This window comes from Camellia sinensis, chromosome 15, assembly GCF_055761805.1.
Source record: "Camellia sinensis isolate YWXY chromosome 15, ASM5576180v1, whole genome shotgun sequence".
NCBI lineage: Eukaryota > Viridiplantae > Streptophyta > Magnoliopsida > Ericales > Theaceae > Camellia > Camellia sinensis.
In genome coordinates this window covers 58,329,606-58,401,694 of record NC_138975.1, presented here as the reverse complement: position 1 = coordinate 58,401,694, position 72,089 = coordinate 58,329,606, and positions in this window count along the sequence as shown.

Below are 72,089 nucleotides of genomic sequence, written 5' to 3'. Positions count from 1 at the left end.
TTCCGTACCATTTCTTGCGCATTACGGTTCGAACACTCGAACACCTATACGGATTCTCCTGCACAGTGGCAGATATGTAAATACGGGATTTACATTCCATTTCTCACGCATTACGGTTCGAACACTCGAACACCTATACGAATTCTAATGCACAGTGGCAGATATGTAAATACGGGGTTTCCGTACCATTTCTTGCGCATTACGGTTCGAAAACTCGAACACCTATACGGATTCTCCTGCACAGTGGCAGATATGTAAAAACGGGGTTTACATACCATTTCTTGCGCATTACGGTTCGAACAATCGAACACCTATACGGATTTTCCTGCACAGTGGCAGATATGTAAATACGGGGTTTCCGTACCATTTCTTGCGCATTACGGTTCGAACACTCGAACACCTATACGGATTCTCCTGCACAGTGGCAGATATGTAAATACGGGGTTTACATACCATTTCTTGCGCATTACGGTTCGAACACTCGAACACCTATTCGGATTCTCCTGCACAGTGGCAGATATGTAAATACGGGGTTTCGGTACCATTTCTTGCGCATTACGATTCGAACACTCGAACACCTATACGGATTCTCCTGCACAGTGGCAGATATGTAAATACGGGGTTTACATACCATTTCTTGCGCATTACGGTTTGAACACTCGAACACCTATTCGGATTCTCCTGCACAGTGGCAGATATGTAAATACGGGGTTTCGGTACCATTTCTTGCGCATTACGATTCGAACACTCGAACACCTATACGGATTCTCCTGCACAGTGGCAGATATGTAAATACGGGGTTTCCATACCATTTCTTGCACATTACGGTTCGAACACTCGAACACCTATGCGGATTCTCCTACAAAGTGGCAGATATGTAAATACGGGGTTTCCGTACCATTTCTTGCGCATTACGGTTCGAACTCTCGAACACCTATACGGATTCTCCTGCACAGTGGCAGATATGTAAATACGGGTTCCGGAACCATTTCTTGCGCATTACGGTTCGAACACTCGAACACCTATACGGATTCTCCTGCACAGTGGCAGATATGTATATACGGGGTTTCCGTACCATTTCTTGCGCATTACGGTTCGAACACTCGAACACCTATACGAATTCTAATGCACAGTGGCAGATATGTAAATACGGGGTTTCCGTACCATTTCTTGCGCATTACGGTTCGAACACTCGAACACCTATACGGATTCTCCTGCACAGTGGCAGATATGTAAAAACGGGGTTTACATACAATTTCTTGCGCATTACGGTTCGAACAATCGAACACCTATACGGATTTTCCTGCACAGTGGCAGATATGTAAATACGGGGTTTCCGTACCATTTCTTGCGCATTACGGTTCGAACACTCGAACACCTATACGGATTCTCCTGCACAGTGGCAGATATGTAAATACGGGGTTTACATACCATTTCTTGCGCATTACGGTTCGAACACTCGAACACCTATTCGGATTCTCCTGCACAGTGGCAGATATGTAAATACAGGGTTTCGGTACCATTTCTTGCGCATTACGATTCGAACACTCGAACACCTATACGGATTCTCCTGCACAGTGGCAGATATGTAAATACGGGGTTTACATACCATTTCTTGCGCATTACGGTTCGAACACTCGAACACCTATTCGGATTCTCCTGCACAGTGGTAGATATGTAAATACGGGGTTTCGGTACCATTTCTTGCGCATTACGATTCGAACACTCGAACACCTATACGGATTCTCCTGCACAGTGGCAGATAGTAAATACGGGGTTTCCATACCATTTCTTGCACATTACGGTTCGAACACTCGAACACCTATGCGGATTCTCCTACAAAGTGGCAGATATGTAAATACGGGGTTTCCGTACCATTTCTTGCGCATTACGATTCGAACTCTCGAACACCTATACGGATTCTCCTGCACAGTGGCAGATATGTAAATACGGGTTCCGGAACCATTTCTTGCGCATTACGGTTCGAACACTCGAACACCTATACGGATTCTCCTGCACAGTGGCAGATATGTATATACGGGGTTTCCATACCATTTCTTGCGCATTACGGTTCGAACACTCGAACACCTATACGGATTCTCCTGCACAGTGGCAGATATGTAAAAACGGGGTTTACATACCATTTCTTGCGCATTACGGTTCGAACAATCGAACACCTATACGGATTTTCCTGCACAGTGGCAGATATGTAAATACGGGGTTTCCGTACCATTTCTTGCGCATTACGGTTCGAACACTCGAACACCTATACGGATTCTCCTGCACAGTGGCAGATATGTAAATACGGGGTTTCCGTACCATTTCTTGCGCATTACGGTTCGACCACTCGAACACCTATACGGATTCTCCTGCACAGTGGCAGATATGTTAATACGGGGTTTACATACCATTTCTCACGCATTACGGTTCGAACACTCGAACACCTATACGGATTCTCCTGCACAGTGGCAGATATGTAAATACGGGGTTTCCGTACCATTTCTTGCGCATTACGGTTCGAACACTCGAACACCTATACGGATTCTCCTGCACAGTGGCTGATATGTAAATACGGGGTTTCCATACCATTTCTTGCGCATTACGGTTCGAACACTCGAACACCTATACGGATTCTCCTGCACAGTAGCTGATATGTAAATACGGGGTTTCGGTACCATTTCTTGCGCATTACGGTTCGAACACTCGAACACCTATACGGATTCTCCTGCACAGTGGCAGATATGTATATACGGGGTTTCCATACCATTTCTTGCGCATTACGGTTCGAACACTCAAACACCTATACGGATTCTCCTGCACAGTGGCAGATATGTAAATACGGGATTTCGGTACCATTTTTTGCGCATTACGGTTCGAACACTCGAACACCTTTACGGATTCTCCTGCACAGTGGCAGATATGTAAATACGGGGTTTCCATACCATTTCTTGCGCATTACGGTTCGAACACTCGAACACCTATACGGATTCTCCTGCAAAGTGGCTGATACGTAAATACGGGGTTTCGGTACCATTTCTTGCGCATTACGGTTCGAACACTCGAACACCTATACGGATTCTCCTGCACAGTGGCAGATATGTAAATACGGGGTTTCGGTACCATTTCTGGCGCATTTCGGTTCGAACACTCGAACACCTATACGGATTATCCAGCACAGTGGCAGATATATAAATACGGGGTTTACATACCATTTCTCACGCATTACGGTTCAAACACTCGAACACCTATACGGATTCTCCTGCACAGTGGCAGATATGTAAATACGGGGTTTCCGTACCATTTCTTGCGCATTACGGTTCGAACACTCGAACACCTATACGAATTCTAATGCACAGTGGCAGATATGTAAATACGGGGTTTCCGTACCATTTCTTGCGCATTACGGTTCGAACACTCGAACACCTATACGGTTCTCCTGCACAGTGGCAGATATGTAAAAACGGGGTTTACATACCATTTCTTGCGCATTACGGTTCGAACAATCGAACACCTATACGGATTTTCCTGCACAGTGGCAGATATGTAAATACGGGGTTTCCGTACCATTTCTTGCGCATTACGGTTCGAACACTCGAACACCTATACGGATTCTCCTGCACAGTGGCAGATATGTAAATACGGGATTTACATACCATTTCTCACGCATTACGGTTCGAACACTCGAACACCTATACGAATTCTAATGCACAGTGGCAGATATGTAAATACGGGGTTTCCGTACCATTTCTTGCGCATTACGGTTCGAACACTCGAACACCTATACGGATTCTCCTGCACAGTGGCAGATATGTAAAAACGGGGTTTACATACCATTTCTTGCGCATTACGGTTCGAACAATCGAACACCTATACGGATTTTCCTGCACAGTGGCAGATATGTAAATACGGGGTTTCCGTACCATTTCTTGCGCATTACGGTTCGAACACTCGAACACCTATACGGATTCTCCTGCACAGTGGCAGATATGTAAATACGGGGTTTACATACCATTTCTTGCGCATTACGGTTCGAACACTCGAACACCTATTCGGATTCTCCTGCACAGTGGCAGATATGTAAATACGGGGTTTCGGTACCATTTCTTGCGCATTACGATTCGAACACTCGAACACCTATACGGATTCTCCTGCACAGTGGCAGATATGTAAATACGGGGTTTACATACCATTTCTTGCGCATTACGGTTCGAACACTCGAACACCTATTCGGATTCTCCTGCACAGTGGCAGATATGTAAATACGGGGTTTCGGTACCATTTCTTGCGCATTACGATTCGAACACTCGAACACCTATACAGATTCTCCTGCACAGTGGCAGATATGTAAATACGGGGTTTCCGTACCATTTCTTGCGCATTACGGTTCGAACACTCGAACACCTATACGAATTCTAATGCACAGTGGCAGATATGTAAATACGGGGTTTCCGTACCATTTCTTGCGCATTACGGTTTGAACACTCGAACACCTATACGGATTCTCCTGCACAGTGGCAGATATGTAAAAACGGGGTTTACATACCATATCTTGCGCATTACGGTTCGAACAATCGAACACCTATACGGATTTTCCTGCACAGTGGCAGATATGTAAATACGGGGTTTCCGTACCATTTCTTGCGCATTACGGTTCGAACACTCGAACACCTATACGGATTCTCCTGCACAGTGGCAGATATGTAAATACGGGATTTACATTCCATTTCTCACGCATTACGGTTCGAACACTCGAACACCTATACGAATTCTAATGCACAGTGGCAGATATGTAAATACGGGGTTTCCGTACCATTTCTTGCGCATTACGGTTCGAAAACTCGAACACCTATACGGATTCTCCTGCACAGTGGCAGATATGTAAAAACGGGGTTTACATACCATTTCTCGCGCATTACGGTTCGAACAATCGAACACCTATACGGATTTTCCTGCACAGTGGCAGATATGTAAATACGGGGTTTCCGTACCATTTCTTGCGCATTACGGTTCGAACACTCGAACACCTATACGGATTCTCCTGCACAGTGGCAGATATGTAAATACGGGGTTTACATACCATTTCTTGCGCATTACGGTTCGAACACTCGAACACCTATTCGGATTCTCCTGCACAGTGGCAGATATGTAAATACGGGGTTTCGGTACCATTTCTTGCGCATTACGATTCGAACACTCGAACACCTATACGGATTCTCCTGCACAGTGGCAGATATGTAAATACGGGGTTTACATACCATTTCTTGCGCATTACGGTTTGAACACTCGAACACCTATTCGGATTCTCCTGCACAGTGGCAGATATGTAAATACGGGGTTTCGGTACCATTTCTTGCGCATTACGATTCGAACACTCGAACACCTATACGGATTCTCCTGCACAGTGGCAGATATGTAAATACGGGGTTTCCATACCATTTCTTGCACATTACGGTTCGAACACTCGAACACCTATGCGGATTCTCCTACAAAGTGGCAGATATGTAAATACGGGGTTTCCGTACCATTTCTTGCGCATTACGGTTCGAACTCTCGAACACCTATACGGATTCTCCTGCACAGTGGCAGATATGTAAATACGGGTTCCGGAACCATTTCTTGCGCATTACGGTTCGAACACTCGAACACCTATACGGATTCTCCTGCACAGTGGCAGATATGTATATACGGGGTTTCCGTACCATTTCTTGCGCATTACGGTTCGAACACTCGAACACCTATACGAATTCTAATGCACAGTGGCAGATATGTAAATACGGGGTTTCCGTACCATTTCTTGCGCATTACGGTTCGAACACTCGAACACCTATACGGATTCTCCTGCACAGTGGCAGATATGTAAAAACGGGGTTTACATACAATTTCTTGCGCATTACGGTTCGAACAATCGAACACCTATACGGATTTTCCTGCACAGTGGCAGATATGTAAATACGGGGTTTCCGTACCATTTCTTGCGCATTACGGTTCGAACACTCGAACACCTATACGGATTCTCCTGCACAGTGGCAGATATGTAAATACGGGGTTTACATACCATTTCTTGCGCATTACGGTTCGAACACTCGAACACCTATTCGGATTCTCCTGCACAGTGGCAGATATGTAAATACAGGGTTTCGGTACCATTTCTTGCGCATTACGATTCGAACACTCGAACACCTATACGGATTCTCCTGCACAGTGGCAGATATGTAAATACGGGGTTTACATACCATTTCTTGCGCATTACGGTTCGAACACTCGAACACCTATTCGGATTCTCCTGCACAGTGGTAGATATGTAAATACGGGGTTTCGGTACCATTTCTTGCGCATTACGATTCGAACACTCGAACACCTATACGGATTCTCCTGCACAGTGGCAGATATGTAAATACGGGGTTTCCGTACCATTTCTTGCGCATTACGGTTCGAACACTCGAACACCTATACGAATTCTAATGCACAGTGGCAGATATGTAAATACGGGATTTACATTCCATTTCTCACGCATTACGGTTCGAACACTCGAACACCTATACGAATTCTAATGCACAGTGGCAGATATGTAAATACGGGGTTTCCGTACCATTTCTTGCGCATTACGGTTCGAAAACTCGAACACCTATACGGATTCTCCTGCACAGTGGCAGATATGTAAAAACGGGGTTTACATACCATTTCTTGCGCATTACGGTTCGAACAATCGAACACCTATACGGATTTTCCTGCACAGTGGCAGATATGTAAATACGGGGTTTCCGTACCATTTCTTGCGCATTACGGTTCGAACACTCGAACACCTATACGGATTCTCCTGCACAGTGGCAGATATGTAAATACGGGGTTTACATACCATTTCTTGCGCATTACGGTTCGAACACTCGAACACCTATTCGGATTCTCCTGCACAGTGGCAGATATGTAAATACGGGGTTTCGGTACCATTTCTTGCGCATTACGATTCGAACACTCGAACACCTATACGGATTCTCCTGCACAGTGGCAGATATGTAAATACGGGGTTTACATACCATTTCTTGCGCATTACGGTTTGAACACTCGAACACCTATTCGGATTCTCCTGCACAGTGGCAGATATGTAAATACGGGGTTTCGGTACCATTTCTTGCGCATTACGATTCGAACACTCGAACACCTATACGGATTCTCCTGCACAGTGGCAGATATGTAAATACGGGGTTTCCATACCATTTCTTACACATTACGGTTCGAACACTCGAACACCTATGCGGATTCTCCTACAAAGTGGCAGATATGTAAATACGGGGTTTCCGTACCATTTCTTGCGCATTACGGTTCGAACTCTCGAACACCTATACGGATTCTCCTGCACAGTGGCAGATATGTAAATACGGGTTCCGGAACCATTTCTTGCGCATTACGGTTCGAACACTCGAACACCTATACGGATTCTCCTGCACAGTGGCAGATATGTATATACGGGGTTTCCGTACCATTTCTTGCGCATTACGGTTAGAACACTCGAACACCTATACGGATTCTCCTGCACAGTGGCAGATATGTAAATACGGGGTTTCGGTACCATTTTTTGCGCATTACGGTTCGAACACTCGAACACCTATACGGATTATCCAGCACAGTGGCAGATATGTAAATACGGGATTTACATACCATTTCTCACGCATTACGGTTCGAACACTCGAACACCTTTACGGATTCTCCTGCACAGTGGCAGATATGTAAATACGGGGTTTCTGTACCATTTCTTGCGCATTACGGTTCGACCACTCGAACACCTATACGGATTCTCCTGCACAGTGGCAGATATGTTAATACGGGGTTTACATACCATTTCTCACGCATTACGGTTCGAACACTCGAACACCTATACGGATTCTCCTGCACAGTGGCAGATATGTAAATACGGGGTTTCCGTACCATTTCTTGCGCATTACGGTTCGAACACTCGAACACCTATACGGATTCTCCTGCACAGTGGCTGATATGTAAATACGGGGTTTCCATACCATTTCTTGCGCATTACGGTTCGAACACTCGAACACCTATACGGATTCTCCTGCACAGTAGCTGATATGTAAATACGGGGTTTCGGTACCATTTCTTGCGCATTACGGTTCGAACACTCGAACACCTATACGGATTCTCCTGCACAGTGGCAGATATGTATATACGGGGTTTCCATACCATTTCTTGCGCATTACGGTTCGAACACTCAAACACCTATACGGATTCTCCTGCACAGTGGCAGATATGTAAATACGGGATTTCAGTACCATTTTTTGCGCATTACGGTTCGAACACTCGAACACCTTTACGGATTCTCCTGCACAGTGGCAGATATGTAAATACGGGGTTTCCATACCATTTCTTGCGCATTACGGTTCGAACACTCGAACACCTATACGGATTCTCCTGCACAGTGGCTGATACGTAAATACGGGGTTTCGGTACCATTTCTTGCGCATTACGGTTCGAACACTCGAACACCTATACGAATTCTCCTGCACAGTGGCAGATATGTAAATACGGGGTTTCGGTACCATTTCTGGCGCATTTCGGTTCGAACACTCAAACACCTATACGGATTCTCCTGCACAGTGGCAGATATGTAAATACGGGATTTCGGTACCATTTTTTGCGCATTACGGTTCGAACACTCGAACACCTTTACGGATTCTCCTGCACAGTGGCAGATATGTAAATACGGGGTTTCCATACCATTTCTTGCGCATTACGGTTCGAACACTCGAACACCTATACGGATTCTTCTGCACAGTGGCTGATACGTAAATACGGGGTTTCGGTACCATTTCTTGCGCATTACGGTTCGAACACTCGAACACCTATACGGATTCTCCTGCACAGTGGCAGATATGTAAATACGGGGTTTCGGTACCATTTCTGGCGCATTTCGGTTCGAACACTCGAACACCTATACGGATTATCCAGCACAGTGGCAGATATATAAATACGGGGTTTACATACCATTTCTCACGCATTACGGTTCAAACACTCGAACACCTATACGGATTCTCCTGCACAGTGGCAGATATGTAAATACGGGGTTTCCGTACCATTTCTTGCGCATTACGGTTCGAACACTCGAACACCTATACGAATTCTAATGCACAGTGACAGATATGTAAATACGGGGTTTCCGTACAATTTCTTGCGCATTACGGTTCGAACACTCGAACACCTATACGGATTCTCCTGCACAGTGGCAGATATGTAAAAACGGGGTTTACATACCATTTTTGCGCATTACGGTTCGAACAATCGAACACCTATACGGATTTTCCTGCACAGTGGCAGATATGTCAATACGGGGTTTCCGTACCATTTCTTGCGCATTACGGTTCGAACACTCGAACACCTATACGGATTCTCCTGCACAGTGGCAGATATGTAAATACGGGATTTACATACCATTTCTCACGCATTACGGTTCGAACACTCGAACACCTATACGAATTCTAATGCACAGTGGCAGATATGTAAATACGGGGTTTCCGTACCATTTCTTGCGCATTACGGTTCGAACACTCGAACACCTATACGGATTCTCCTGCACAGTGGCAGATATGTAAAAACGGGGTTTACATACCATTTCTTGCGCATTACGGTTCGAACAATCGAACACCTATACGGATTTTCCTGCACAGTGGCAGATATGTAAATACGGGGTTTCCGTACCATTTCTTGCGCATTACGGTTCGAACACTCGAACACCTATACGGATTCTCCTGCACAGTGGCAGATATGTAAATACGGGGTTTACATACCATTTCTTGCGCATTACGGTTCGAACACTCGAACACCTATTCGGATTCTCCTGCACAGTGGCAGATATGTAAATACGGGGTTTCGGTACCATTTCTTGCGCATTACGATTCGAACACTCGAACACCTATACGGATTCTCCTGCACAGTGGCAGATATGTAAATACGGGGTTTACATACCATTTCTTGCGCATTACGGTTTGAACACTCGAACACCTATTCGGATTCTCCTGCGCAGTGGCAGATATGTAAATACGGGGTTTCGGTACCATTTCTTGCGCATTACGATTCGAACACTCGAACACCTATACGGATTCTCCTGCACAGTGGCAGATAGTAAATACGGGGTTTCCATACCATTTCTTGCACATTACGGTTCGAACACTCGAACACCTATGCGGATTCTCCTACAAAGTGGCAGATATGTAAATACGGGGTTTCCGTACCATTTCTTGCGCATTACGGTTCGAACTCTCGAACACCTATACGGATTCTCCTGCACAGTGGCAGATATGTAAATACGGGTTCCGGAACCATTTCTTGCGCATTACGGTTCGAACACTCGAACACCTATACGGATTCTCCTGCACAGTGGCAGATATGTATATACGGGGTTTCCATACCATTTCTTGCGCATTACGGTTCGAACACTCGAACACCTATACGGATTCTCCTGCACAGTGGCAGATATGTAAATACGGGGTTTCGGTACCATTTTTTGCGCATTACGGTTCGAACACTCGAACACCTATACGGATTATCCAGCACAGTGGCAGATATGTAAATACGGGATTTACATACCATTTCTCACGCATTACGGTTCGAACACTCGAACACCTTTACGGATTCTCCTGCACAGTGGCAGATATGTAAATACGGGGTTTCCGTACCATTTCTTGCGCATTACGGTTCGACCACTCGAACACCTATACGGATTCTCCTGCACAGTGGCAGATATGTTAATACGGGGTTTACATACCATTTCTCACGCATTACGGTTCGAACACTCGAACACCTATACGGATTCTCCTGCACAGTGGCAGATATGTAAATACGGGGTTTCCGTACCATTTCTTGCGCATTACGGTTCGAACACTCGAACACCTATACGGATTCTCCTGCACAGTGGCTGATATGTAAATACGGGGTTTCCATACCATTTCTTGCGCATTACGGTTCGAACACTCGAACACCTATACGGATTCTCCTGCACAGTAGCTGATATGTAAATACGGGGTTTCGGTACCATTTCTTGCGCATTACGGTTCGAACACTCGAACACCTATACGGATTCTCCTGCACAGTGGCAGATATGTATATACGGGGTTTCCATACCATTTCTTGCGCATTACGGTTCGAACACTCAAACACCTATACGGATTCTCCTGCACAGTGGCAGATATGTAAATACGGGATTTCGGTACCATTTTTTGCGCATTACGGTTCGAACACTCGAACACCTTTACGGATTCTCCTGCACAGTGGCAGATATGTAAATACGGGGTTTCCATACCATTTCTTGCGCATTACGGTTCGAACACTCGAACACCTATACGGATTCTCCTGCAAAGTGGCTGATACGTAAATACGGGGTTTCGGTACCATTTCTTGCGCATTACGGTTCGAACACTCGAACACCTATACGGATTCTCCTGCACAGTGGCAGATATGTAAATACGGGGTTTCGGTACCATTTCTGGCGCATTTCGGTTCGAACACTCGAACACCTATACGGATTATCCAGCACAGTGGCAGATATATAAATACGGGGTTTACATACCATTTCTCACGCATTACGGTTCAAACACTCGAACACCTATACGGATTCTCCTGCACAGTGGCAGATATGTAAATACGGGGTTTCCGTACCATTTCTTGCGCATTACGGTTCGAACACTCGAACACCTATACGAATTCTAATGCACAGTGGCAGATATGTAAATACGGGGTTTCCGTACCATTTCTTGCGCATTACGGTTCGAACACTCGAACACCTATACGGTTCTCCTGCACAGTGGCAGATATGTAAATACGGGGTTTCGGTACCATTTCTTGCGCATTACGATTCGAACACTCGAACACCTATACGGATTCTCCTGCACAGTGGCAGATATGTAAATACGGGGTTTACATACCATTTCTTGCGCATTACGGTTTGAACACTCGAACACCTATTCGGATTCTCCTGCACAGTGGCAGATATGTAAATACGGGGTTTCGGTACCATTTCTTGCGCATTACGATTCGAACACTCGAACACCTATACGGATTCTCCTGCACAGTGGCAGATAGTAAATACGGGGTTTCCATACCATTTCTTGCACATTACGGTTCGAACACTCGAACACCTATGCGGATTCTCCTACAAAGTGGCAGATATGTAAATACGGGGTTTCCGTACCATTTCTTGCGCATTACGGTTCGAACTCTCGAACACCTATACGGATTCTCCTGCACAGTGGCAGATATGTAAATACGGGTTCCGGAACCATTTCTTGCGCATTACGGTTCGAACACTCGAACACCTATACGGATTCTCCTGCACAGTGGCAGATATGTATATACGGGGTTTCCATACCATTTCTTGCGCATTACGGTTCGAACACTCGAACACCTATACGGATTCTCCTGCACAGTGGCAGATATGTAAATACGGGGTTTCGGTACCATTTTTTGCGCATTACGGTTCGAACACTCGAACACCTATACGTATTATCCAGCACAGTGGCAGATATGTAAATACGGGATTTACATACCATTTCTCACGCATTACGGTTCGAACACTCGAACACCTTTACGGATTCTCCTGCACAGTGGCAGATATGTAAATACGGGGTTTCCGTACCATTTCTTGCGCATTACGGTTCGACCACTCGAACACCTATACGGATTCTCCTGCACAGTGGCAGATATGTTAATACGGGGTTTACATACCATTTCTCACGCATTACGGTTCGAACACTCGAACACCTATACGGATTCTCCTGCACAGTGGCAGATATGTAAATACGGGGTTTCCGTACCATTTCTTGCGCATTACGGTTCGAACACTCGAACACCTATACGGATTCTCCTGCACAGTGGCTGATATGTAAATACGGGGTTTCCATACCATTTCTTGCGCATTACGGTTCGAACACTCGAACACCTATACGGATTCTCCTGCACAGTAGCTGATATGTAAATACGGGGTTTCGGTACCATTTCTTGCGCATTACGGTTCGAACACTCGAACACCTATACGGATTCTCCTGCACAGTGGCAGATATGTATATACGGGGTTTCCATACCATTTCTTGCGCATTACGGTTCGAACACTCAAACACCTATACGGATTCTCCTGCACAGTGGCAGATATGTAAATACGGGATTTCGGTACCATTTTTTGCGCATTACGGTTCGAACACTCGAACACCTTTACGGATTCTCCTGCACAGTGGCAGATATGTAAATACGGGGTTTCCATACCATTTCTTGCGCATTACGGTTCGAACACTCGAACACCTATACGGATTCTCCTGCAAAGTGGCTGATACGTAAATACGGGGTTTCGGTACCATTTCTTGCGCATTACGGTTCGAACACTCGAACACCTATACGGATTCTCCTGCACAGTGGCAGATATGTAAATACGGGGTTTCGGTACCATTTCTGGCGCATTTCGGTTCGAACACTCGAACACCTATACGGATTATCCAGCACAGTGGCAGATATATAAATACGGGGTTTACATACCATTTCTCACGCATTACGGTTCAAACACTCGAACACCTATACGGATTCTCCTGCACAGTGGCAGATATGTAAATACGGGGTTTCCGTACCATTTCTTGCGCATTACGGTTCGAACACTCGAACACCTATACGAATTCTAATGCACAGTGGCAGATATGTAAATACGGGGTTTCCGTACCATTTCTTGCGCATTACGGTTCGAACACTCGAACACCTATACGGTTCTCCTGCACAGTGGCAGATATGTAAAAACGGGGTTTACATACCATTTCTTGCGCATTACGGTTCGAACAATCGAACACCTATACGGATTTTCCTGCACAGTGGCAGATATGTAAATACGGGGTTTCCGTACCATTTCTTGCGCATTACGGTTCGAACACTCGAACACCTATACGGATTCTCCTGCACAGTGGCAGATATGTAAATACGGGATTTACATACCATTTCTCACGCATTACGGTTCGAACACTCGAACACCTATACGAATTCTAATGCACAGTGGCAGATATGTAAATACGGGGTTTCCGTACCATTTCTTGCGCATTACGGTTCGAACACTCGAACACCTATACGGATTCTCCTGCACAGTGGCAGATATGTAAAAACGGGGTTTACATACCATTTCTTGCGCATTACGGTTCGAACAATCGAACACCTATACGGATTTTCCTGCACAGTGGCAGATATGTAAATACGGGGTTTCCGTACCATTTCTTGCGCATTACGGTTCGAACACTCGAACACCTATACGGATTCTCCTGCACAGTGGCAGATATGTAAATACGGGGTTTACATACCATTTCTTGCGCATTACGGTTCGAACACTCGAACACCTATTCGGATTCTCCTGCACAGTGGCAGATATGTAAATACGGGGTTTCGGTACCATTTCTTGCGCATTACGATTCGAACACTCGAACACCTATACGGATTCTCCTGCACAGTGGCAGATATGTAAATACGGGGTTTACATACCATTTCTTGCGCATTACGGTTCGAACACTCGAACACCTATTCGGATTCTCCTGCACAGTGGCAGATATGTAAATACGGGGTTTCGGTACCATTTCTTGCGCATTACGATTCGAACACTCGAACACCTATACAGATTCTCCTGCACAGTGGCAGATATGTAAATACGGGGTTTCCGTACCATTTCTTGCGCATTACGGTTCGAACACTCGAACACCTATACGAATTCTAATGCACAGTGGCAGATATGTAAATACGGGGTTTCCGTACCATTTCTTGCGCATTACGGTTTGAACACTCGAACACCTATACGGATTCTCCTGCACAGTGGCAGATATGTAAAAACGGGGTTTACATACCATATCTTGCGCATTACGGTTCGAACAATCGAACACCTATACGGATTTTCCTGCACAGTGGCAGATATGTAAATACGGGGTTTCCGTACCATTTCTTGCGCATTACGGTTCGAACACTCGAACACCTATACGGATTCTCCTGCACAGTGGCAGATATGTAAATACGGGATTTACATTCCATTTCTCACGCATTACGGTTCGAACACTCGAACACCTATACGAATTCTAATGCACAGTGGCAGATATGTAAATACGGGGTTTCCGTACCATTTCTTGCGCATTACGGTTCGAAAACTCGAACACCTATACGGATTCTCCTGCACAGTGGCAGATATGTAAAAACGGGGTTTACATACCATTTCTTGCGCATTACGGTTCGAACAATCGAACACCTATACGGATTTTCCTGCACAGTGGCAGATATGTAAATACGGGGTTTCCGTACCATTTCTTGCGCATTACGGTTCGAACACTCGAACACCTATACGGATTCTCCTGCACAGTGGCAGATATGTAAATACGGGGTTTACATACCATTTCTTGCGCATTACGGTTCGAACACTCGAACACCTATTCGGATTCTCCTGCACAGTGGCAGATATGTAAATACGGGGTTTCGGTACCATTTCTTGCGCATTACGATTCGAACACTCGAACACCTATACGGATTCTCCTGCACAGTGGCAGATATGTAAATACGGGGTTTACATACCATTTCTTGCGCATTACGGTTTGAACACTCGAACACCTATTCGGATTCTCCTGCACAGTGGCAGATATGTAAATACGGGGTTTCGGTACCATTTCTTGCGCATTACGATTCGAACACTCGAACACCTATACGGATTCTCCTGCACAGTGGCAGATATGTAAATACGGGGTTTCCATACCATTTCTTGCACATTACGGTTCGAACACTCGAACACCTATGCGGATTCTCCTACAAAGTGGCAGATATGTAAATACGGGGTTTCCGTACCATTTCTTGCGCATTACGGTTCGAACTCTCGAACACCTATACGGATTCTCCTGCACAGTGGCAGATATGTAAATACGGGTTCCGGAACCATTTCTTGCGCATTACGGTTCGAACACTCGAACACCTATACGGATTCTCCTGCACAGTGGCAGATATGTATATACGGGGTTTCCATACCATTTCTTGCGCATTACGGTTCGAACACTCGAACACCTATACGGATTCTCCTGCACAGTGGCAGATATGTAAATACGGGGTTTCGGTACCATTTTTTGCGCATTACGGTTCGAACACTCGAACACCTATACGTATTATCCAGCACAGTGGCAGATATGTAAATACGGGATTTACATACCATTTCTCACGCATTACGGTTCGAACACTCGAACACCTTTACGGATTCTCCTGCACAGTGGCAGATATGTAAATACGGGGTTTCCGTACCATTTCTTGCGCATTACGGTTCGACCACTCGAACACCTATACGGATTCTCCTGCACAGTGGCAGATATGTTAATACGGGGTTTACATACCATTTCTCACGCATTACGGTTCGAACACTCGAACACCTATACGGATTCTCCTGCACAGTGGCAGATATGTAAATACGGGGTTTCCGTACCATTTCTTGCGCATTACGGTTCGAACACTCGAACACCTATACGGATTCTCCTGCACAGTGGCTGATATGTAAATACGGGGTTTCCATACCATTTCTTGCGCATTACGGTTCGAACACTCGAACACCTATACGGATTCTCCTGCACAGTAGCTGATATGTAAATACGGGGTTTCGGTACCATTTCTTGCGCATTACGGTTCGAACACTCGAACACCTATACGGATTCTCCTGCACAGTGGCAGATATGTATATACGGGGTTTCCATACCATTTCTTGCGCATTACGGTTCGAACACTCAAACACCTATACGGATTCTCCTGCACAGTGGCAGATATGTAAATACGGGATTTCGGTACCATTTTTTGCGCATTACGGTTCGAACACTCGAACACCTTTACGGATTCTCCTGCACAGTGGCAGATATGTAAATACGGGGTTTCCATACCATTTCTTGCGCATTACGGTTCGAACACTCGAACACCTATACGGATTCTCCTGCAAAGTGGCTGATACGTAAATACGGGGTTTCGGTACCATTTCTTGCGCATTACGGTTCGAACACTCGAACACCTATACGGATTCTCCTGCACAGTGGCAGATATGTAAATACGGGGTTTCGGTACCATTTCTGGCGCATTTCGGTTCGAACACTCGAACACCTATACGGATTATCCAGCACAGTGGCAGATATATAAATACGGGGTTTACATACCATTTCTCACGCATTACGGTTCAAACACTCGAACACCTATACGGATTCTCCTGCACAGTGGCAGATATGTAAATACGGGGTTTCCGTACCATTTCTTGCGCATTACGGTTCGAACACTCGAACACCTATACGAATTCTAATGCACAGTGGCAGATATGTAAATACGGGGTTTCCGTACCATTTCTTGCGCATTACGGTTCGAACACTCGAACACCTATACGGTTCTCCTGCACAGTGGCAGATATGTAAAAACGGGGTTTACATACCATTTCTTGCGCATTACGGTTCGAACAATCGAACACCTATACGGATTTTCCTGCATAGTGGCAGATATGTAAATACGGGGTTTCCGTACCATTTCTTGCGCATTACGGTTCGAACACTCGAACACCTATACGGATTCTCCTGCACAGTGGCAGATATGTAAATACGGGATTTACATACCATTTCTCACGCATTACGGTTCGAACACTCGAACACCTATACGAATTCTAATGCACAGTGGCAGATATGTAAATACGGGGTTTCCGTACCATTTCTTGCGCATTACGGTTCGAACACTCGAACACCTATACGGATTCTCCTGCACAGTGGCAGATATGTAAAAACGGGGTTTACATACCATTTCTTGCGCATTACGGTTCGAACAATCGAACACCTATACGGATTTTCCTGCACAGTGGCAGATATGTAAATACGGGGTTTCCGTACCATTTCTTGCGCATTACGGTTCGAACACTCGAACACCTATACGGATTCTCCTGCACAGTGGCAGATATGTAAATACGGGGTTTACATACCATTTCTTGCGCATTACGGTTCGAACACTCGAACACCTATTCGGATTCTCCTGCACAGTGGCAGATATGTAAATACGGGGTTTCGGTACCATTTCTTGCGCATTACGATTCGAACACTCGAACACCTATACGGATTCTCCTGCACAGTGGCAGATATGTAAATACGGGGTTTACATACCATTTCTTGCGCATTACGGTTCGAACACTCGAACACCTATTCGGATTCTCCTGCACAGTGGCAGATATGTAAATACGGGGTTTCGGTACCATTTCTTGCGCATTACGATTCGAACACTCGAACACCTATACAGATTCTCCTGCACAGTGGCAGATATGTAAATACGGGGTTTCCGTACCATTTCTTGCGCATTACGGTTCGAACACTCGAACACCTATACGAATTCTAATGCACAGTGGCAGATATGTAAATACGGGGTTTCCGTACCATTTCTTGCGCATTACGGTTTGAACACTCGAACACCTATACGGATTCTCCTGCACAGTGGCAGATATGTAAAAACGGGGTTTACATACCATATCTTGCGCATTACGGTTCGAACAATCGAACACCTATACGGATTTTCCTGCACAGTGGCAGATATGTAAATACGGGGTTTCCGTACCATTTCTTGCGCATTACGGTTCGAACACTCGAACACCTATGCGGATTCTCCTACAAAGTGGCAGATATGTAAATACGGGGTTTCCGTACCATTTCTTGCGCATTACGGTTCGAACTCTCGAACACCTATACGGATTCTCCTGCACAGTGGCAGATATGTAAATACGGGGTTTCCGTACCATTTCTTGCGCATTACGGTTCGAAAACTCGAACACCTATACGGATTCTCCTGCACAGTGGCAGATATGTAAAAACGGGGTTTACATACCATTTCTTGCGCATTACGGTTCGAACAATCGAACACCTATACGGATTTTCCTGCACAGTGGCAGATATGTAAATACGGGGTTTCCGTACCATTTCTTGCGCATTACGGTTCGAACACTCGAACACCTATACGGATTCTCCTGCACAGTGGCAGATATGTAAATACGGGGTTTACATACCATTTCTTGCGCATTACGGTTCGAACACTCGAACACCTATTCGGATTCTCCTGCACAGTGGCAGATATGTAAATACGGGGTTTCGGTACCATTTCTTGCGCATTACGATTCGAACACTCGAACACCTATACGGATTCTCCTGCACAGTGGCAGATATGTAAATACGGGGTTTACATACCATTTCTTGCGCATTACGGTTTGAACACTCGAACACCTATTCGGATTCTCCTGCACAGTGGCAGATATGTAAATACGGGGTTTCGGTACCATTTCTTGCGCATTACGATTCGAACACTCGAACACCTATACGGATTCTCCTGCACAGTGGCAGATATGTAAATACGGGGTTTCCATACCATTTCTTGCACATTACGGTTCGAACACTCGAACACCTATGCGGATTCTCCTACAAAGTGGCAGATATGTAAATACGGGGTTTCCGTACCATTTCTTGCGCATTACGGTTCGAACTCTCGAACACCTATACGGATTCTCCTGCACAGTGGCAGATATGTAAATACGGGTTCCGGAACCATTTCTTGCGCATTACGGTTCGAACACTCGAACACCTATACGGATTCTCCTGCACAGTGGCAGATATGTATATACGGGGTTTCCGTACCATTTCTTGCGCATTACGGTTCGAACACTCGAACACCTATACGAATTCTAATGCACAGTGGCAGATATGTAAATACGGGGTTTCCGTACCATTTCTTGCGCATTACGGTTCGAACACTCGAACACCTATACGGATTCTCCTGCACAGTGGCAGATATGTAAAAACGGGGTTTACATACAATTTCTTGCGCATTACGGTTCGAACAATCGAACACCTATACGGATTTTCCTGCACAGTGGCAGATATGTAAATACGGGGTTTCCGTACCATTTCTTGCGCATTACGGTTCGAACACTGGAACACCTATACGGATTCTCCTGCACAGTGGCAGATATGTAAATACGGGGTTTACATACCATTTCTTGCGCATTACGGTTCGAACACTCGAACACCTATTCGGATTCTCCTGCACAGTGGCAGATATGTAAATACAGGGTTTCGGTACCATTTCTTGCGCATTACGATTCGAACACTCGAACACCTATACGGATTCTCCTGCACAGTGGCAGATATGTAAATACGGGGTTTACATACCATTTCTTGCGCATTACGGTTCGAACACTCGAACACCTATTCGGATTCTCCTGCACAGTGGTAGATATGTAAATACGGGGTTTCGGTACCATTTCTTGCGCATTACGATTCGAACACTCGAACACCTATACGGATTCTCCTGCACAGTGGCAGATATGTAAATACGGGGTTTCCGTACCATTTCTTGCGCATTACGGTTCGAACACTCGAACACCTATACGAATTCTAATGCACAGTGGCAGATATGTAAATACGGGGTTTCCGTACCATTTCTTGCGCATTACGATTCGAACACTCGAACACCTATACGGATTCTCCTGCACAGTGGCAGATATGTAAAAACGGGGTTTACATACCATATCTTGCGCATTACGGTTCGAACAATCGAACACCTATACGGATTTTCCTGCACAGTGGCAGATATGTAAATACGGGGTTTCCGTACCATTTCTTGCGCATTACGGTTCGAACACTCGAACACCTATACGGATTCTCCTGCACAGTGGCAGATATGTAAATACGGGATTTACATTCCATTTCTCACGCATTACGGTTCGAACACTCGAACACCTATATGAATTCTAATGCACAGTGGCAGATATGTAAATACGGGGTTTCCGTACCATTTCTTGCGCATTACGGTTCGAACACTCGAACACCTATACGGATTCTCCTGCACAGTGGCAGATATGTAAATACGGGATTTACATACCATTTCTCACGCATTACGGTTCGAACACTCGAACACCTATACGAATTCTAATGCACAGTGGCAGATATGTAAATACGGGGTTTCCGTACCATTTCTTGCGCATTACGGTTCGAACACTCGAACACCTATACGGATTCTCCTGCACAGTGGCAGATATGTAAAAACGGGGTTTACATACCATTTCTTGCGCATTACGGTTCGAACAATCGAACACCTATACGGATTTTCCTGCACAGTGGCAGATATGTAAATACGGGGTTTCCGTACCATTTCTTGTGCATTACGGTTCGAACACTCGAACACCTATACGGATTCTCCTGCACAGTGGCAGATATGTAAATACGGGGTTTACATACCATTTCTTGCGCATTACGGTTCGAACACTCGAACACCTATTCGGATTCTCCTGCACAGTGGCAGATATGTAAATACGGGGTTTCGGTACCATTTCTTGCGCATTACGATTCGAACACTCAAACACCTATACGGATTCTCCTGCACAGTGGCAGATATGTAAATACGGGGTTTACATACCATTTCTTGCGCATTACGGTTCGAACACTCGAACACCTATTCGGATTCTCCTGCACAGTGGCAGATATGTAAATACGGGGTTTCGGTACCATTTCTTGCGCATTACGATTCGAACACTCGAACACCTATACGGATTCTCCTGCACAGTGGCAGATATGTAAATACGGGGTTTCCGTACCATTTCTTGCGCATTACGGTTCGAACACTCGAACACCTATACGAATTCTAATGCACAGTGGCAGATATGTAAATACGGGGTTTCCGTACCATTTCTTGCGCATTACGGTTCGAACAGTCGAACACCTATACGGATTCTCCTGCACAGTGGCAGATATGTAAATACGGGATTTACATACCATTTCTCACGCATTACGGTTCGAACACTCGAACACCTATACGAATTCTAATGCACAGTGGCAGATATGTAAATACGGGGTTTCCGTACCATTTCTTGCGCATTACGGTTCGAAAACTCGAACACCTATACGGATTCTCCTGCACAGTGGCAGATATGTAAAAACGGGGTTTACATACCATTTCTTGCGCATTACGGTTCGAACAATCGAACACCTATACGGATTTTCCTGCACAGTGGCAGATATGTAAATACGGGGTTTCCGTACCATTTCTTGCGCATTACGGTTCGAACACTCGAACACCTATACGGATTCTCCTGCACAGTGGCAGATATGTAAATACGGGGTTTACATACCATTTCTTGCGCATTACGGTTCGAACACTCGAACACCTATTCGGATTCTCCTGCACAGTGGCAGACATGTAAATACGGGGTTTCGGTACCATTTCTTGCGCATTACGATTCGAACACTCGAACACCTATACGGATTCTCCTGCACAGTGGCAGATATGTAAATACGGGGTTTACATACCATTTCTTGCGCATTACGGTTTGAACACTCGAACACCTATTCGGATTCTCCTGCACAGTGGCAGATATGTAAATACGGGGTTTCGGTACCATTTCTTGCGCATTACGATTCGAACACTCGAACACCTATACGGATTCTCCTGCACAGTGGCAGATATGTAAATACGGGGTTTCCATACCATTTCTTGCACATTACGGTTCGAACACTCGAACACCTATACGAATTCTAATGCACAGTGGCAGATATGTAAATACGGGGTTTCCGTACCATTTCTTGCGCATTACGGTTCGAACACTCGAACACCTATACGGATTCTCCTGCACAGTGGCAGATATGTAAAAACGGGGTTTACATACCATTTCTTGCGCATTACGGTTCGAACAATCGAACACCTATACGGATTTTCGTGCACAGTGGCAGATATGTAAATACGGGGTTTCCGTACCATTTCTTGCGCATTACGGTTCGAACACTCGAACACCTATACGGATTCTCCTGCACAGTGGCAGATATGTAAATACGGGATTTACATACCATTTCTCACGCATTACGGTTCGAACACTCGAACACCTATACGAATTCTAATGCACAGTGGCAGATATGTAAATACGGGGTTTCCGTACCATTTCTTGCGCATTACGGTTCGAACACTCGAACACCTATACGGATTCTCCTGCATAGTGGCAGATATGTAAAAACGGGGTTTACATACCATTTCTTGCGCATTACGGTTCGAACAATCGAACACCTATACGGATTTTCCTGCACAGTGGCAGATATGTAAATACGGGGTTTCCGTACCATTTCTTGCGCATTACGGTTCGAACACTCGAACACCTATACGGATTCTCCTGCACAGTGGCAGATATGTAAATACGGGGTTTACATACCATTTCTTGCGCATTACGGTTCGAACACTCGAACACCTATTCGGATTCTCTTGCACAGTGGCAGATATGTAAATACGGGGTTTCGGTACCATTTCTTGCGCATTACGATTCGAACACTCAAACACCTATACGGATTCTCCTGCACAGTGGCAGATATGTAAATACGGGGTTTACATACCATTTCTTGCGCATTACGGTTCGAACACTCGAACACCTATTCGGATTCTCCTGCACAGTGGCAGATATGTAAATACGGGGTTTCGGTACCATTTCTTGCGCATTACGATTCGAACACTCGAACACCTATACGGATTCTCCTGCACAGTGGCAGATATGTAAATACGGGGTTTCCGTACCATTTCTTGCGCATTACGGTTCGAACACTCGAACACCTATACGAATTCTAATGCACAGTGGCAGATATGTAAATACGTGGTTTCCGTACCATTTCTTGCGCATTACGGTTCGAACACTCGAACACCTATACGGATTCTCCTGCACAGTGGCAGATATGTAAAAACGGGGTTTACATACCATTTCTTGCGCATTACGGTTCGAACAATCGAACACCTATACGGATTTTCCTGCACAGTGGCAGATATGTAAATACGGGGTTTCCGTACCATTTCTTGCGCATTACGGTTCGAACACTCGAACACCTATACGGATTCTCCTGCACAGTGGCAGATATGTAAATACGGGATTTACATTCCATTTCTCACGCATTACGGTTCGAACACTCGAACACCTATACGAATTCTAATGCACAGTGGCAGATATGTAAATACGGGGTTTCCGTACCATTTCTTGCGCATTACGGTTCGAAAACTCGAACACCTATACGGATTCTCCTGCACAGTGGAAGATATGTAAAAACGGGGTTTACATACCATTTCTTGCGCATTACGGTTCGAACAATCGAACACCTATACGGATTTTCCTGCACAGTGGCAGATATGTAAATACGGGGTTTCCGTACCATTTCTTGCGCATTACGGTTCGAACACTCGAACACCTATACGGATTCTCCTGCACAGTGGCAGATATGTAAATACGGGGTTTACATACCATTTCTTGCGCATTACGGTTCGAACACTCGAACACCTATTCGGATTCTCCTGCACAGTGGCAGATATGTAAATACGGGGTTTCGGTACCATTTCTTGCGCATTACGATTCGAACACTCGAACACCTATACGGATTCTCCTGCACAGTGGCAGATATGTAAATACGGGGTTTACATACCATTTCTTGCGCATTACGGTTTGAACACTCGAACACCTATTCGGATTCTCCTGCACAGTGGCAGATATGTAAATACGGGGTTTCGGTACCATTTCTTGCGCATTACGATTCGAACACTCGAACACCTATACGGACTCTCCTGCACAGTGGCAGATATGTAAATACGGGGTTTCCATACCATTTCTTGCACATTACGGTTCGAGCACTCGAACACCTATGCGGATTCTCCTACAAAGTGGCAGATATGTAAATACGGGGTTTCCGTACCATTTCTTGCGCATTACGGTTCGAACTCTCGAACACCTATACGGATTCTCCTGCACAGTGGCAGATATGTAAATACGGGGTTTACATACCATTTCTTGCACATTATGGTTCGAACACTCGAACACCTATACGGATTCTCCTGCACAGTGGCAGATATGTATATACGGGGTTTCCGTACCATTTCTTGCGCATTACGGTTCGAACACTCGAACACCTATACGGATTCTCCTGCACAGTGGCAGATATGTAAATACGGGGTTTCGGTACCATTTTTTGCGCATTACGGTTCGAACACTCGAACACCTATACGGATTATCCAGCACAGTGGCAGATATGTAAATACGGGATTTACATACCATTTCTCACGCATTACGGTTCGAACACTCGAACACCTTTACGGATTCTCCTGCACAGTGGCAGATATGTAAATACGGGGTTTCCGTACCATTTCTTGCGCATTACGGTTCGACCACTCGAACACCTATACGGATTCTCCTGCACAGTGGCAGATATGTTAATACGGGGTTTACATACCATTTCTCACGCATTACGGTTCGAACACTCGAATACCTATACGGATTCTCCTGCACAGTGGCAGATATGTAAATACGGGGTTTCCGTACCATTTCTTGCGCATTACGGTTCGAACACTCGAACACCTATACGGATTCTCCTGCACAGTGGCTGATATGTAAATACGGGGTTTCCATACCATTTCTTGCGCATTACGGTTCGAACACTCGAACACCTATACGGATTCTCCTGCACAGTAGCTGATATGTAAATACGGGGTTTCGGTACCATTTCTTGCGCATTACGGTTCGAACACTCGAACACCTATACGGATTCTCCTGCACAGTGGCAGATATGTATATACGGGGTTTCCATACCATTTCTTGCACATTACGGTTCGAACACTCAAACACCTATACGGATTCTCCTGCACAGTGGCAGATATGTAAATACGGGATTTCGGTACCATTTTTTGCGCATTACGGTTCGAACACTCGAACACCTTTACGGATTCTCCTGCACAGTGGCAGATATGTAAATACGGGGTTTCCATACCATTTCTTGCGCATTACGGTTCGAACACTCGAACACCTATACGGATTCTCCTGCACAGTGGCTGATACGTAAATACGGGGTTTCGGTACCATTTCTGGCGCATTACGGTTCGAACACTCGAACACCTATACGGATTCTCCTGCACAGTGGCAGATATGTAAATACGGGGTTTCGGTTCCATTTCTGGCGCATTTCGGTTCGAACACTCGAACAGCTATACGGATTATCCAGCACAGTGGCAGATATATAAATACGGGGTTTACATACCATTTCTCACGCATTACGGTTCAAACACTCGAACACCTATACGGATTCTCCTGCACAGTGGCAGATATGTAAATACGGGGTTTCCGTACCATTTCTTGCGCATTACGGTTCGAACACTCGAACACCTATACGAATTCTAATGCACAGTGGCAGATATGTAAATACGGGGTTTCCGTACCATTTCTTGCGCATTACGGTTCGAACACTCGAACACCTATACGGATTCTCCTGCACAGTGGCAGATATGTAAAAACGGGGTTTACATACCATTTCTTGCGCATTACGGTTCGAACAATCGAACACCTATACGGATTTTCCTGCACAGTGGCAGATATGTAAATACGGGGTTTCCGTACCATTTCTTGCGCATTACGGTTCGAACACTCGAACACCTATACGGATTCTCCTGCACAGTGGCAGATATGTAAATACGGGATTTACATACCATTTCTCACGCATTACGGTTCGAACACTCGAACACCTATACGAATTCTAATGCACAGTGGCAGATATGTAAATACGGGGTTTCCGTACCATTTCTTGCGCATTACGGTTCGAACACTCGAACACCTATACGGATTCTCCTGCACAGTGGCAGATATGTAAAAACGGGGTTTACATACCATTTCTTGCGCATTACGGTTCGAACAATCGAACACCTATACGGATTTTCCTGCACAGTGGCAGATATGTAAATACGGGGTTTCCGTACCATTTCTTGCGCATTACGGTTCGAACACTCGAACACCTATACGGATTCTCCTGCACAGTGGCAGATATGTAAATACGGGGTTTACATACCATTTCTTGCGCATTACGGTTCGAACACTCGAACACCTATTCGGATTCTCCTGCACAGTGGCAGATATGTAAATACGGGGTTTCGGTACCATTTCTTGCGCATTACGATTCGAACACTCGAACACCTATACGGATTCTCCTGCACAGTGGCAGATATGTAAATACGGGGTTTACATACCATTTCTTACGCATTACGGTTCGAACACTCGAACACCTATTCGGATTCTCCTGCACAGTGGCAGATATGTAAATACGGGGTTTCGGTACCATTTCTTGCGCATTACGATTCGAACACTCGAACACCTATACGGATTCTCCTGCACAGTGGCAGATATGTAAATACGGGGTTTCCGTACCATTTCTTGCGCATTACGGTTCGAACACTCGAACACCTATACGGATTATCCAGCATAGTGGCAGATATGTAAATACGGGATTTACATACCATTTCTCACGCATTACGGTTCGAACACTCGAACACCTTTACGGATTCTCCTGCACAGTGGCAGATATGTAAATACGGGGTTTCCGTACCATTTCTTGCGCATTACGGTTCGACCACTCGAACACCTATACGGATTCTCCTGCACAGTGGCAGATATGTTAATACGGGGTTTACATACCATTTCTCACGCATTACGGTTCGAACACTCGAACACCTATACGGATTCTCCTGCACAGTGGCAGATATGTAAATACGGGGTTTCCGTACCATTTCTTGCGCATTACGGTTCGAACACTCGAACACCTATACGGATTCTCCTGCACAGTGGCTGATATGTAAATACGGGGTTTCCATACCATTTCTTGCGCATTACGGTTCGAACACTCGAACACCTATACGGATTCTCCTGCACAGTAGCTGATATGTAAATACGGGGTTTCGGTACCATTTCTTGCGCATTACGGTTCGAACACTCGAACACCTATACGGATTCTCCTGCACAGTGGCAGATATGTATATACGGGGTTTCCATACCATTTCTTGCACATTACGGTTCGAACACTCAAACACCTATACGGATTCTCCTGCACAGTGGCAGATATGTAAATACGGGATTTCGGTACCATTTTTTGCGCATTACGGTTCGAACACTCGAACACCTTTACGGATTCTCCTGCACAGTGGCAGATATGTAAATACGGGGTTTCCATACCATTTCTTGCGCATTACGGTTCGAACACTCGAACACCTATACGGATTCTCCTGCACAGTGGCTGATACGTAAATACGGGGTTTCGGTACCATTTCTGGCGCATTACGGTTCGAACACTCGAACACCTATACGGATTCTCCTGCACAGTGGCAGATATGTAAATACGGGGTTTCGGTTCCATTTCTGGCGCATTTCGGTTCGAACACTCGAACAGCTATACGGATTATCCAGCACAGTGGCAGATATATAAATACGGGGTTTACATACCATTTCTCACGCATTACGGTTCAAACACTCGAACACCTATACGGATTCTCCTGCACAGTGGCAGATATGTAAATACGGGGTTTCCGTACCATTTCTTGCGCATTACGGTTCGAACACTCGAACACCTATACGAATTCTAATGCACAGTGGCAGATATGTAAATACGGGGTTTCCGTACCATTTCTTGCGCATTACGGTTCGAACACTCGAACACCTATACGGATTCTCCTGCACAGTGGCAGATATGTAAAAACGGGGTTTACATACCATTTCTTGCGCATTACGGTTCGAACAATCGAACACCTATACGGATTTTCCTGCACAGTGGCAGATATGTAAATACGGGGTTTCCGTACCATTTCTTGCGCATTACGGTTCGAACACTCGAACACCTATACGGATTCTCCTGCACAGTGGCAGATATGTAAATACGGGATTTACATACCATTTCTCACGCATTACGGTTCGAACACTCGAACACCTATACGAATTCTAATGCACAGTGGCAGATATGTAAATACGGGGTTTCCGTACCATTTCTTGCGCATTACGGTTCGAACACTCGAACACCTATACGGATTCTCCTGCACAGTGGCAGATATGTAAAAACGGGGTTTACATACCATTTCTTGCGCATTACGGTTCGAACAATCGAACACCTATACGGATTTTCCTGCACAGTGGCAGATATGTAAATACGGGGTTTCCGTACCATTTCTTGCGCATTACGGTTCGAACACTCGAACACCTATACGGATTCTCCTGCACAGTGGCAGATATGTAAATACGGGGTTTACATACCATTTCTTGCGCATTACGGTTCGAACACTCGAACACCTATTCGGATTCTCCTGCACAGTGGCAGATATGTAAATACGGGGTTTCGGTACCATTTCTTGCGCATTACGATTCGAACACTCGAACACCTATACGGATTCTCCTGCACAGTGGCAGATATGTAAATACGGGGTTTACATACCATTTCTTACGCATTACGGTTCGAACACTCGAACACCTATTCGGATTCTCCTGCACAGTGGCAGATATGTAAATACGGGGTTTCGGTACCATTTCTTGCGCATTACGATTCGAACACTCGAACACCTATACGGATTCTCCTGCACAGTGGCAGATATGTAAATACGGGGTTTCCGTACCATTTCTTGCGCATTACGGTTCGAACACTCGAACACCTATACGGATTATCCAGCATAGTGGCAGATATGTAAATACGGGATTTACATACCATTTCTCACGCATTACGGTTCGAACACTCGAACACCTTTACGGATTCTCCTGCACAGTGGCAGATATGTAAATACGGGGTTTCCGTACCATTTCTTGCGCATTACGGTTCGACCACTCGAACACCTATACGGATTCTCCTGCACAGTGGCAGATATGTTAATACGGGGGTTACATACCATTTCTCACGCATTACGGTTCGAACACTCGAACACCTATACGGATTCTCCTGCACAGTGGCAGATATGTAAATACGGGGTTTCCGTACCATTTCTTGCGCATTACGGTTCGAACACTCGAACACCTATACGGATTCTCCTGCACAGTGGCTGATATGTAAATACGGGGTTTCCATACCATTTCTTGCGCATTACGGTTCGAACACTCGAACACCTATACGGATTCTCCTGCACAGTAGCTGATATGTAAATACGGGGTTTCGGTACCATTTCTTGCGCATTACGGTTCGAACACTCGAACACCTATACGGATTCTCCTGCACAGTGGCAGATATGTATATACGGGGTTTCCATACCATTTCTTGCGCATTACGGTTCGAACACTCAAACACCTATACGGATTCTCCTGCACAGTGGCAGATATGTAAATACGGGATTTCGGTACCATTTTTTGCGCATTACGGTTCGAACACTCGAACACCTTTACGGATTCTCCTGCACAGTGGCAGATATGTAAATACGGGGTTTCCATACCATTTCTTGCGCATTACGGTTCGAACACTCGAACACCTATACGGATTCTCCTGCACAGTGGCTGATACGTAAATACGGGGTTTCGGTACCATTTCTGGCGCATTACGGTTCGAACACTCGAACACCTATACGGATTCTCCTGCACAGTGGCAGATATGTAAATACGGGGTTTCGGTACCATTTCTGGCGCATTTCGGTTCGAACACTCGAACACCTATACGGATTATCCAGCACAGTGGCAGATATATAAATACGGGGTTTACATACCATTTCTCACGCATTACGGTTCAAACACTCGAACACCTATACGGATTCTCCTGCACAGTGGCAGTTATGTAAATACGGGGTTTCCGTACCATTTCTTGCGCATTACGGTTCGAACACTCGAACACCTATACGAATTCTAATGCACAGTGGCAGATATGTAAACACGGGGTTTCCGTACCATTTCTTGCGCATTACGGTTCGAACACTCGAACACCTATACGGATTCTCCTGCACAGCGGCAGATATGTAAAAACGGGGTTTACATACCATTTCTTGCGCATTACGGTTCGAACAATCGAACACCTATACGGATTTTCCTGCACAGTGGCAGATATGTAAATACGGGGTTTCCGTACCATTTCTTGCGCATTACGGTTCGAACACTCGAACACCTATACGGATTCTCCTGCACAGTGGCAGATATGTAAATACGGGATTTACATACCATTTCTCACGCATTACGGTTCGAACACTCGAACACCTATACGAATTCTAATGCACAGTGGCAGATATGTAAATACGGGGTTTCCGTACCATTTCTTGCGCATTACGGTTCGAACACTCGAACACCTATACGGATTCTCCTGCACAGTGGCAGATATGTAAAAACGGGGTTTACATACCATTTCTTGCGCATTACGGTTCGAACAATCGAACACCTATACGGATTTTCCTGCACAGTGGCAGATATGTAAATACGGGGTTTCCGTACCATTTCTTGCGCATTACGGTTCGAACACTCGAACACCTATACGGATTCTCCTGCACAGTGGCAGATATGTAAATACGGGGTTTACATACCATTTCTTGCGCATTACGGTTCGAACACTCGAACACCTATTCGGATTCTCCTGCACAGTGGCAGATATGTAAATACGGGGTTTCGGTACCATTTCTTGCGCATTACGATTCGAACACTCGAACACCTATACGGATTCTCCTGCACAGTGGCAGATATGTAAATACGGGTTTACATACCATTTCTTGCGCATTACGGTTCGAACACTCGAACACCTATTCGGATTCTCCTGCACAGTGGCAGATATGTAAATACGGGGTTTCGGTACCATTTCTTGCGCATTACGATTCGAACACTCGAACACCTATACGGATTCTCCTGCACAGTGGCAGATATGTAAATACGGGGTTTCCGTACCATTTCTTGCGCATTACGGTTCGAACACTCGAACACCTATACGAATTCTAATGCACAGTGGCAGATCTGTAAATACGGGGTTTCCGTACCATTTCTTGCGCATTACGGTTCGAACACTCGAACACCTATACGGATTCTCCTGCACAGTGGCAGATATGTAAAAACGGGGTTTACATACCATTTCTTGCGCATTACGGTTCGAACAATCGAACACCTATACGGATTTTCCTACACAGTGGCAGATATGTAAATACGGGGTTTCCGTACCATTTCTTGCGCATTACGGTTCGAACACTCGAACACCTATACGGATTCTCCTGCACAGTGGCAGATATGTAAATACGGGATTTACATTCCATTTCTCACGCATTACGGTTCGAACACTCGAACACCTATACGAATTCTAATGCACAGTGGCAGATATGTAAATACGGGGTTTCCGTACCATTTCTTGCGCATTACGGTTCGAAAACTCGAACACCTATACGGATTCTCCTGCACAGTGGCAGATATGTAAAAACGGGGTTTACATACCATTTCTTGCGCATTACGGTTCGAACAATCGAACACCTATACGGATTTTCCTGCACAGTGGCAGATATGTAAATACGGGGTTTCCGTACCATTTCTTGCGCATTACGGTTCGAACACTCGAACACCTATACGGATTCTCCTGCACAGTGGCAGATATGTAAATACGGGGTTCCGGAACCATTTCTTGCGCATTACGGTTCGAACACTCGAACACCTATTCGGATTCTCCTGCACAGTGGCAGATATGTAAATACGGGGTTTCGGTACCATTTCTTGCGCATTACGATTCGAACACTCGAACACCTATACGGATTCTCCTGCACAGTGGCAGATATGTAAATACGGGGTTTACATACCATTTCTTGCGCATTACGGTTTTAACACTCGAACACCTATTCGGATTCTCCTGCACAGTGGCAGATATGTAAATACGGGGTTTCGGTACCATTTCTTGCGCATTACGATTCGAACACTCGAACACCTATACGGATTCTCCTGCACAGTGGCAGATATGTAAATACGGGGTTTCCATACCATTTCTTGCACATTACGGTTCGAACACTCGAACACCTATGCGGATTCTCCTACAAAGTGGCAGATATGTAAATACGGGGTTTCCGTACCATTTCTTGCGCATTACGGTTCGAACTCTCGAACACCTACACGGATTCTCCTGCACAGTGGCAGATATGTAAATACGGGTTCCGGAACCATTTCTTGCGCATTACGGTTCGAACACTCGAACACCTATACGGATTCTCCTGCACAGTGGCAGATATGTATATACGGGGTTTCCATACCATTTCTTGCGCATTACGGTTCGAACACTCGAACACCTATACGGATTCTCCTGCACAGTGGCAGATATGTAAATACGAGGTTTCGGTACCATTTCTTGCGCATTACGATTCGAACACTCGAACACCTATACGGATTCTCCTGCACAGTGGCAGATATGTAAATACGGGGTTTCCGTACCATTTCATGCGCATTACGGTTCGAACACTCGAACACCTATACGAATTCTAATGCACAGTGGCAGATATGTAAATACGGGGTTTCCGTACCATTTCTTGCGCATTACGGTTCGAACACTCGAATACCTATACGGATTCTCCTGCACAGTGGCAGATATGTAAAAACGGGGTTTACATACCATTTCTTGCGCATTACGGTTCGAACAATCGAACACCTATACGGATTTTCCTGCACAGTGGCAAATATGTAAATACGGGGTTTCCGTACCATTTCTTGCGCATTACGGTTCGAACACTCGAACACCTATACGAATTCTAATGCACAGTGGCAGATATGTAAATACGGGGTTTCCGTACCATTTCTTGCGCATTACGGTTCGAACACTCGAACACCTATACGAATTCTAATGCACAGTGGCAGATATGTAAATACGGGGTTTCCGTACCATTTCTTGCGCATTACGGTTCGAACACTCGAACACCTATACGGATTCTCCTGCACAGTGGCAGATATGTAAAAACGGGGTTTACATACCATTTCTTGCGCATTACGGTTCGAACAATCGAACACCTATACGGATTTTCCTGCACAGTGGCAGATATGTAAATACGGGGTTTCCGTACCATTTCTTGCGCATTACGGTTCGAACACTCGAACACCTATACGGATTCTCCTGCACAGTGGCAGATATGTAAATACGGGATTTACATACCATTTCTCACGCATTACGGTTCGAACACTCGAACACCTATACGAATTCTAATGCACAGTGGCAGATATGTAAATACGGGGTTTCCGTACCATTTCTTGCGCATTACGGTTCGAACACTCGAACACCTATACGGATTCTCCAGCACAGTGGCAGATATGTAAAAACGGGGTTTACATACCATTTCTTGCGCATTACGGTTCGAACAATCGAACACCTATACGGATTTTCCTGCACAGTGGCAGATATGTAAATACGGGGTTTCCGTACCATTTCTTGCGCATTACGGTTCGAACACTCGAACACCTATACGGATTCTCCTGCACAGTGGCAGATATGTAAATACGGGGTTTACATACCATTTCTTGCGCATTACGGTTCGAACACTCGAACACCTATTCGGATTCTCCTGCACAGTGGCAGATATGTAAATACGGGGTTTCGGTACCATTTCTTGCGCATTACGATTCGAACACTCGAACACCTATACGGATTCTCCTGCACAGTGGCAGATATGTAAATACGGGGTTTACATACCATTTCTTGCGCATTACGGTTCGAACACTCGAACACCTATTCGGATTCTCCTGCACAGTGGCAGATATGTAAATACGGGGTTTCGGTACCATTTCTTGCGCATTACGATTCGAACACTCGAACACCTATACAGATTCTCCTGCACAGTGGCAGATATGTAAATACGGGGTTTCCGTACCATTTCTTGCGCATTACGGTTCGAACACTCGAACACCTATACGGATTATCCAGCATAGTGGCAGATATGTAAATACGGGATTTACATACCATTTCTCACGCATTACGGTTCGAACACTCGAACACCTTTACGGATTCTCCTGCACAGTGGCAGATATGTAAATACGGGGTTTCCGTACCATTTCTTGCGCATTACGGTTCGACCACTCGAACACCTATACGGATTCTCCTGCACAGTGGCAGATATGTTAATACGGGGTTTACATACCATTTCTCACGCATTACGGTTCGAACACTCGAACACCTATACGGATTCTCCTGCACAGTGGCAGATATGTAAATACGGGGTTTCCGTACCATTTCTTGCGCATTACGGTTCGAACACTCGAACACCTATACGAATTCTAATGCACAGTGGCAGATATGTAAATACGGGGTTTCCGTACCATTTCTTGCGCATTACGGTTCGAAAACTTGAACACCTATACGGATTCTCCTGCACAGTGGCAGATATGTAAAAACGGGGTTTACATACCATTTCTTGCGCATTACGGTTCGAACAATCGAACACCTATACGGATTTTCCTGCACAGTGGCAGATATGTAAATACGGGGTTTCCGTACCATTTCTTGCGCATTACGGTTCGAACACTCGAACACCTATACGGATTCTCCTGCACAGTGGCAGATATGTAAATACGGGGTTTACATACCATTTCTTGCGCATTACGGTTCGAACACTCGAACACCTATTCGGATTCTCCTGCACAGTGGCAGATATGTAAATACGGGGTTTCGGTACCATTTCTTGCGCATTACGATTCGAACACTCGAACACCTATACGGATTCTCCTGCACAGTGGCAGATATGTAAATACGGGGTTTACATACCATTTCTTGCGCATTACGGTTTGAACACTCGAACACCTATTCGGATTCTCCTGCACAGTGGCAGATATGTAAATACGGGGTTTCGGTACCATTTCTTGCGCATTACGATTCGAACACTCGAACACCTATACGGATTCTCCTGCACAGTGGCAGATATGTAAATACGGGGTTTCCATACCATTTCTTGCACATTACGGTTCGAACACTCGAACACCTATGCGGATTCTCCTACAAAGTGGCAGATATGTAAATACGGGGTTTCCGTACCATTTCTTGCGCATTACGGTTCGAACTCTCGAACACCTATACGGATTCTCCTGCACAGTGGCAGATATGTAAATACGGGTTCCGGAACCATTTCTTGCGCATTACGGTTCGAACACTCGAACACCTATACGGATTCTCCTGCACAGTGGCAGATATGTATATACGGGGTTTCCATACCATTTCTTGCGCATTACGGTTCGAACACTCGAACACCTATACGGATTCTCCTGCACAGTGGCAGATATGTAAATACGGGGTTTCGGTACCATTTTTTGCGCATTACGGTTCGAAGACTCGAACACCTATACGGATTATCCAGCACAGTGGCAGATATGTAAATACGGGATTTACATACCATTTCTCACGCATTACGGTTCGAACACTCGAACACCTTTACGGATTCTCCTGCACAGTGGCAGATATGTAAATACGGGGTTTCCGTACCATTTCTTGCGCATTACGGTTCGACCACTCGAACACCTATACGGATTCTCCTGCACAGTGGCAGATATGTTAATACGGGGTTTACATACCATTTCTTGCGCATTACGGTTCGAACAATCGAACACCTATACGGATTCTCCGGCACAGTGGCAGATATGTAAATACGGGGTTTCCGTACCATTTCTTACGCATTACGGTTCGAACGCTCGAACACCTATACGGATTCTCCTGCACAGTGGCAGATATGTAAATACGGGGTTTACATACCATTTCTTGCACATTACGGTTCGAACACTCGAACACCTATGCGGATTCTCCTACACAGTGGCAGATATGTAAATACGGGGTTTCGGTATCATTTCTGGCGCATTACGGTTCGAACACTCGAACACCTATACGGATTATCCAGCACAGTGGCAGATATATAAATACGGGGTTTACATACCATTTCTCACGCATTACGGTTCGAACACTCGAACACCTATACGGATTCTCCTGCACAGTGGCAGATATGTAAATACGGGGTTTCCGTACCATTTCTTGCGCATTACGGTTCGAACACTCGAACACCTATACGGATTCTCCTGCACAGTGGCTGATATGTAAATACGGGGTTTCCATACCATTTCTTGCGCATTACGGTTCGAACACTCGAACACCTATACGGATTCTCCTGCACAGTAGCTGATATGTAAATACGGGGTTTCGGTACCATTTCTTGCGCATTACGGTTCGAACACTCGAACACCTATACGGATTCTCCTGCACAGTGGCAGATATGTATATACGGGGTTTCCATACCATTTCTTGCGCATTACGGTTCGAACACTCGAACACCTATACGGATTTTCCTGCACAGTGGCAGATATGTAAATACGGGGTTTCCGTACCATTTCTTGCGCATTACGGTTCGAACACTCGAACACCTATACGGATTCTCCTGCACAGTGGCAGATATGTAAATACGGGGTTTACATACCATTTCTTGCGCATTACGGTTCGAACACTCGAACACCTATTCGGATTCTCCTGCACAGTGGCAGATATGTAAATACGGGGTTTCGGTACCATTTCATGCGCATTACGATTCGAACACTCGAACACCTATACGGATTCTCCTGCACAGTGGCAGATATGTAAATACGGGGTTTACATACCATTTCTTGCGCATTACGGTTTGAACACTCGAACACCTATTCGGATTCTCCTGCACAGTGGCAGATATGTAAATACGGGGTTTCGGTACCATTTCTTGCGCATTACGATTCGAACACTCGAACACCTATACGGATTCTCCTGCACAGTGGCAGATATGTAAATACGGGGTTTCCATACCATTTCTTGCACATTACGGTTCGAACACTCGAACACCTATGCGGATTCTCCTACAAAGTGGCAGATATGTAAATACGGGGTTTCCGTACCATTTCTTGCGCATTACGGTTCGAACTCTCGAACACCTATACGGATTCTCCTGCACAGTGGCAGATATGTAAATACGGGTTCCGGAACCATTTCTTGCGCATTACGGTTCGAACACTCGAACACCTATACGGATTCTCCTGCACAGTGGCAGATATGTATATACGGGGTTTCCATACCATTTCTTGCGCATTACGGTTCGAACACTCGAACACCTATACGGATTCTCCTGCACAGTGGCAGATATGTAAATACGGGGTTTCGGTACCATTTTTTGCGCATTACGGTTCGAAGACTCGAACACCTATACGGATTATCCAGCACAGTGGCAGATATGTAAATACGGGATTTACATACCATTTCTCACGCATTACGGTTCGAACACTCGAACACCTTTACGGATTCTCCTGCACAGTGGCAGATATGTAAATACGGGGTTTCCGTACCATTTCTTGCGCATTACGGTTCGACCACTCGAACACCTATACGGATTCTCCTGCACAGTGGCAGATATGTTAATACGGGGTTTACATACCATTTCTTGCGCATTACGGTTCGAACAATCGAACACCTATACGGATTCTCCGGCACAGTGGCAGATATGTAAATACGGGGTTTCCGTACCATTTCTTACGCATTACGGTTCGAACGCTCGAACACCTATACGGATTCTCCTGCACAGTGGCAGATATGTAAATACGGGGTTTACATACCATTTCTTGCACATTACGGTTCGAACACTCGAACACCTATGCGGATTCTCCTACACAGTGGCAGATATGTAAATACGGGGTTTCGGTATCATTTCTGGCGCATTACGGTTCGAACACTCGAACACCTATACGGATTATCCAGCACAGTGGCAGATATATAAATACGGGGTTTACATACCATTTCTCACGCATTACGGTTCGAACACTCGAACACCTATACGGATTCTCCTGCACAGTGGCAGATATGTAAATACGGGGTTTCCGTACCATTTCTTGCGCATTACGGTTCGAACACTCGAACACCTATACGGATTCTCCTGCACAGTGGCTGATATGTAAATACGGGGTTTCCATACCATTTCTTGCGCATTACGGTTCGAACACTCGAACACCTATACGGATTCTCCTGCACAGTAGCTGATATGTAAATACGGGGTTTCGGTACCATTTCTTGCGCATTACGGTTCGAACACTCGAACACCTATACGGATTCTCCTGCACAGTGGCAGATATGTATATACGGGGTTTCCATACCATTTCTTGCGCATTACGGTTCGAACACTCGAACACCTATACGGATTTTCCTGCACAGTGGCAGATATGTAAATACGGGGTTTCCGTACCATTTCTTGCGCATTACGGTTCGAACACTCGAACACCTATACGGATTCTCCTGCACAGTGGCAGATATGTAAATACGGGGTTTACATACCATTTCTTGCGCATTACGGTTCGAACACTCGAACACCTATTCGGATTCTCCTGCACAGTGGCAGATATGTAAATACGGGGTTTCGGTACCATTTCTTGCGCATTACGATTCGAACACTCGAACACCTATACGGATTCTCCTGCACAGTGGCAGATATGTAAATACGGGGTTTACATACCATTTCTTGCGCATTACGGTTTGAACACTCGAACACCTATTCGGATTCTCCTGCACAGTGGCAGATATGTAAATACGGGGTTTCGGTACCATTTCTTGCGCATTACGATTCGAACACTCGAACACCTATACGGATTCTCCTGCACAGTGGCAGATATGTAAATACGGGGTTTCCATACCATTTCTTGCACATTACGGTTCGAACACTCGAACACCTATGCGGATTCTCCTACAAAGTGGCAGATATGTAAATACGGGGTTTCCGTACCATTTCTTGCGCATTACGGTTCGAACTCTCGAACACCTATACGGATTCTCCTGCACAGTGGCAGATATGTAAATACGGGTTCCGGAACCATTTCTTGCGCATTACGGTTCGAACACTCGAACACCTATACGGATTCTCCTGCACAGTGGCAGATATGTATATACGGGGTTTCCATACCATTTCTTGCGCATTACGGTTCGAACACTCGAACACCTATACGGATTCTCCTGCACAGTGGCAGATATGTAAATACGGGGTTTCGGTACCATTTTTTGCGCATTACGGTTCGAAGACTCGAACACCTATACGGATTATCCAGCACAGTGGCAGATATGTAAATACGGGATTTACATACCATTTCTCACGCATTACGGTTCGAACACTCGAACACCTTTACGGATTCTCCTGCACAGTGGCAGATATGTAAATACGGGGTTTCCGTACCATTTCTTGCGCATTACGGTTCGACCACTCGAACACCTATACGGATTCTCCTGCACAGTGGCAGATATGTTAATACGGGGTTTACATACCATTTCTTGCGCATTACGGTTCGAACAATCGAACACCTATACGGATTCTCCGGCACAGTGGCAGATATGTAAATACGGGGTTTCCGTACCATTTCTTACGCATTACGGTTCGAACGCTCGAACACCTATACGGATTCTCCTGCACAGTGGCAGATATGTAAATACGGGGTTTACATACCATTTCTTGCACATTACGGTTCGAACACTCGAACACCTATGCGGATTCTCCTACACAGTGGCAGATATGTAAATACGGGGTTTCGGTATCATTTCTGGCGCATTACAGTTCGAACACTCGAACACCTATACGGATTATCCAGCACAGTGGCAGATATATAAATACGGGGTTTACATACCATTTCTCACGCATTACGGTTCGAACACTCGAACACCTATACGGATTCTCCTGCACAGTGGCAGATATGTAAATACGGGGTTTCCGTACCATTTCTTGCGCATTACGGTTCGAACACTCGAACACCTATACGGATTCTCCTGCACAGTGGCTGATATGTAAATACGGGGTTTCCATACCATTTCTTGCGCATTACGGTTCGAACACTCGAACACCTATACGGATTCTCCTGCACAGTAGCTGATATGTAAATACGGGGTTTCGGTACCATTTCTTGCGCATTACGGTTCGAACACTCGAACACCTATACGGATTCTCCTGCACAGTGGCAGATATGTATATACGGGGTTTCCATACCATTTCTTGCGCATTACGGTTCGAACACTCAAACACCTATACGGATTCTCCTACACAGTGGCAGATATGTAAATACGGGATTTCGGTACCATTTCTTGCGCATTACGGTTCGAACACTCGAACACCTATACGGATTCTCCTGCACAGTGGCAGATATGTAAATACGGGGTTTACATACCATTTCTTGCGCATTACGGTTCGAACACTCGAACACCTATTCGGATTCTCCTGCACAGTGGCAGATATGTAAATACGGGGTTTCGGTACCATTTCTTGCGCATTACGATTCGAACACTCGAACACCTATACGGATTCTCCTGCACAGTGGCAGATATGTAAATACGGGGTTTACATACCATTTCTTGCGCATTACGGTTCGAACACTCGAACACCTATTCGGATTCTCCTGCACAGTGGCAGATATGTAAATACGGGGTTTCGGTACCATTTCTTGCGCATTACGATTCGAACACTCGAACACCTATACGGATTCTCCTGCACAGTGGCAGATATGTAAATACGGGGTTTCCAGACCATTTCTTGCACATTACGGTTCGAACACTCGAACACCTATGCGGATTCTCCTACAAAGTGGCAGATATGTAAATACGGGGTTTCCGTACCATTTCTTGCGCATTACGGTTCGAACTCTCGAACACCTATACGGATTCTCCTGCACAGTGGCAGATATGTAAATACGGGGTTCCGGAACCATTTCTTGCGCATTACGGTTCGAACACTCGAACACCAATACGGATTATCCTGCACAGTGGCAGATATGTAAATACGGGGTTTCCGTACCACTTCTTGCGCATTACGGTTCGAACACTCGAACACCTATACGGATTCTCCTGCACAGTGGCAGATATGTAAATACGGGGTTTCGGTACCATTTCTTGCGCATTACGGTTCGAACACTCGAACACCTATACGGATTCTCCTGCACGGTGGTAGATATGTAAATACGGGGTTTCGGTACCATTTCTGGCGCATTTCGGTTCGAACACTCGAACACCTATACGGATTATCCAGCACAGTGGCAGATATATAAATACGGGGTTTACATACCATTTCTCACGCATTACGGTTCAAACACTCGAACACCTATACGGATTCTCCTGCACAGTGGCAGATATGTAAATACGGGGTTTCCGTACCATTTCTTGCGCATTACGGTTCGAACACTCGAACACCTATACGGATTCTCCTGCACAGTGGCTGATATGCAAATACGGGGTTTACATACCATTTCTTGCGCATTACGGTTCGAACACTCGAACACCTATTCGGATTCTCCTGCACAGTGGCAGATATGTAAATACGGGGTTTCGCTACCATTTCTTGCGCATTACGGTTCGAACAATCGAACACCTATACGGATTCTCCTGCAGAGTGGCAGATATGTAAATACGGGGTTTCGGTACCATTTTTTGCGCATTACGGTTCGAACACTCGAACTCCTATACGGATTCTCCTCCACAGTGGCAGATATGTAAATACGGGGTTTCCGTACCATTTCTTGCGCATTACGGTTCGAACAATCGAACACCTATACGGATTCTCCTGCACAGGGGCAGATACGTAAATACGGGGTTTCGGAACCATTTCTTGCGCATTACGGTTCGAACACTCGAACACCTATACGGATTCTCCTGCACAGTGGCAGATTTGTAAATACGGGGTTTACATACCATTTCTTGCGCATTACGGTTCGAACACTCGAACACCTATTCGGATTCTCCTGCACAGTGGCAGATATGTAAATACGGGGTTTCGGTACCATTTCTTGCGCATTACGATTCGAACACTCGAACACCTATACGGATTCTCCTGCACAGTGGCAGATATGTAAAGACGGGGTTTCCATACCATTTCTTGCACATTACGGTTCGAACACTCGAACACCTATGCGGATTCTCGTACAAAGTGGCAGATATGTAAATACGGGGTTTCCGTACCATTTCTTGCGCATTACGGTTCGAACTCTCGAACACCTATACGGATTCTCCTGCACAGTGGCAGATATGTAAATACGGGGTTCCGGAACCATTTCTTGCGCATTACGGTTCGAACACTCGAACACCAATACGGATTATCCTGCACAGTGGCAGATATGTAAATACGGGGTTTCCGTACCATTTCTTGCGCATTACGGTTCGAACACTCGAACACCTATACGGATTCTCCTGCACAGTGGCAGATATGTAAATACGGGGTTTCAGTACCATTTCTTGCGCATTACGGTTCGAACACTCGAACACCTATACGGATTATCCTGCACAGTGGCAGATATGTAAATACGGGGTTTCCGTACCATTTCTTGCGCATTACGGTTCGAACACTCGAACACCTATACGGATTTTCCTGCACAGTGGCAGATATGTAAATACGGGGTTTCCGTACCATTTCTTGCGCATTACGGTTCGAACACTCGAACACCTATACGGATTCTCCTGCACAGTGGCAGATATGTAAATACGGGATTTACATACCATTTCTCACGCATTACGGTTCGAACACTCGAACACCTATACGAATTCTAATGCACAGTGGCAGATATGTAAATACGGGGTTTCCGTACCATTTCTTGCGCATTACGGTTCGAACACTCGAACACCTATACGGATTCTCCTGTACAGTGGCAGATATGTAAAAACGGGGTTTACATACCATTTCTTGCGCATTACGGTTCGAACAATCGAACACCTGTACGGATTTTCCTGCACAGTGGCAGATATGTAAATACGGTGTTTCCGTACCATTTCTTGCGCATTACGGTTCGAACACTCGAACACCTATACGGTTTCTCCTGCACAGTGGCAGATATGTAAATACGGGGTTTACATACCATTTCTTGCGCATTACGGTTCGAACACTCGAACACCTATTCGGATTCTCCTGCACAGTGGCAGATATGTAAATACGGGGTTTCGGTACCATTTCTTGCGCATTACGATTCGAACACTCGAACACCTATACGGATTCTCCTGCACAGTGGCAGATATGTAAATACGGGGTTTACATACCATTTCTTGCGCATTACGGTTCGAACACTCGAACACCTATTCGGATTCTCCTGCACAGTGGCAGATATGTAAATACGGGGTTTCGGTACCATTTCTTGCGCATTACGATTCGAACACTCGAACACCTATACGGATTCTCCTGCACAGTGGCAGATATGTAAATACGGGGTTTCCATACCATTTCTTGCACATTACGGTTCGAACACTCGAACACCTATGCGGATTCTCCTACAAAGTGGCAGATATGTAAATACGGGGTTTCCGTACCATTTCTTGCGCATTACGGTTCGAACTCTCGAACACCTATACGGATTCTCCTGCACAGTGGCAGATATGTAAATACGGGGTTCCGGAACCATTTCTTGCGCATTACGGTTCGAACACTCGAACACCAATACGGATTATCCTGCACAGTGGCAGATATGTAAATACGGGGTTTCCGTACCACTTCTTGCGCATTACGGTTCGAACACTCGAACACCTATACGGATTCTCCTGCACAGTGGCAGATATTTAAATACGGGGTTTCGGTACCATTTCTTGCGCATTACGGTTCGAACACTCGAACACCTATACGGATTCTCCTGCACGGTGGTAGATATGTAAATACGGGGTTTCGGTACCATTTCTGGCGCATTTCGGTTCGAACACTCGAACACCTATACGGATTATCCAGCACAGTGGCAGATATATAAATACGGGGTTTACATACCATTTCTCACGCATTACGGTTCAAACACTCGAACACCTATACGGATTCTCCTGCACAGTGGCAGATATGTAAATACGGGGTTTCCGTACCATTTCTTGCGCATTACGGTTCGAACACTCGAACACCTATACGGATTCTCCTGCACAGTGGCTGATATGCAAATACGGGGTTTACATACCATTTCTTGCGCATTACGGTTCGAACACTCGAACACCTATTCGGATTCTCCTGCACAGTGGCAGATATGTAAATACGGGGTTTCGCTACCATTTCTTGCGCATTACGGTTCGAACAATCGAACACCTATACGGATTCTCCTGCAGAGTGGCAGATATGTAAATACGGGGTTTCGGTACCATTTTTTGCGCATTACGGTTCGAACACTCGAACTCCTATACGGATTCTCCTCCACAGTGGCAGATATGTAAATACGGGGTTTCCGTACCATTTCTTGCGCATTACGGTTCGAACAATCGAACACCTATACGGATTCTCCTGCACAGGGGCAGATACGTAAATACGGGGTTTCGGAACCATTTCTTGCGCATTACGGTTCGAACACTCGAACACCTATACGGATTCTCCTGCACAGTGGCAGATTTGTAAATACGGGGTTTACATACCATTTCTTGCGCATTACGGTTCGAACACTCGAACACCTATTCGGATTCTCCTGCACAGTGGCAGATATGTAAATACGGGGTTTCGGTACCATTTCTTGCGCATTACGATTCGAACACTCGAACACCTATACGGATTCTCCTGCACAGTGGCAGATATGTAAAGACGGGGTTTCCATACCATTTCTTGCACATTACGGTTCGAACACTCGAACACCTATGCGGATTCTCGTACAAAGTGGCAGATATGTAAATACGGGGTTTCCGTACCATTTCTTGCGCATTACGGTTCGAACTCTCGAACACCTATACGGATTCTCCTGCACAGTGGCAGATATGTAAATACGGGGTTCCGGAACCATTTCTTGCGCATTACGGTTCGAACACTCGAACACCAATACGGATTATCCTGCACAGTGGCAGATATGTAAATACGGGGTTTCCGTACCATTTCTTGCGCATTACGGTTCGAACACTCGAACACCTATACGGATTCTCCTGCACAGTGGCAGATATGTAAATACGGGGTTTCAGTACCATTTCTTGCGCATTACGGTTCGAACACTCGAACACCTATACGGATTCTCCTGCACAGTGGCAGATATGTAAATACGGGGTTTCGGTACCATTTCTGGCGCATTTCGGTTCGAACACTCGAACACCTATACGGATTATCCAGCACAGTGGCAGATATATAAATACGGGGTTTACATACCATTTCTCACGCATTACGGTTCAAACACTCGAACACCTATACGGATTCTCCTGCACAGTGGCAGATATGTAAATACGGGGTTTCCGTACCATTTCTTGCGCATTACGGTTCGAACACTCGAACACCTATACGGATTCTCCTGCACAGTGGCTGATATGCAAATACGGGGTTTACATACCATTTCTTGCGCATTACGGTTCGAACACTCGAACACCTATTCGGATTCTCCTGCACAGTGGCAGATATGTAAATACGGGGTTTCGCTACCATTTCTTGCGCATTACGGTTCGAACAATCGAACACCTATACGGATTCTCCTGCACAGTGGCAGATATGTAAATACGGGGTTTCGGTACCATTTTTTGCGCATTACGGTTCGAACACTGGAACTCCTATACGGATTCTCCTGCACAGTGGCAGATATGTAAATACGGGGTTTCCGTACCATTTCTTGCGCATTACGGTTCGAACAATCGAACACCTATACGGATTCTCCTGCACAGGGGCAGATACGTAAATACGGGGTTTCGGAACCATTTCTTGCGCATTACGGTTCGAACACTCGAACACCTATACGGATTCTCCTGCACAGTGGCAGATTTGTAAATACGGGGTTTACATACCATTTCTTGCGCATTACGGTTCGAACACTCGAACACCTATTCGGATTCTCCTGCACAGTGGCAGATATGTAAATACGGGGTTTCGGTACCATTTCTTGCGCATTACGATTCGAACACTCGAACACCTATACGGATTCTCCTGCACAGTGGCAGATATGTAAATGCGGGGTTTCCATACCATTTCTTTCACATTACGGTTCGAACACTCGAACACCTATGCGGATTCTCCTACAAAGTGGCAGATATGTAAATACGGGGTTTCCGTACCATTTCTTGCGCATTACGGTTCGAACTCTCGAACACCTATACGGATTCTCCTGCACAGTGGCAGATATGTAAATACGGGGTTCCGGAACCATTTCTTGCGCATTACGGTTCGAACACTCGAACACCAATACGGATTATCCTGCACAGTGGCAGATATGTAAATACGGGGTTTCCGTTCCACTTCTTGCGCATTACGGTTCGAACACTCGAACACCTATACGGATTCTCCTGCACAGTGGCTGATATGCAAATACGGGGTTTACATACCATTTCTTGCGCATTACGGTTCGAACACTCGAACACCTATTCGGATTCTCCTGCACAGTGGCAGATATGTAAATACGGGGTTTCGCTACCATTTCTTGCGCATTACGGTTCGAACAATCGAACACCTATACGGATTCTCCTGCAGAGTGGCAGATATGTAAATACGGGGTTTCGGTACCATTTTTTGCGCATTACGGTTCGAACACTCGAACTCCTATACGGATTCTCCTCCACAGTGGCAGATATGTAAATACGGGGTTTCCATACCATTTCTTGCGCATTACGGTTCGAACAATCGAACACCTATACGGATTCACCTGCACAGGGGCAGATACGTAAATACGGGGTTTCGGAACCATTTCTTGCGCATTACGGTTCGAACACTCGAACACCTATACGGATTCTCCTGCACAGTGGCAGATTTGTAAATACGGGGTTTACATACCATTTCTTGCGCAATACGGTTCGAACACTCGAACACCTATTCGGATTCTCCTACACAGTGGCAGATATGTAAATACGGGGTTTCGGTACCATTTCTTGCGCATTACGATTCGAACACTCGAACACCTATACGGATTCTCCTGCACAGTGGCAGATATGTAAAGACGGGGTTTCCATACCATTTCTTGCACATTACGGTTCGAACACTCGAACACCTATGCGGATTCTCGTACAAAGTGGCAGATATGTAAATACGGGGTTTCCGTACCATTTCTTGCGCATTACGGTTCGAACTCTCGAACACCTATACGGATTCTCCTGCACAGTGGCAGATATGTAAATACGGGGTTCCGGAACCATTTCTTGCGCATTACGGTTCGAACACTCGAACACCAATACGGATTATCCTGCACAGTGGCAGATATGTAAATACGGGGTTTCCGTACCATTTCTTGCGCATTACGGTTCGAACACTCGAACACCTATACGGATTCTCCTGCACAGTGGCAGATATGTAAATACGGGGTTTCGGTACCATTTCTTGCGCATTACGGTTCGAACACTCGAACACCTATACGGATTCTCCTGCACAGTGGCAGATATGTAAATACGGGGTTTCGGTACCATTTCTGGCGCATTTCGGTTCGAACACTCGAACACCTATACGGATTATCCAGCACAGTGGCAGATATATAAATACGGGGTTTACATACCATTTCTCACGCATTACGGTTCAAACACTCGAACACCTATACGGATTCTCCTGCACAGTGGCAGATATGTAAATACGGGGTTTCCGTACCATTTCTTGCGCATTACGGTTCGAACACTCGAACACCTATACGGATTCTCCTGCACAGTGGCTGATATGCAAATACGGGGTTTACATTCCATTTCTTGCGCATTACGGTTCGAACACTCGAACACCTATTCGGATTCTCCTGCACAGTGGCAGATATGTAAATACGGGGTTTCGCTACCATTTCTTGCGCATTACGGTTCGAACAATCGAACACCTATACGGATTCTCCTGCACAGTGGCAGATATGTAAATACGGGGTTTCGGTACCATTTTTTGCGCATTACGGTTCGAACACTCGAACTCCTATACGGATTCTCCTGCACAGTGGCAGATATGTAAATACGGGGTTTCCGTACCATTTCTTGCGCATTACGGTTCGAACAATCGAACACCTATACGGATTCTCCTGCACAGGGGCAGATACGTAAATACGGGGTTTCGGAACCATTTCTTGCGCATTACGGTTCGAACACTCGAACACCTATACGGATTCTCCTGCACAGTGGCAGATTTGTAAATACGGGGTTTACATACCATTTCTTGCGCATTACGGTTCGAACACTCGAACACCTATTCGGATTCTCCTGCACAGTGGCAGATATGTAAATACGGGGTTTCGGTACCATTTCTTGCGCATTACGATTCGAACACTCGAACACCTATACGGATTCTCCTGCACAGTGGCAGATATGTAAATGCGGGGTTTCCATACCATTTCTTGCACATTACGGTTCGAACACTCGAACACCTATGCGGATTCTCCTACAAAGTGGCAGATATGTAAATACGGGGTTTCCGTACCATTTCTTGCGCATTACGGTTCGAACTCTCGAACACCTATACGGATTCTCCTGCACAGTGGCAGATATGTAAATACGGGGTTCCGGAACCATTTCTTGCGCATTACGGTTCGAACACTCGAACACCAATACGGATTATCCTGCACAGTGGCAGATATGTAAATACGGGGTTTCCGTTCCACTTCTTGCGCATTACGGTTCGAACACTCGAACACCTATACGGATTCTCCTGCACAGTGGCTGATATGCAAATACGGGGTTTACATACCATTTCTTGCGCATTACGGTTCGAACACTCGAACACCTATTCGGATTCTCCTGCACAGTGGCAGATATGTAAATACGGGGTTTCGCTACCATTTCTTGCGCATTACGGTTCGAACAATCGAACACCTATACGGATTCTCCTGCAGAGTGGCAGATATGTAAATACGGGGTTTCGGTACCATTTTTTGCGCATTACGGTTCGAACACTCGAACTCCTATACGGATTCTCCTCCACAGTGGCAGATATGTAAATACGGGGTTTCCGTACCATTTCTTGCGCATTACGGTTCGAACAATCGAACACCTATACGGATTCACCTGCACAGGGGCAGATACGTAAATACGGGGTTTCGGAACCATTTCTTGCGCATTACGGTTCGAACACTCGAACACCTATACGGATTCTCCTGCACAGTGGCAGATTTGTAAATACGGGGTTTACATACCATTTCTTGCGCAATACGGTTCGAACACTCGAACACCTATTCGGATTCTCCTGCACAGTGGCAGATATGTAAATACGGGGTTTCGGTACCATTTCTTGCGCATTACGATTCGAACACTCGAACACCTATACGGATTCTCCTGCACAGTGGCAGATATGTAAAAACGGGGTTTCCATACCATTTCTTGCACATTACGGTTCGAACACTCGAACACCTATGCGGATTCTCGTACAAAGTGGCAGATATGTAAATACGGGGTTTCCGTACCATTTCTTGCGCATTACGGTTCGAACTCTCGAACACCTATACGGATTCTCCTGCACAGTGGCAGATATGTAAATACGGGGTTCCGGAACCATTTCTTGCGCATTACGGTTCGAACACTCGAACACCAATACGGATTATCCTGCACAGTGGCAGATATGTAAATACGGGGTTTCCGTACCATTTCTTGCGCATTACGGTTCGAACACTCGAACACCTATACGGATTCTCCTGCACAGTGGCAGATATGTAAATACGGGGTTTCGGTACCATTTCTTGCGCATTACGGTTCGAACACTCGAACACCTATACGGATTCTCCTGCACAGTGGCAGATATGTAAATACGGGGTTTCGGTACCATTTCTGGCGCATTTCGGTTCGAACACTCGAACACCTATACGGATTATCCAGCACAGTGGCAGATATATAAATACGGGGTTTACATACCATTTCTCACGCATTACGGTTCAAACACTCGAACACCTATACGGATTCTCCTGCACAGTGGCAGATATGTAAATACGGGGTTTCCGTACCATTTCTTGCGCATTACGGTTCGAACACTCGAACACCTATACGGATTCTCCTGCACAGTGGCTGATATGCAAATACGGGGTTTACATACCATTTCTTGCGCATTACGGTTCGAACACTCGAACACCTATTCGGATTCTCCTGCACAGTGGCAGATATGTAAATACGGGGTTTCGCTACCATTTCTTGCGCATTACGGTTCGAACAATCGAACACCTATACGGATTCTCCTGCACAGTGGCAGATATGTAAATACGGGGTTTCGGTACCATTTTTTGCGCATTACGGTTCGAACACTGGAACTCCTATACGGATTCTCCTGCACAGTGGCAGATATGTAAATACGGGGTTTCCGTACCATTTCTTGCGCATTACGGTTCGAACAATCGAACACCTATACGGATTCTCCTGCACAGGGGCAGATACGTAAATACGGGGTTTCGGAACCATTTCTTGCGCATTACGGTTCGAACACTCGAACACCTATACGGATTCTCCTGCACAGTGGCAGATTTGTAAATACGGGGTTTACATACCATTTCTTGCGCATTACGGTTCGAACACTCGAACACCTATTCGGATTCTCCTGCACAGTGGCAGATATGTAAATACGGGGTTTCGGTACCATTTCTTGCGCATTACGATTCGAACACTCGAACACCTATACGGATTCTCCTGCACAGTGGCAGATATGTAAATGCGGGGTTTCCATACCATTTCTTGCACATTACGGTTCGAACACTCGAACACCTATGCGGATTCTCCTACAAAGTGGCAGATATGTAAATACGGGGTTTCCGTACCATTTCTTGCGCATTACGGTTCGAACTCTCGAACACCTATACGGATTCTCCTGCACAGTGGCAGATATGTAAATACGGGGTTTCGGAACCATTTCTTGCGCATTACGGTTCGAACACTCGAACACCTATACGGATTCTCCTGCACAGTGGCAGATATGTAAATACGGGGTTTCCATACCATTTCTTGCGCATTACGGTTCGAACACTCGAACACCTATACGGATTCTCCTGCACAGTGGCAGATATGTAAATACGGGGTTTCGGTACCATTTCTTGCGCATTACGGTTCGAACACTCGAACACCTATACGGATTCTCCTGCACAGTGGCAGATATGTAAATACGGGGTTTCGGTACCATTTCTGGCGCATTACGGTTCGAACACTCGAACACCTATACGGATTATCCAGCACAGTGGCAGATATATAAATACGGGGTTTACATACCATTTCTCACGCATTACGGTTCAAACACTCGAAAACCTATACGGATTCTCCTGCACAGTGGCAGATATGTAAATACGGGGTTTCGGTACCATTTCTTGCGCGTTACGGTTCGAACACCCGAACACCTATACGGATTCTCCTGCACAGTGGCAGATATGTAAATACGGGGTTTCGGTACCATTTCTGGCGCATTTCGGTTCGAACACTCGAACACCTATACGGATTATCCAGCACAGTGGCAGATATATAAATACGGGGTTTACATACCATTTCTCACGCATTACGGTTCAAACACTCGAACACCTATACGGATTCTCCTGCACAGTGGCAGATATGTAAATACGGGGTTTCCGTACCATTTCTTGCGCATTACGGTTCGAACACTCGAACACCTATTCGGATTCTCCTGCACAGTGGCAGATATGTAAATACGGGGTTTCGGTACCATTTCTTGCGCATTACGATTCGAACACTCGAACACCTATACGGATTCTCCTGCACAGTGGCAGATATGTAAATGCGGGGTTTCCATACCATTTCTTGCACATTACGGTTCGAACACTCGAACACCTATGCGGATTCTCCTACAAAGTGGCAGATATGTAAATACGGGGTTTCCGTACCATTTCTTGCGCATTACGGTTCGAACACTCGAACACCTATACGGATTCTCCTGCACAGTGGCAGAAATGTAAATACGGGGTTTCGGTACCATTTCTTGCGCATTACGGTTCGAACACTCGAACACCTATACGGATTCTCCTGCACAGTGGTAGATATGTAAATACGGGGTTTCGGTACCATTTCTGGCGCATTTCGGTTCGAACACTCGAACACCTATACGGATTATCCAGCACAGTGGCAGATATATAAATACGGGGTTTACATACCATTTCTCACGCATTACGGTTCAAACACTTGAACACCTATACGGATTCTCCTGCACAGTGGCAGATATGTAAATACGGGGTTTCCGTACCATTTCTTGCGCATTACGGTTCGAACACTCGAACACCTATACGGATTCTCCTGCACAGTGGCTGATATGCAAATACGGGGTTTACATACCATTTCTTGCGCATTACGGTTCGAACACTCGAACACCTATTCGGATTCTCCTGCACAGTGGCAGATATGTAAATACGGGGTTTCGCTACCATTTCTTGCGCATTACGGTTCGAACAATCGAACACCTATACGGATTCTCCTGCAGAGTGGCAGATATGTAAATACGGGGTTTCGGTACCATTTTTTGCGCATTACGGTTCGAACACTCGAACTCCTATACGGATTCTCCTCCACAGTGGCAGATATGTAAATACGGGGTTTCTGTACCATTTCTTGCGCATTACGGTTCGAACAATCGAACACCTATACGGATTCTCCTGCACAGGGGCAGATACGTAAATACGGGGTTTCGGAACCATTTCTTGCGCATTACGGTTCGAACACTCGAACACCTATACGGATTCTCCTGCACAGTGGCAGATTTGTAAATACGGGGTTTACATACCATTTCTTGCGCATTACGGTTCGAACACTCGAACACCAATTCAGATTCTCCTGCACAGTGGCAGATATGTAAATACGGGGTTTCGCTACCATTTCTTGCGCATTACGGTTCGAACAATCGAACACCTATACGGATTCTCCTGCACAGTGGCAGATATGTAAATACGGGGTTTCGGTACCATTTTTTGCGCATTACGGTTCGAACACTCGAACTCCTATACGGATTCTCCTGCACAGTGGCAGATATGTAAATACGGGGTTTCCGTACCATTTCTTGCGCATTACGGTTCGAACAATCGAACACCTATACGGATTCTCCTGCACAGGGGCAGATACGTAAATACAGGGTTTCGGAACCATTTCTTGCGCATTACGGTTCGAACACTCGAACACCTATACGGATTCTCCTGCACAGTGGCAGATTTGTAAATACGGGGTTTACATACCATTTCTTGCGCATTACGGTTCGAACACTCGAACACCTATACGGATTCTCCTGCACAGTGGCAGATATGTAAATACGGGGTTTCGGTACCATTTCTTGCGCATTACGGTTCGAACACTCGAACACCTATACGGATTCTCCTGCACAGTGGCAGATATGTAAATACGGGGTTTCGGTACCATTTCTTGCGCACTACGGTTCGAACACTCGAACACCTATACGGATTCTCCTGCACAGTGGCAGATATGTAAATACGGGGTTTCGGTACCATTTCTGGCGCATTTCGGTTCGAACACTCGAACACCTATACGGATTATCCAGCACAGTGGCAGATATATAAATACGGGGTTTACATACCATTTCTCACGCATTACGGTTCAAACACTCGAACACCTATACGGATTCTCCTGCACAGTGGCAGATATGTAAATACGGGGTTTCCGTACCATTTCTTGCGCATTACGGTTCGAACACTCGAACACCTATACGGATTCTCCTGCACAGTGGCTGATATGCAAATACGGGGTTTACATACCATTTCTTGCGCATTACGGTTCGAACACTCGAACACCTATTCGGATTCTCCTGCACAGTGGCAGATATGTAAATACGGGGTTTCGCTACCATTTCTTGCGCATTACGGTTCGAACAATCGAACACCTATACGGATTCTCCTGCACAGTGGCAGATATGTAAATACGGGGTTTCGGTACCATTTTTTGCGCATTACGGTTCGAACACTCGAACTCCTATACGGATTCTCCTGCACTGTGGCAGATATGTAAATACGGGGTTTCCGTACCATTTCTTGCGCATTACGGTTCGAACAATCGAACACCTATACGGATTCTCCTGCACAGGGGCAGATACGTAAATACGGGATTTCGGAACCATTTCTTGCGCATTACGGTTCGAACACTCGAACACCTATACGGATTCTCCTGCACAGTGGCAGATTTGTAATTACGGGGTTTACATACCATTTCTTGCGCATTACGGTTCGAACACTCGAACACCTATTCGGATTCTCCTGCACAGTGGCAGATATGTAAATACGGGGTTTCGGTACCATTTCTTGCGCATTACGATTCGAACACTCGAACACCTATACGGATTCTCCTGCACAGTGGCAGATATGTAAATGCGGGGTTTCCATACCATTTCTTGCACATTACGGTTCGAACACTCGAACACCTATGCGGATTCTCCTACAAAGTGGCAGATATGTAAATACGGGGTTTCCGTACCATTTCTTGCGCATTACGGTTCGAACTCTCGAACACCTATACGGATTCTCCTGCACAGTGGCAGATATGTAAATACGGGGTTTCGGAACCATTTCTTGCGCATTACGGTTCGAACACTCGAACACCTATACGGATTCTCCTGCACAGTGGCAGATATGTAAATACGGGGTTTCCATACCATTTCTTGCGCATTACGGTTCGAACACTCGAACACCTATACGGATTCTCCTGCACAGTGGCAGATATGTAAATACGGGGTTTCGGTACCATTTCTTGCGCATTACGGTTCGAACACTCGAACACCTATACGGATTCTCCTGCACAGTGGCAGATATGTAAATACGGGGTTTCGGTACCATTTCTGGCGCATTACGGTTCGAACACTCGAACACCTATACGGATTATCCAGCACAGTGGCAGATATATAAATACGGGGTTTACATACCATTTCTCACGCATTACGGTTCAAACACTCGAACACCTATACGGATTCTCCTGCACAGTGGCAGATATGTAAATACGGGGTTTCGGTACCATTTCTTGCGCGTTACGGTTCGAACACCCGAACACCTATACGGATTCTCCTGCACAGTGGCAGATATGTAAATACGGGGTTTCGGTACCATTTCTGGCGCATTTCGGTTCGAACACTCGAACACCTATACGGATTATCCAGCACAGTGGCAGATATATAAATACGGGGTTTACATACCATTTCTCACGCATTACGGTTCAAACACTCGAACACCTATACGGATTCTCCTGCACAGTGGCAGATATGTAAATACGGGGTTTCCGTACCATTTCTTGCGCATTACGGTTCGAACACTCGAACACCTATACGGATTCTCCTGCACAGTGGCTGATATGCAAATACGGGGTTTACATACCATTTCTTGCGCATTACGGTTCGAACACTCGAACACCTATTCGGATTCTCCTGCACAGTGGCAGATATGTAAATACGGGGTTTCGCTACCATTTTTTGCGCATTACGGTTCGAACACTCGAACTCCTATACGGATTCTCCTGCACAGTGGCAGATATGTAAATACGGGGTTTCCGTACCATTTCTTGCGCATTACGGTTCGAACAATCGAACACCTATACGGATTCTCCTGCACAGGGGCAGATACGTAAATACGGGGTTTCGGAACCATTTCTTGCGCATTACGGTTCGAACACTCGAACACCTATACGGATTCTCCTACACAGTGGCAGATTTGTAAATACGGGGTTTACATACCATTTCTTGCGCATTACGGTTCGAACACTCGAACACCTATTCGGATTCTCCTGCACAGTGGCAGATATGTAAATACGGGGTTTCGGTACCATTTCTTGCGCATTACGATTCGAACACTCGAACACCTATACGGATTCTCCTGCACAGTGGCAGATATGTAAATGCGGGGTTTCCATACCATTTCTTGCACATTACGGTTCGAACACTCGAACACCTATGCGGATTCTCCTACAAAGTGGCAGATATGTAAATACGGTGTTTCCGTACCATTTCTTGCGCATTACGGTTCGAACTCTCGAACACCTATACGGATTCTCCTGCACAGTGGCAGATATGTAAATACGGGGTTTCGGAACCATTTTTTGCGCATTACGGTTCGAACACTCGAACACCTATACGGATTCTCCTGCACAGTGGCAGATATGTAAATACGGGGTTTCCATACCATTTCTTGCGCATTACGGTTCGAACACTCGAACACCTATACGGATTCTCCTGCACAGTGGCAGATATGTAAATACGGGGTTTCGGTACCATTTCTTGCGCATTACGGTTCGAACAGTCGAACACCTATACGGATTATCCAGCACAGTGGCAGATATGTAAATACGGGGTTTCGGTACCATTTCTGGCGCATTACGGTTCGAACACTCGAACACCTATACGGATTATCCAGCACAGTGGCAGATATATAAATACGGGGTTTACATACCATTTCTCACGCATTACGGTTCAAACACTCGAACACCTATACGGATTCTCCTGCACAGTGGCAGATATGTAAATACGGGGTTTCGGTACCATTTCTTGCGCATTACGGTTCGAACACCCGAACACCTATACGGATTCTCCTGCACAGTGGCAGATATGTAAATACGGGGTTTCGGAACCATTTCTGGCGCATTTCGGTTCGAACACTCGAACACCTATACGGATTATCCAGCACAGTGGCAGATATATAAATACGGGGTTTACATACCATTTCTCACGCATTACGGTTCAAACACTCGAACACCTATACGGATTCTCCTGCACAGTGGCAGATATGTAAATACGGGGTTTCCGTACCATTTCTTGCGCATTACGGTTCGAACACTCGAACACCTATACGGATTCTCCTGCACAGTGGCTGATATGCAAATACGGGGTTTACATACCATTTCTTGCGCATAACGGTTCGAACACTCGAACACCTATTCGGATTCTCCTGCACAGTGGCAGATATGTAAATACGGGGTTTCGCTACCATTTCTTGCGCATTACGGTTCGAACAATCGAACACCTATACGGATTCTCCTGCACAGTGGCAGATATGTAAATACGGGGTTTCGGTACCATTTTTTGCGCATTACGGTTCGAACACTCGAACCCCTATACGGATTCTCCTGCACAGTGGCAGATATGTAAATACGGGGTTTCCGTACCATTTCTTGCGCATTACGGTTCGAACAATCGAACACCTATACGGATTCTCCTGCACAGGGGCAGATACGTAAATACGGGGTTTCGGAACCATTTCTTGCGCATTACGGTTCGAACACTCGAACACCTATACGGATTCTCCTGCACAGTGGCAGATTTGTAAATACGGGGTTTAGATACCATTTCTTGCGCATTACGGTTCGAACACTCGAACACCTATTCGGATTCTCCTGCACAGTGGCAGATATGTAAATACGGGGTTTCGGTACCATTTCTTGCGCATTACGATTCGAACACTCGAACACCTATACGGATTCTCCTGCACAGTGGCAGATATGTAAATGCGGGGTTTCCATACCATTTCTTGCACATTACGGTTCGAACACTCGAACACCTATGCGGATTCTCCTACAAAGTGGCAGATATGTAAATACGGGGTTTCCGTACCATTTCTTGCGCATTACGGTTCGAACTCTCGAACACCTATACGGATTCTCCTGCACAGTGGCAGATATGTAAATACGGGGTTTCGGAACCATTTCTTGCGCATTACGGTTCGAACACTCGAACACCTATACGGATTCTCCTGCACAGTGGCAGATATGTAAATACGGGGTTTCCATACCATTTCTTGCGCATTACGGTTCGAACACTCGAACACCTATACGGATTCTCCTGCACTGTGGCAGATATGTAAATGCGGGGTTTCGGTACCATTTCTTGCGCATTACGGTTCGAACACTCGAACACCTATACGGATTCTCCTGCACAGTGGCAGATATGTAAATACGGGGTTTCGGTACCATTTCTGGCGCATTACGGTTCGAACACTCGAACACCTATACGGATTATCCAGCACAGTGGCAGATATATAAATACGGGGTTTACATACCATTTCTCACGCATTACGGTTCAAACACTCGAACACCTATACGGATTCTCCTGCACAGTGGCAGATATGTAAATACGGGGTTTCGGTACCATTTCTTGCGCATTACGGTTCGAACACCCGAACACCTATACGGATTCTCCTGCACAGTGGCTGATATGTAAATACGGGGTTTCCATACCATTTCTTGCGCATTACGGTTCGAACACTCGAACACCTATACGGATTCTCCTGCACAGTGGTAGATATGTAAATACGGAGTTTACATACCATTTCTTGCGCATTACGGTTCGAACAATCGAACACCTATACGGATTCTCCTGCACAGTGGCAGATATCTAAATACGGGGTTTCCGTACCATTTCTTGCGCATTACGGTTCGAACACTCGAACACCTATACGGATTCTCCTGCACAGTGGCAGATATGTAAATACGGGGTTTACATACCATTTCTTGCGCATTACGGTTCGAACACTCGAACACCTATACGGATTCTCCTGCACAGTGGCAGATATGTAAATATGGGGTTTACATACCATTTCTTGCGCATTACGGTTCGAACACTCGAACACCTATTCGGATTCTCCTGCACAGTGGCAGATATGTAAATACGGGGTTTCGGTACCATTTCTTGCGCATTACGATTCGAACACTCGAACACCTATACGGATTCTCCTGCACAGTGACAGATATGTAAATACGGGGTTTCCATACCATTTCTTGCACATTACGGTTCGAACACTCGAACACCTATGCGGATTCTCCTACAAAGTGGCAGATATGTAAATACGGGGTTTCCGTACCATTTCTTGCGCATTACGGTTCGAACACTCGAACACCTATACGGATTCTCCTGCACAGTGGCAGATATGTAAATACGGGGTTTCGGTACCATTTCTTGCGCATTACGGTTCGAACACTCGAACACCTATACGGATTCTCCTGCACAGTGGCAGATATGTAAATACGGGGTTTCGGTACCATTTCTGGCGCATTACGGTTCGAACACTCGAACACCTATACGGATTATCCAGCACAGTGGCAGATATATAAATACGGGGTTTACATACCATTTGTCACGCATTACGGTTCAAACACTCGAACTCCTATACGGATTCTCCTGTACAGTGGCAGATATGTAAATACGGGGTTTCCGTACCATTTCTTGCGCATTACGGTTCGAACACTCGAACACCTATACGGATTCTCCTACACAGTGGCTGATATGTAAATACGGGGTTTCCATACCATTTCTTGCGCATTACGGTTCGAACACTCGAACACCTATGCGGATTCTCCTACACAGTGGCAGATATGTAAATACGGGGTTTCGGTACCATTTCTGGCGCATTACGGTTCGAACACTCGAACACCTATACGGATTATCCAGCACAGTGGCAGATATATAAATACGGGGTTTACATACCATTTCTCACGCATTACGGTTCGAACACTCGAACACCTATACGGATTCTCCTGCACAGTGGCAGATATGTAAATACGGGGTTTCCGTACCATTGCTTGCGCATTACGGTTCGAACACTCGAACACCTATACGGATTCTCCTGCACAGTGGCAGATATGTAAATACGGGGTTTTCGGTACCATTTCTTGCGCATTACGGTTCGAACACTCGAACACCTATACGGATTCTCCTGCACAGTGGCAGATATGTAAATACGGGGTTTCGGTACCATTTCTGGCGCATTTCAGTTCGAACACTCGAACACCTATACGGATTCTCCTGCACAGTGGCAGATATGTAAATACGGGGTTTCGGTACCATTTCTGGCGCATTACGGTTCGAACACTCGAACACCTATACGGATTATCCAGCACAGTGGCAGATATATAAATACGGGGTTTACATACCATTTGTCACGCATTACGGTTCAAACACTCGAACTCCTATACGGATTCTCCTGTACAGTGGCAGATATGCAAATACGGGGTTTACATACCATTTCTTGCGCATTACGGTTCGAACACTCGAACACCTATTCGGATTCTCCTGCACAGTGGCAGATATGTAAATACGGGGTTTCGCTACCATTTCTTGCGCATTACGGTTCGAACAATCGAAAACCTATACGGATTCTCCTGCACAGTGGCAGATATGTAAATACGGGGTTTCGGTACCATTTTTTGCGCATTACGGTTCGAACACTCGAACTCCTATACGGATTCTCCTCCACAGTGGCAGATATGTAAATACGGGGTTTCCGTACCATTTCTTGCGCATTACGGTTCGAACAATCGAACACCTATACGGATTCTCCTACACAGGGGCAGATACGTAAATACGGGGTTTCGGAACCATTTCTTGCGCATTACGGTTCGAACACTCGAACACCTATACGGATTCTCCTGCACAGTGGCAGATTTGTAAATACGGGGTTTACATACCATTTCTTGCGCATTACGGTTCGAACACTCGAACACCTATTCGGATTCTCCTGCACAGTGGAAGATATGTAAATACGGGGTTTCGGTACCATTTCTTGCGCATTACGATTCGAACACTCGAACACCTATACGGATTCTCCTGCACAGTGGCAGATATGTAAATACGGGGTTTCCATACCATTTCTTGCACATTACGGTTCGAACACTCGAACACCTATGCGGATTCTCCTACAAAGTGGCAGATATGTAAATACGGGGTTTCCGTACCATTTCTTGGGCATTACGGTTCGAACTCTCGAACACCTATACGGATTCTCCTACACAGTGGCAGATATGTAAATACGGGGTTCCGGAACCATTTCTTGCGCATTACGGTTCGAACACTCGAACACCTATACGGATTATCCTGCACAGTGGCAGATATGTAAATACGGGGTTTCCGTACCATTTCTTGCGCATTACGGTTCGAACACTCGAACACCTATACGGATTCTCCTGCACAGTGGCAGATATGTAACTACGGGGTTTCGGTACCATTTTTTGCGCATTACGGTTCGAACACTCGAACTCCTATACGGATTCTCCTGCACAGTGGCAGATATGTAAATACGGGGTTTCCGTACCATTTCTTGCGCATTACGGTTCGAACAATCGAACACCTATACGGATTCTCCTGCACAGGGGCAGATACGTAAATACGGGGTTTCGGAACCATTTCTTGCGCATTACGGTTCGAACACTCGAACACCTATACGGATTCTCCTGCACAGTGGCAGATTTGTAAATACGGGGTTTACATACCATTTCTTGCGCATTACGGTTCGAACACTCGAACACCTATTCGGATTCTCCTGCTCAGTGGCAGATATGTAAATACGGGGTTTCGGTACCATTTCTTGCGCATTACGATTCGAACACTCGAACACCTATACAGATTCTCCTGCACAGTGGCAGATATGTAAATGCGGGGTTTCCATACCATTTCTTGCACATTACGGTTCGAACACTCGAACACCTATGCGGATTCTGCTACAAAGTGGCAGATATGTAAATACGGGGTTTCCGTACCATTTCTTGCGCATTACGGTTCGAACTCTCGAACACCAATACGGATTCTCCTGCACAGTGGCAGATATGTAAATACGGGGTTTCGGAACCATTTCTTGCGCATTACGGTTCGAACACTCGAACACCTATACGGATTCTCCTGCACAGTGGCAGATATGTAAATACGGGGTTTACATACCATTTCTTGCGCATTACGGTTCGAACACTCGAACACCTATACGGATTCTCCTGCACAGTGGTAGATATGTAAATACGGAGTTTACATACCATTTCTTGCGCATTACGGTTCGAACAATCGAACACCTATACGGATTCTCCTGCACAGTGGCAGATATCTAAATACGGGGTTTCCGTACCATTTCTTGCGCATTACGGTTCGAACACTCGAACACCTATACGGATTCTCCTGCACAGTGGCAGATATGTAAATACGGGGTTTACATACCATTTCTTGCGCATTACGGTTCGAACACTCGAACACCTATACGGATTCTCCTGCACAGTGGCAGATATGTAAATATGGGGTTTACATACCATTTCTTGCGCATTACGGTTCGAACACTCGAACACCTATTCGGATTCTCCTGCACAGTGGCAGATATGTAAATACGGGGTTTCCGTACCATTTCTTGCGCATTACGGTTCGAACTCTCGAACACCAATACGGATTCTCCTGCACAGTGGCAGATATGTAAATACGGGGTTTCGGAACCATTTCTTGCGCATTACGGTTCGAACACTCGAACACCTATACGGATTCTCCTGCACAGTGGCAGATATGTAAATACGGGGTTTACATACCATTTCTTGCGCATTACGGTTCGAACACTCGAACACCTATACGGATTCTCCTGCACAGTGGTAGATATGTAAATACGGAGTTTACATACCATTTCTTGCGCATTACGGTTCGAACAATCGAACACCTATACGGATTCTCCTGCACAGTGGCAGATATCTAAATACGGGGTTTCCGTACCATTTCTTGCGCATTACGGTTCGAACACTCGAACACCTATACGGATTCTCCTGCACAGTGGCAGATATGTAAATACGGGGTTTACATACCATTTCTTGCGCATTACGGTTCGAACACTCGAACACCTATACGGATTCTCCTGCACAGTGGCAGATATGTAAATATGGGGTTTACATACCATTTCTTGCGCATTACGGTTCGAACACTCGAACACCTATTCGGATTCTCCTGCACAGTGGCAGATATGTAAATACGGGGTTTCGGTACCATTTCTTGCGCATTACGATTCGAACACTCGAACACCTATACAGATTCTCCAGCACAGTGGCAGATATATAAATACGGGGTTTACATACCATTTCTCACGCATTACGGTTCAAACACTCGAACACCTATACGGATTCTCCTACACTGTGGCAGATATGTAAATACGGGGTTTCGGTACCATTTCTTGCGCATTACGGTTCGAACACCCGAACACCTATACGGATTCTCCTGCACAGTGGCTGATATGTAAATACGGGGTTTCCATACCATTTCTTCCGCATTACGGTTCGAACACTCGAACACCTATACGTATTCTCCTGCACAGTGGTAGATATGTAAATACGGAGTTTACATACCATTTCTTGCGCATTACGGTTCGAACAATCGAACACCTATACGGATTCTCCTGCACAGTGGCAGATATCTAAATACGGGGTTTCCGTACCATTTCTTGCGCATTACGGTTCGAACACTCGAACACCTATACGGATTCTCCTGCACAGTGGCAGATATGTAAATACGGGGTTTACATACCATTTCTTGCGCATTACGGTTCGAACACTCGAACACCTATACGGATTCTCCTGCACAGTGGCAGATATGTAAATATGGGGTTTACATACCATTTCTTGCGCATTACGGTTCGAACACTCGAACACCTATTCGGATTCTCCTGCACAGTGGCAGATATGTAAATACGGGGTTTCGGTACCATTTCTTGCGCATTACGATTCGAACACTCGAACACCTATACGGATTCTCCAGCACAGTGGCAGATATGTAAATACGGGGTTTCCATACCATTTCTTGCACATTACGGTTCGAACACTCGAACACCTATGCGGATTCTCCTACAAAGTGGCAGATATGTAAATACGGGGTTTCCGTACCATTTCTTGCGCATTTCGGTTCGAACTCTCGAACACCGATACGGATTCTCCTGCACAGTGGCAGATATGTAAATACGGGGTTTCGGAACCATTTCTTGCGCATTACGGTTCGAACACTCGAACACCTATGCGGATTCTCCTGCACAGTGGCAGATATGTAAATACGGGGTTTCCATACCATTTCTTGCGCATTACGGTTCGAACACTCGAACACCTATACGGATTCTCCTGCACAGTGGCAGATATGTAAATACGGGGTTTCGGTACCATTTCTTGCGCATTACGGTTCGAACACTCGAACACCTATACGGATTCTCCTGCACAGTGGCAGATATGTAAATACGGGGTTTCGGTACCATTTCTGGCGCATTACGGTTCGAACACTCGAACACCTATACGGATTATCCAGCACAGTGGCAGATATATAAATACGGGGTTTACATACCATTTCTCACGCATTACGGTTCAAACACTCGAACTCCTATACGGATTCTCCTGTACAGTGGCAGATATGTAAATACGGGGTTTCCGTACCATTTCTTGCGCATTACGGTTCGAACACTCGAACACCTATACGGATTCTCCTACACAGTGGCTGATATGTAAATACGGGGTTTCCATACCATTTCTTGCGCATTACGGTTCGAACACTCGAACACCTATGCGGATTCTCCTACACAGTGGCAGATATGTAAATACGGGGTTTCGGTACCATTTCTGGCGCATTACGGTTCGAACACTCGAACACCTATACGGATTATCCAGCACAGTGGCAGATATATAAATACGGGGTTTACATACCATTTCTCACGCATTACGGTTCGAAAACTCGAACACCTATACGGATTCTCCTGCACAGTGGCAGATATGTAAATATGGGGTTTCCGTACCATTTCTTGCGCATTACGGTTCGAACAATCGAACACCTATACGGATTCTCCTGCACAGGGGCAGATACGTAAATACGGGGTTTCGGAACCATTTCTTGCGCATTACGGTTCGAACACTCGAACACCTATACGGATTCTCCTGCACAGTGGCAGATTTGTAAATACGGGGTTTACATACCATTTCTTGCGCATTACGGTTCGAACACTCGAACACCTATTCGGATTCTCCTGCACAGTGGCAGATATGTAAATACGGGGTTTCGGTACCATTTCTTGCGCATTACGATTCGAACACTCGAACACCTATACAGATTCTCCTGCACAGTGGCAGATATGTAAATGCGGGGTTTCCATACCATTTCTTGCACATTACGGTTCGAACACTCGAACACCTATGCGGATTCTGCTACAAAGTGGCAGATATGTAAATACGGGGTTTCCGTACCATTTCTTGCGCATTACGGTTCGAACTCTCGAACACCTATACGGATTCTCCTGCACAGTGGCAGATATGTAAATACGGGGTTTCGGAACCATTTCTTGCGCATTACGGTTCGAACACTCGAACACCTATACGGATTCTCCTGCACAGTGGCAGATATGTAAATACGGGGTTTCCATACCATTTCTTGCGCATTACGGTTCGAACACTCGAACACTTATACGGATTCTCCTGCACAGTGGCAGATATGTAAAGACGGGGTTTCGGTACCATTTCTTGCGCATTACGGTTCGAACACTCGAACACCTATACGGATTCTCCTGCACAGTGGCAGATTTGTAAATACGGGGTTTCGGTACCATTTCTGGCGCATTACGGTTCGAACACTCGAACACCTATACGGATTATCCAGCACAGTGGCAGATATACAAATACGGGGTTTACATACCATTTCTCACGCATTACGGTTCAAACACTCGAACACCTATACGGATTCTCCTACACAGTGGCAGATATGTAAATACGGGGTTTCGGTACCATTTCTTGCGCATTACGGTTCGAACACCCGAACACCTATACGGATTCTCCTGCACAGTGGCTGATATGTAAATACGGGGTTTCCATACCATTTCTTCCGCATTACGGTTCGAACACTCGAACACCTATACGGATTCTCCTGCACAGTGGTAGATATGTAAATACGGAGTTTACATACCATTTCTTGCGCATTACGGTTCGAACAATCGAACACCTATACGGATTCTCCTGCACAGTGGCAGATATCTAAATACGGGGTTTCCGTACCATTTCTTGCGCATTACGGTTCGAACACTCGAACACCTATACGGATTCTCCTGCACAGTGGCAGATATGTAAATACGGGGTTTACATACCATTTCTTGCGCATTACGGTTCGAACACTCGAACACCTATACGGATTCTCCTGCACAGTGGCAGATATGTAAATATGGGGTTTACATACCATTTCTTGCGCATTACGGTTCGAACACTCGAACACCTATTCGGATTCTCCTGCACAGTGGCAGATATGTAAATACGGGGTTTCGGTACCATTTCTTGCGCATTACGATTCGAACACTCGAACACCTATACGGATTCTCCAGCACAGTGGCAGATATGTAAATACGGGGTTTCCATACCATTTCTTGCACATTACGGTTCGAACACTCGAACACCGATGCGGATTCTCCTACAAAGTGGCAGATATGTAAATACGGGGTTTCCGTACCATTTCTTGCGCATTACGGTTCGAACTCTCGAACACCGATACGGATTCTCCTGCACAGTGGCAGATATGTAAATACGGGGTTTCGGAACCATTTCTTGCGCATTACGGTTCGAACACTCGAACACCTATGCGGATTCTCCTGCACAGTGGCAGATATGTAAATACGGGGTTTCCATACCATTTCTTGCGCATTACGGTTCGAACACTCGAACACCTATACGGATTCTCCTGCACAGTGGCAGATATGTAAATACGGGGTTTCGGTACCATTTCTTGCGCATTACGGTTCGAACACTCGAACACCTATACGGATTCTCCTGCACAGTGGCAGATATGTAAATACGGGGTTTCGGTACCATTTCTGGCGCATTACGGTTCGAACACTCGAACACCTATACGGATTATCCAGCACAGTGGCAGATATATAAATACGGGGTTTACATACCATTTCTCACGCATTACGGTTCAAACACTCGAACTCCTATACGGATTCTCCTGTACAGTGGCAGATATGTAAATACGGGGTTTCCGTACCATTTCTTGCGCATTACGGTTCGAACACTCGAACACCTATACGGATTCTCCTACACAGTGGCTGATATGTAAATACGGGGTTTCCATTCCATTTCTTGCGCATTACGGTTCGAACACTCGAACACCTATGCGGATTCTCCTACACAGTGGCAGATATGTAAATACGGGGTTTCGGTACCATTTCTGGCGCATTACGGTTCGAACACTCGAACACCTATACGGATTATCCAGCACAGTGGCAGATATATAAATACGGGGTTTACATACCATTTCTCACGCATTACGGTTCGAAAACTCGAACACCTATACGGATTCTCCTGCACAGTGGCAGATATGTAAATATGGGGTTTCCGTACCATTTCTTGCGCATTACGGTTCGAACACTCGAACACCTATACGGATTCTCCTGCACAGTGGCTGATATGTAAATACGGGGTTTCGGTACCATTTCTTGCGCATTACGGTTCGAACACTCGAACACCTATACGGATTCTCCTGCACAGTGGCAGATATGTATATACGGGGTTTCCATGCCATTTCTTGCGCATTACGGTTCGAACACTCGAACACCTATACGGATTATCCAGCACAGTGGCAGATATGTAAATACGGGATTTACATACCATTTCTCACGCATTACGGTTCGAACACTCGAACACCTATACGGATTCTCCTGCACAGTGGCAGATATGTAAATACGGGGTTTCCGTACCATTTCTTGCGCATTACGGTTCGAACACTCGAACACCTATACGGATTCTCCTGCACAGTGGCTGATATGTAAATACGGGGTTTCCATACCATTTCTTGCGCATTACGGTTCGAACACTTGAACACCTATACGGATTCTCCTGCACAGTGGCTGATATGTAAATACGGGGTTTCGGTACCATTTCTTGCGCATTACGGTTCGAACACTCGAACACCTATACGGATTCTCCTGCACAGTGGCAGATATGTATATACGGGGTTTCCATACCATTTCTTGCGCATTACGGTTCGAACACTCAAACACCTATACGGATTCTCCTGCACAGTGGCAGATATGTAAATACGGGATTTCGGTACCATTTTTTGCGCATTACGGTTCGAACACTCGAACACCTTTACGGATTCTCCTGCACAGTGGCAGATATGTAAATACGGGGTTTCCATACCATTTCTTGCGCATTACGGTTCGAACACTCGAACACCTATACGGATTCTCCTGCACAGTGGCTGATATGTAAATACGGGGTTTCGGTACCATTTCTTGCGCATTACGGTTCGAACACTCGAACACCTATACGGATTATCCAGCACAGTGGCAGATATGTAAATACGGGATTTACATACCATTTCTCACGCATTACGGTTCGAACACTCGAACACCTATACGAATTATAATGCACAGTGGCAGATATGTAAATACGGGGTTTCCGTACCATTTCTTGCGCATTACGGTTCGAACACTCGAACACCTATACGGATTCTCCTGCACAGTGGCAGATATGTAAAAACGGGGTTTACATACCATTTCTTGCGCATTACGGTTCGAACAATCGAACACCTATACGGATTCTCCTGCACAGTGGCAGATATGTAAATACGGGGTTTCCGTACCATTTCTTGCGCATTACGGTTCGAACACTCGAACACCTATACGGATTCTCCTGCACAGTGGCAGATATATAAATACGGGGTTTACATACCATTTCTCACGCATTACGGTTCGAACACTCGAACACCTATACGGATTCTCCTGCACAGTGGCAGATATGTAAATACGGGGTTTCCGTACCATTTCTTGCGCATTACGGTTCGAACACTCGAACACCTATACGGATTCTCCTGCACAGTGGCTAATATGTAAATACGGGGTTTCCATACCATTTCTTGCGCATTACGGTTCGAACACTCGAACACCTATACGGATTCTCCTGCACAGTGGCTGATATGTAAATACGGGGTTTCGGTACCATTTCTTGCGCATTACGGTTCGAACACTCGAACACCTATACGGATTCTCCTGCACAGTGGCAGATATGTATATACGGGGTTTCCATACCATTTCTTGCGCATTACGGTTCGAACACTCGAACACCTATACGGATTCTCCTGCACAGTGGCAGATATGTAAATACGGGGTTTCGGTACCATTTTTTGCGCATTACGGTTCGAACACTCGAACACCTATACGGATTATCCAGCACAGTGGCAGATATGTAAATACGGGATTTACATACCATTTCTCACGCATTACGGTTCGAACACTCGAACACCTTTACGGATTCTCCTGCACAGTGGCAGATATGTAAATACGGGGTTTCCGTACCATTTCTTGCGCATTACGGTTCGACCACTCGAACACCTATACGGATTCTCCTGCACAGTGGCAGATATGTTAATACGGGGTTTACATACCATTTCTTGCGCATTACGGTTCGAACAATCGAACACCTATACGGATTCTCCGGCACAGTGGCAGATATGTAAATACGGGCTTTCCGTACCATTTCTTGCGCATTACGGTTCGAACGCTCGAACACCTATACGGATTCTCCTACACAGTGGCAGATATGTAAATACGGGGTTTACATACCATTTCTTGCACATTACGGTTCGAACACTCGAACACCTATGCGGATTCTCCTACACAGTGGCAGATATGTAAATACGGGGTTTCGGTACCATTTCTGGCGCATTACGGTTCGAACACTCGAACACCTATACGGATTATCCAGCACAGTGGCAGATATATAAACACGGGGTTTACATACCATTTCTCACGCATTACGGTTCGAACACTCGAACACCTATACGGATTCTCCTGCACAGTGGCAGATATGTAAATACGGGGTTTCCGTACCATTTCTTGCGCATTACGGTTCGAACACTCGAACACCTATACGGATTCTCCTGCACAGTGGCTGATATGTAAATACGGGGTTTCCATACCATTTCTTGCGCATTACGGTTCGAACACTCGAACACCTATACGGATTCTCCTGCACAGTGGCTGATATGTAAATACGGGGTTTCGGTACCATTTCTTGCGCATTACGGTTCGAACACTCGAACACCTATACGGATTCTCCTGCACAGTGGCAGATATGTATATACGGGGTTTCCATACCATTTCTTGCGCATTACGGTTCGAACACTCAAACACCTATACGGATTCTCCTGCACAGTGGCAGATATGTAAATACGGGATTTCGGTACCATTTTTTGCGCATTACGGTTCGAACACTCGAACACCTTTACGGATTCTCCTGCACAGTGGCAGATATGTAAATACGGGGTTTCCATACCATTTCTTGCGCATTACGGTTCGAACACTCGAACACCTATACGGATTCTCCTGCACAGTGGCTGATATGTAAATACGGGGTTTCGGTACCATTTCTTGCGCATTACGGTTCGAACACTCGAACACCTATACGGATTATCCAGCACAGTGGCAGATATGTAAATACGGGATTTACAAACCATTTCTCACGCATTACGGTTCGAACACTCGAACACCTATACGAATTCTAATGCACAGTGGCAGATATGTAAATACGGGGTTTCCGTACCATTTCTTGCGCATTACGGTTCGAACACTCGAACACCTATACGGATTCTCCTGCACAGTGGCAGATATGTAAAAACGGGGTTTACATACCATTTCTTGCGCATTACGGTTCGAACAATCGAACACCTATACGGATTCTCCTGCACAGTGGCAGATATATAAATACGGGGTTTCCGTACCATTTCTTGCGCATTACGGTTCGAACACTCGAACACCTATACGGATTCTCCTGCACAGTGGCAGATATATAAATACGGGGTTTACATACCATTTCTCACGCATTACGGTTCGAACAATCGAACACCTATACGGATTCTCCTGCACAGTGGCAGATATGTAAATACGGGGTTTTCGTACCATTTCTTGCGCATTACGGTTCGAACACTCGAACACCTATACGGATTCTCCTGCACAGTGGCAGATATGTAAATACGGGGTTTACATACCATTTCTTGCGCATTACGGTTCGAACACTCGAACACCTATTCGGATTCTCCTGCACAGTGGCAGATATGTGAATACGGGGTTTCGGTACCATTTCTTGCGCATTACGATTCGAACACTCGAACACCTATACAGATTCTCCTGCACAGTGGCAGATATGTAAATACGGGGTTTACATACCATTTCTTGCGCATTACGGTTCGAACACTCGAACACCTATTCGGATTCTCCTGCACAGTGGCAGATATGTAAATACGGGGTTTCGGTACCATTTCTTGCGCATTACGATTCGAACACTCGAACACCTATACGGATTCTCCTGCACAGTGGCAGATATGTAAATACGGGGTTTCCATTCCATTTCTTGCACATTACGGTTCGAACACTCGAACACCTATGCGGATTCTCCTACAAAGTGGCAGATATGTAAATACGAGGTTTCCGTACCATTTCTTGCGCATTACGGTTCGAACTCTCGAACACCTATACGGATTCTCCTGCACAGTGGCAGATATGTAAATACGGGGTTCCAGAACCATTTCTTGCGCATTACGGTTCGAACACTCGAACACCTATACGGATTATCCTGCACAGTGGCAGATATGTAAATACGGGGTTTCCGTACCATTTCTTGCGCATTACGGTTCGAACACTCGAACACCTATACGGATTCTCCTGCACAGTGGCAGATATGTAAATACGGGGTTTCGGTACCATTTCTTGCGCATTACGGTTCGAACACTCGAACACCTATACGGATTCTCCTGCACAGTGGCAGATATGTAAATACGGGGTTTCGGTACCATTTCTGGCG